Raw genomic sequence first — 72,089 nt, 5'->3', positions numbered from 1 at the left:
CATGCAGCACCTGCCACTCCCACATACATGAACAGCACCTAACACACACATACACGCGCAGCACCTGACAGTCGCACACATGCAGATGCGACACCTGACACAAACACATACACTCTCAACACCTGACACCCACGTGGCAGCTGACGCATACAAATGAAGCCCCTGAGATAAACACATATACACGTGCAGCACCTGAGACACACACACACACACACACACACACATGTATGTACACGCGCGGCTCCAGGCACACACATACGTACGTACACGCGCGGCACCTGACACACACACAAACACGTACATACACGTGTGGCACCTGACACACACACACGTATGCACACGCGTGGCTCCTGACACACATACACACATGTACGTACACGCGCGGCTCCTGACACACACACATACACATATATGTACGTACACGCGCGGCTCCTGACACCCACACACATGTACATGCGCGGCTCCTGGCACACACACACACACACACACACGTACACGTGCGGCACCTGACACATACACGCGTGTACGTACACACATGCACAGCACCTGACATACACATGTAGGTACGCGCCACCTGACACACACACACGTACACGCACGACACCTGACACACGTACGTACACGCACGGCACCTGACACACACGTACGTGCACGCACGGCACCTGACGCAAACGTACATACTAGTGATGAGTGGGTTCGGTTCGTCGGAATCCGAACCCCCCGAACTTCACCCATTTTACACGGGTCCGAGGCAGGTTCGAACCTTCCCGCCTCGCTCAGCTAACCCGAGCGCGCCCGAACGTTGTCATCCCGCTGTCGGATTCTCGCGAGATTCGGATGTCTGCATTCGTGGACATGGGACCCCTTTCAGTCCGTCTGGTCCGTGTGTTCGGTTTGTTGTTTTGCCAAGTACGTGGATTTAATCTGGAACCTGGATCAGGTGAGTATAATTATCTTTTATTTTCAGTTACCCGTGGATTCTACTTGGAGAAGAGGACCGACTGCTTCGTGTCAACATAGGTAAGTATGTGTGTGTCGGCAGGTGTGAAATAAAGTTATACTTTCACGGTGTCTGTGTCCTGTTTTTATTTGGGTATTTTTTTCCCAGTAGAACTACAGGTACCAGCGTGGTACTTGTAGTTCTCAAAGTACCAGCTTGCGGGGGAGGCTTGCTGGGACTTGTAGTACTACTGGAAAAAACAATATTCTTTCAATTTTCTCAAGGCTATCAGCCTCCCATCCGCAGCCCTTTTATGGGGGGGACAGCCTCGGGCTTCACCCCTGGCCCTTGGGTGGCTAGGGGGGGGACCCCTTGATTGAAGGGGTCCCCACTCCCCCAGGGTACCCCGGCCAGGGGTGACTAGTTGGATATTTAATGCCACGGCCGCAGGGCACTGTATAAAAGTGACCCCCGGCTGTGGCATTATCTGTCGAGCTAGTGGAGCCCGATGCTGGTGTAAAAAATACGGAGGACCCCTACTCTTTTTGTCCCCCGTATTTTTTGCACCAGGCGCAGAGCCTGGTGCTGGTTTTAAAAATACGTGGGATCCCCTGTCCGTTTTCCCCCCGGATTTTTAGAACCAGGACCGGCTCGAAGAGCCCGAGGCTGGTTATGCTTTAAGGGGGGACCCCACGCAATTTTTTTTACGGGTTTTTCACATTCCATTTAAAAAATAATAATAATCTTTTAAAAAATATATAAATAATACTTGTGCCTCCAAAAAAGACAAACCAAGTACCTAATCCCTTCTAATATAAATAGATATGATATTACCAAAAAAGAAAACTGCAAAAAAAACATGTTTTTACATTTTTTTATTAGATTCCGCCAGCAAAGTGTGGCGGATTGAAAATTACGAATTTACTGTTTAAAAGCACTGTTGTCGAATTTACAAACTTCAATTGAATATACTTTTGTCGAATTGCCGCATTTGTACCATTGCAGAAAAGTCGAATTTGTCAAATGTCGAATTTTTTAAAAAATCGAATTTTGAAAGCCTGTAAGAATAGGCCCCGCCCCCTTCTTCACATCAGCCGTCCCCTTGTACCCCTGTACCTTGCTCTCTCCTGTCTGTGCTCTCTCCCATCTGTAGGACTAGGCCCCGCCCCCTTCTTACCCTCCAGTGACTGCTCTCTCCTGACAAGTGGACCAGGCCTGCCCCCTACACGCTGCTGGTGTCTTCATTGTTACTTGGTCTGGAGCTCCGTTGGGAAGAGAACTCACGTGAGCTCATTAAGAATGAGGAACTGGGATGTTTTAATTTTATTGTGAGTAGTGTAGTGTGGTGATGTAGTATGTTGTATGGGGGGTATAGTGTAATTATGAAGTGCAGCATATGGGAGGGCTATAGCATAGTGATGTAGTGTGGCATATGGGGGGTGGTAGCGCATAGGCGTGCATACAGGGGGTGCCTGGTGCGCACAGGCACTCCCTAATGTCCAGCACCGCTGCACGCCACGCTTGCTGTAGCACAGTGATCACTGAGTGTGTGATCGGTGGAGCCTAGCCTGCAGCTCATTTCCGTACCTCCCACCACCGATGCGCCCGCCCCCCCTCTGCCTGCTGCTAATACTATGCTGAGTGCATTAGTTGGCGGCCTCACTGGGGGGACTGGCGTCACCTTGCAATGTGACTTGGTGATGTCCGCCCATGCTCTCCTCCCGCCCACCTGTGCTTTCCTCCCGCTGCGGTCTCTCAGTCCTAGTGTGCCGCGGCCGCCACACCACTGGGGACTGGGAGCCGCCGGCAGACACATTCTGCTGAGACTTACTTGTCAGTGCGGGTTCCGGACGGCAGGCGGCGGGTGGGAGGGCAGACGGGGAGCAGGTGTCACAAGGAGTGTGTGGGTAACTAATTCACAATACTTCCGCTCAACGTGGCACTGCTGGTCCTTCATCTCCCATGTCTCTTCACCAGGTGGCGGGCGGCCCGGAAATTAAGTGATATGTTGTGCAGCAGTCAGTGTGAAGTGACTGTGAGTAACACTGGTGGTGCTGATGATGCTGCTGCAGAATCGGGAAGCAATTAATTCATAAATATAATGTACTCTATCAATGTATTATACATACATAAACATGGACATACGTGTATTTGTGTATACATGTATATACATGAGTGTGTGTGTGTGTGTGTGTGTGTGTGTGTGTGTATATATATATATATATATATATATATATATATATATGACTTGGGGTTTGTTTTATTAGATAGAGCATGTCCCAGTGAAGTGCCTTTTGGGGTTGTGGTTTTTCAGAAAGTTACAGGTTTTTTTTAATTAAGAGAAATATGCCCCATTAGAGATCGGGCATTTCAATTTGTTGCGCCTGCACAGTGGCCGCCAGCAGGGGGTGTATTAGAGTGCCTTCACTTGAGAGCCGCAATATGGCCGCCTTCTCCCCGGTTATTCTGTAAATAGGAAAATAACCTCACAGGTTCACATAGGGCAGAGTTGCCACCGCTAGTGCAGGGCTGTAACGTACAGTACTAAGGAAAAGCCATATACTAAAGCGGCACGGTGACCTCACCCCTCTCAGAGACACCAGGGCGCAGCACACTGTACGGGGTACACTTGGTACACACACCTGTTAGCTCAGGGCAGCACTATAGGACCCTTCTGTAATACTGTGCTGGAGGCGTGTAGTGATCAGGGCACTGGGAGACTGGCTGGCTGGTCTCCGTCTCTGCTGCCTATAGAACTTCCACCTCTGTTATATATCAGGGCTGCTCTCCTGTGTGTTCTCTTCCTCTCCTACTTCACACTGGAACTAGCCGCCCAGAGAACGAGAGGGCAGCGGCTGACATCAGAGAGGGTGCAGCAATCTGTGTGGGCAGAGCCCCTCACAGCAAGGTGTCCTTTTGCTGTGCCCCATGTAATCACTGTGATCCATACAGACTCTCACCCTGGTAAGCTCTCTATTTATTATTTATTTTTGTACACTGCAGCATGCTCGAGGGAAGGGAGCAGGCACCCCCCCACCCCCACCCCACCGCCACTACTCCTCCGCCAGCATCACTGCCGAGCCGGTCAGTGTTCCGGTGGCAATGAGCAGTGGGCAGCCACCAGCAACAACAGCCAGGAAGCTGTTACTCCCGGCAGCAGTAGCGTCAAGCTGCAATTCAGCCAGCGGCACGATGATCCGTTAGACAGTGGCAGCACAGGGAAGCAGTACCCCCTCCAATCGCAGCACCAACCTGGAGACTGAGGCAGCAACCCACCCCCAGCAGCAGCACCACCCTGATGATAGGTAAGATGCATTTTGGTGTCACAAGAAGGTGGCCGGAGTAGTGGCTGGCTGTGGTCACACCCCGGGCAAAAGTGATAGTGATTTCAGTGTTCCCTTGCGCGGGGATTGGATGTGTAGATGTATGGAGGCTATGTTTGTATAGATGTGAGCGGCAGTGTGCGGATGTATGAGAGTGGCAATGTACGGCTGTAAGAGTGCGATGGTGTGCGGCTGTAAGAGTGCGATGGTGTGCGGCTGTAAGAGTGCGATGGTGTGCGGCTGTAAGAGTGCAATGGTGTGCGGCTGTAAGAGTGCAATGGTGTGCGGCTGTAAGAGTGCGGCAGTGTGCGGCTGTAAGAGTGCGGCAGTGTGCGGATGTATGAGAGCGGGGTTGTACGGATGTATGAGAGCGGCAGTGTATGGATGTATGAGAGCAGCAGTGTACAGTTGTGTGAGAGCTGCAGTGTGCGGATGTATGAGAGCGGCAGTGTATGGATGGCAGCATCATGGGGAGGGATGTCAGAATGCTGTTATAGGGTTCCTAATACAAAATGGAATCCGTATAGTGGGCGGGGCTGCACCATGGCACCACGTTGGGCTTGATGGGCAGGTAGTGCGGCAAGCACACCCAAATTGGCGTCTGACGTCGCCCGCAGTCCACACTGTTGTGAGGAGTCAGAGTTAATTTTGACTGTGTAGTGTACTCACAGAGGACCTACCGCCCGTCCCCTCCTCGCATCTGAGCAGCAGGTCAGTCTCTTATTTTCTTTTTAATCAGGAGAGGCCGAGTGAACTCTGAGCAGGGGGGCAGAGCTACATGGGACCCAGAGGGGCTGCTGTGCTGTCAGAGAGGAAGAGAGAGATGAAGCTACTGCAGATCCCCAGCTGATTGTGAGGTGCCGGGTTGAAGGGTGATGTGATCACCCTTCTCCCTCGCTGCAGCTGGGGACCGCATCTAGGCTTCCTCCATCGAGTGCATGCGGCGCAGCAGTGGGCGGCGTGTAATGAGTTTGTCTGACTCATTATACTGCTGCCTGTTGTGGACACCTCCGTCCGTACGGACTGGTGTACATGCCCAGCACAGAGGTGACAGTGTTGGTAGAAGTGCTGCCCAGCTCTGACCCTGCAGGCCTCCCTGATCTGGCTGCGGCCGCTGCTGCTGTGGCCTGAAACCCCTGTCGGTCCCCTCCATAGACTTCCGCCTGGCCAGCGCTGAGGTACTAGGGGTAGCCCAGCTGCGGGAAGGGTATGTCTCTGGCTTTCTCTCCGGCAGGGGAAGGTGACAGCGGCGGAGGAAGTTCTGCCCACCTCAGACACTACAGGCCTCCCCGATCCAGCTGCGGCCACAGCTGATGCTGCCAGAACCCCCTGCTGGTCTCCTTTGTTGACAGCCGCATGGCCAGTGCTGAAGTACTGGGGGTAAGCCAGCTACGGGAAGAGTGTCTCTGACTCTGGCTCTCTCTCTCTGGCAGGGGAAGGAAGGGCTGATTCTCTGGCACAACAGGGAGGGCTGGGCTGCAGGAACACAGCACTGGAAGAAACAGGAGGCCGAACTCATGACCAAAAAGTGAGCAGTGCAGTGATCAGCCCCCTAGTCTTTCCCTCTCTCTGGGTGCAGAGCTGTATTCTACAGAGAGAGCTGGGATGGGAAGAAGGGGAACGGCACTTGACATACACATACACGCGCAACACCTGACACACACATACACGTGCGGCACCTGACACACACACACGTAGCATCAGACACAATAAAATAAACATGCAGCACCTGACCCACACATACACGCGCAACACCTTACACACACACATATACACGTGCGGCACCTGACACACACACGTAGCATCAGACACAATTAAATAAACATGCAGCACCTGACACATGCATATACACGCAGCACCTGACACATACATATACACGCACACCATCAGACACACACATACACATGCAGCACCTTACTCACACACACATAGACACGTGTAGTACCTGACGCACACACATGTACACGCGCAGCACCTGACGCACACTCATGTACACACACAGCACCTGACGCACACTCATGTACACGCGCAGCACCTAATGCACACTCATGTACACACGCAGCACCCGACGCACACTCATGTACATGCGCAGCACTTAATGCACACTCATGTACACGCGCAGCACCTGATGCACACATGTACACGCGCAGCACCTGACACAGACATACGTATTCATGCACAGCACCAGACCTACCCTTGTACACACGCGGAGCACCTGATACTCACACACATATACACCCGCAACACCTGACACACATACACGTGCGGCAGCTGACGCATACACACGCACCATCAGACACACTCGTATATACACGCAGCACCTGACACACATACACACACACACACACAGGAGCTGATACACAGGCAGCACCTGACACACACACACACACACACATATACACGCGCAGCACCTGACACCACGCACTCACACGTACAAGCAATGCATTTCACGCCTACCTCCAGCCTCAGTCACAGGCTGCTGCCGCCTACCCCCCTCCCTGCATCAGCTGCAAAGGCAGCAAAATATTTTGACCAAAGTCTAAAGGCCCATACACATTAAACGATGTCGCTCTGTGAGCGACATCATCTAATGTTTCCCCCGGCCGGCCGGCGGCCAACTGTACACGCTGAGCGATATGACCGCTCATATCACTCAGTGACGTCACGCCCCCGCCAGCCCTGCATGATGGTCGTGGACGACAGTCCACATCCTTCATGCATGACCTACCGACAGCGACAATTGTTGCCGACCCGCGGGGCCGCGCATCGTTCGTCGCTGGCGGCATACACACTTAACGATAAAACGAGCGACATCGCTCAAGGAGGGGGAAAATGAGCAACGTTGCTCATTAAATCGTTAAGTGTGTACGGACCTTAAACAATTCGGTTTGGTTAATAAAATAATTTTGCACAGAACAGTGATGTTATACGAACATTTTCATTAAACATTTAAAAAATCAAATGTTTATTCTTACAGTGAAATTTTACATTTCTGAATAAAAAGAATACATTTAAAAAAAGCGATGAAATTCCATAGACAAAAAACCTTACGGTTTCACATGTCCCATTAAGGCTTCTTAGACATGATTGAAATTTCAGAAACCTGTTGTAACTCTTCCACTCAAACTCCAAAAAGCAATGAAATTCCGATCATTAAGGCTGACGCCTTAATGGACCTTGCGCAATACAGATATGGTATGCCATCACAGCCTGTGGGTAAGTGCAGATTCAGCACTCTCACAGAGTGACATTGCTGTCACTCACACAATGGTGGAGCTGCTAATTCACAGATTTGTGTGCTCATTGGAATACACACATGCAGTCTATGCAACTGAAGGTCTGGGCGGAAGACAAAGCTGCTCAGATGAGGTAAGAGTGTTGTTGATTGGAGGGAGGAGAGCGGTGTGGATGGGGGAACAGAAGTGTGTGGATAGAGGGAACACTAAGCAGCACTGATGGGGGGGACAAAGAAACACAGGGGGTAATTCAGACCGCAGCAGCAGCGATCGCTGTCTGAATTAGTTTGTGAGGTGCGCACGTGCAATGGCCGATAGATCTGGAGTGAGTATTACACTATAATGATCAGTGACAGGTATATATGATGAGACTCTAGCAGGGAACATCGCTGCAGCCTGATAGATCTGGAGTGAGTATTACACTATGATGACTGTGGTCTGTACATGAGAAGCTTACGCTGTAAGTCTCCTGATGGTCATAGTTGCTGCACAATTTAATGGATCAAAATTTTTATCCTGATATTTACCCAAATTAATTGTTGATAAGGGCCCTCATTCCGAGTTGATCGGTCGCAAGGCGATTTTAGCAGAGTTACACACGCTAAGCCGCCGCCTACTGGGAGTGAATCTTAGCTTCATAAAATTGCGACCGATGTATTCGCAATAATGCGATTACTAACTACTTAGCAGTTTCAGAGTAGCTCCAGACTTACTCTGCCTGTGCGATCATTTCAGTGCTTGTCGTTCCTGGTTGACGTCACAAACACACCCAGCGTTCGCCCAGGCACTCCCACCGTTTCCCCGGCCACTCCTGCGTTTTTTCCGGAAACGGTAGCGTTTTCAGCCACACGCCCCTGAAACGCCGTGTTTCCGCCCAGTAACACCCATTTCCTGTCAATCACATTACGTTCGCCGGAGCGAAGAAAAAGCCGTGAGTAAAAATACTTTCTTCATAGTAAAGTTACTTGGCGCAGTCGCAGTGCGAACATTGCGCATGCGTACTAAGCGGATTTTCACTGCGATGCGATGAAAAATACCGAGCGAACAACTCGGAATGAGGGCCAATATTTTGAAATTTACTTTGCCTGTTAATCTTTGTTATTATAATATGAATTATGGAACAGAATAATGATGTGTGCTCAGCAGTAATGAGGTTCTGCAGCTTCTGTACTAGACACTTACTGTACTGTACATAGGAACAATTACTAACTGCATAACCAACATAGGGCCTGAAACTTACTTTTACAGATGAAAAATGTGAACATCCAAAAAAGAGATCCACAAGAATTACACAGTGTCAAAAATCTGAATATATAATAAAAATAATAATAATATATCAGTGACTGTAATAAATATTAACACTTTATTAAAACATGAACACATTTATATAGAATATGCTGCATTACATATAAAACTGTGGATCAGATCGCAGGTGTGAGAGTATATAGATGTGTCTGAATTAGCGCCAAATAGCGACATTTGCAAGAAACAGATTTTGAGACTCAGCAGCGCTAAGTAAATTTTTCCTTATATATAGATCTCAGTGGCATCACTAATGCAGTAAAAGTACAATGTCAGGGTGCAGTGACCACTGGGGATAGCATGTTATGTACTTCTGGGATGCAGTCACAATGCTTGTGGTCAGGATCCTGGAGTTCAGGAGACCGGCGCTGGAATCCAGACAGCCGACATTTTGCTGAAGGCCAGCATCATGACACCCACTACTGATTCTTACTCGTATAGTGGGTCCATGCTGCCAACTGAGTGGCAATAGAAACTAGATGAGCAAAGCTCGACACCAGGCCCGCAGCATGGTGGGCACACAAAGGGACTCTCTGCCTCACAGCCAGCAAACCGTCTGTTGGTATATCATACCGGACCCGGACTTATGTGTGATGAGAAGTTGTAAAAAATGCAAAATAAGAATTCTGCACCAATAATCATTATGCTTTATTTGTGACTTTATACTCAATATGTACTTTTTCTTTTACTACATAGAGTAAGGTGAGTGGGAGGCACAAGTAATACTAGGAGAACTATAGTAAATAGGAAACAAATGATAATAAAATACAAAAGAAAGGTGATAGAATATAGGGGAAGGAAAGGGGCAGAGGTCAGAAGGGGAAGAGAGTAATTTGAGATAATCACGGTGTGTAGATGAGTAATAGAAAATGTGTTAATCGTATCCACTTGTTTCTTTAAAGGCTAACCAGTTATTCCAGGTAGCCATAAAATCAGAAGAAGGTAGCTTTATGAAAGAAGTTAGGTCATCCATGAGCATACTATGGTCTATGCTCTGGAACCACAGAGACACAGGAGGGCAAATTGAGACTTTGCAGCATACAGTAGATGCCGGAGTAGGGATTTTTTTATATATATATTGAAACAGGAATGTCCATGAAATTGTAAAGCCAAAACTCAGGTGTATCTGGTAAAGACCATGATAGACACTTCCTGTAGAAATTTTGCAGCTGTCCGCCATGAATTATTGCCCTTGAGTGTACTAACTAATCATTGGGCTACATAAATAATCAGCAGTTAATGATTGGCATACTAATTGTGGCACATACTCAACATTTTGCAGACCTGACATTGAAGAGTACAGAAGTATCCTGGCATTTATATTTGCAATTGATGAAATTAACAAGGACCCTGACCTTCTCCCTAATGTGACTCTGGGTTACCACATATATAACACTTGTGGGGATTCAAAGAAATCCTTACACTATGTCCTGCAGATATTGTCTGGAGAAATGATGGAGGCTCCTAATTATTCCTGTATGGAACATGGGAAAGTGTTTGGATTTGTTGGTGATTCTGATTTTCCTACAAGCCATGCGATGGCCCAGTTACTGAGTCTGTACCAGTACCCACAGGTAAGTGATCTCAGTATTTTATCTGTATTTTATTATACAGTACATGCCAATATCCTCAAATTTCTCCATAAAATGTTCCTCTCTCTCATTGGCTGCTGTTCTTCTCTATGCCTCTTAGGGCCGCTGAATATATCCCGACCATTGTATTTTTCTCATAGAGATGCATTTATATTAAAAATAGATGTCTTTTATCATTGTGGCACATACATCCTGAATAATATGAGTAACTCTGGTACTGGGGGTCTTGGGTTTCAATACTTTGCTTTATGATGTTAACATAGTGGAATCAAGTCTATAATGCACATTACTTATAAGGGCACACACATCCTGAAATAATACAATTGTCCTGTTGTTCTTTGATTGCTCATGAGACCTTACAGTATTTAATAAGGATTGCAATTTCTACTAAAAAGCAGTTGCTGAAATCAAATACAATAGTTGCTGCCCAGAAGTAGAGAAAAAATGCCCATTGCAGAAAATGTGAGTGCATCACAATATGCAATCTGATAACAAAACCATACACAAATTCCTATCTGTGCCAGGCAAGGTCATCCACAATTCTTGTGACACAAGAGGCTGGAAGTGTCCAACGCTGATGTCATAGGCCCCCCTTCAAAATACCTGGGCATGCCTGTGTTTTTTCAGACACACACAGAAAACCCAAAAGAAAACCCCAGCAAGGCTGAATAGTTGGGGGTGAGGGTTAATGCTATGGCCACAGGGAACTGTCTAAATGTGTCCCCGGCTGTGGAGTAGTGGAGCCTGATACTGGTTTTAAAAATTCATGGTGTCAATACATCTTTTTTCCCAAAACATTTTTGAAACCTGCATCAAAATTTACTAAATTTCGATTTTGGTGATTTAAGGTATTTGGCATTCTGTTTCAATTCGATTTCCATTCGATTTGGGTTGTATTTGATTAACTAAAGATGAAATGGAATGATGAGTATCAAAAATGGATGGCTATGGATATGGTATGTTGTGCTCCTACCTACACAATACTAAAAACCAAATCAAATGTCTGTTATAAAGGCTAATTCAACTCATATCCCAATAGAAATCACATTTCTGAAAAACATTGATGTTTTCACATAGACAATATGAAATTCCCTAATTTAATAAAGTTTGATTTGAAATTGAACTCTAAATCGAACTCCAAATCGAACCTGAAATCCCAAAATGTTTAGACTCATGTTAGACAATTAATTTTGGTTTCTAAACCTATTCTAATAATAAGAAATTGTTAGTGATAACTTTTTAAGTACCTAAAAACATATGGGGCAGTGTGGAAGTATCAGAAATGGATAGCCAAGTAAATGGTATGTTATGCTCCTACCTACACAATACAATTCATTACCTGACTGAGATAACCCTGCAGGAACAATCAGAGCACCACCAGCAGCTTAATGAATTGAATAGAGCACATATTTATACTTATAATCATCAAACATAATCGATTACTATGCAATAGCACCAGAGCACAATATTGGGCAATTTGGCTGATAAATATAATGACATTTATAAACTTCAGTGAAGTAACTGGCTATCCTGATCAGTACATGATGTATATATACATCCTCAGCAATTCATCCCTGTCTCCAAAAATTCTTGTGGGACAAATGCCAGAGGGACAGTTGTTGTGTAAGACACCAGTATGTGCTAATAAAGCAATTAGTAAAGATGCACAATAATACAGAGACCCAATCCATGTCACAATGCATCTTTGTTTTTTCCACGTGGACTACGATTGGGAACAGTAACCTGTGCCGAGCACAGTGGTAGTGGAGCAAGACACCTTGCCCAAAGTGAAGCGAGCCATGCGAGGGGACACAGGGCACTAATTGGGGTTCCCGGTCACTTTACAAATTAAACAACACTAAAAAAATAAACCAAGAAAAACCTGTGTCAACCTCTTTTCAGGTCGACCGTGTTCATGTCCTATTTCTAGTGTCGACTTAGCCACTGTTGACCAATAGGTGTTAACCTATTGGATGTCGACCTAGACAATGTTGACACTGAGTCCCATACCCCTATAATGACCCTGGTGCAGTTATGTTAATAAGTTTAACTAACAACTATAATTCACAACATTTCTAAAATATGTTCTTTTTTAAATGCTATATCCTAGGATATTTCTTTTGGTTATGAATTTATCTTATCTATTTTAAACATATTTACTGAGTCCACTAATACTACCTTCTCTGGCAGAGAATTCCAAATCCTTACTGCACTTACTGTGAAGAACCCTTTCCTGCGTTGGGTATGAAATTTTCTCTCCTCTAACCTCAGAGGGCGTCCGCATGTTCAGTGTACAGATTTTTTTTTTAAATCACCTGATAGCCCTTTGTATTATCCTGCTATAAATTTGTAAATATTAATAATGTCTCCTCTTAGACGCCTCTTTTCGATTGAAAAAATATCTAACCTAGCAAGCCTTTACTCATAATCCAGTGCCTCTAACCCCTAATCAATTTGGTGAGTCACCTCTGAACCTTTTCAAGTTCCAAGATATATTTTTTATAGTATGGCTCCAGAACTGTACACAATATTCAAGGTGTTGCCGTACCAATGATTTTTACAGTGTCAGGATTACACTCTCATGCCTTGTATCAATTCCCCAATGTATACCTGCTAACAATGAGTACCCCCAATTATTTTTCAACCTTCATTTCCCCTGCCTCTTCCTCATCCAATTTATTGGTTGCATGATCATTTTTAGTCCCAAAGTGCCTTACTTTACATTTTTCTATGCTAAACCTCATTCTCCATTTATCTGCCCACACTTCCAGTTTAAATAAGTCGTTCTGTAGAGACTTAACATCTTTGTCTGAATTAATTACTTTACACAGTTTAGTATCATCTGCAAAAATAGACATGGTGCTTTCGAGACCCACTCCTCCTAGGTCATTAATAAATATGTTAAACAGTAGTGGTCCAAGTACAGACCCCTTGCGATATTCCACTGAGTACTGAGGCCCAGTTGGAAAACATCCCATTTAGCACCATGTGCGTGCTGCTCTCTATTATCCAGCCAGTTATTTACCCAAGTACAAATAGTGTTCCCTAAACCAAGATCTCTTACTCTGGAAATCAGTCTCATATGTGGTACTGAGCTGAAGGCTTTAGCAAAGTCTAAATAGAATACATCCGCTGCTTTTCTCTGATCTACATTATCACTCAGTTTGTCATAGACACTAATTAAGTTAGTCTTGTACGAACTATTCCTCACAAAACTGTCCTGATTCCTATTAATAACCTTCAAGATCTCCATGAACTCCAATATGCTGTCCCTTATTATACAGTAACTTCCAATATTTTCCCCACTATATATGTCAAACTTACCAGTCTATAATTTCTGGGATGATTTCTAGTTCCTTTTTGTAAATATTGGGACTACCTCTGCTATACACCAGGCCTTCAATACCAAGTCTGATGCATTAAATCATAGAAAATCAAATATAAAAGCTTTGCTAATTCTGAGTGAGGCTCCATAAGAATCCTTGCATGAAGACCTTCAAGACCCAGAGAATTATTTGTCTTAATAACTTAGTCTCTCCTGGACTACTTCCTCATTTAACCAAGCACTTAGCAAAGGGACCTTATCATGGCTTTTGTTGTGCACTACTCCAACAAACTGGACCTCTCTAGTAAATACTGTTGTACAGAAAAGATAAATAATTCTGCTTTTTCTTTGTCCTCGTTAATCAAGACACCCAACTCGCCCTTTAATGGTCCTATGTTACCCTTTTTTTTTTACTTTTCACTGTTTATATACAGTACTTCTATTGTTTTCAATTTTAGCAGCTCTGATTTCTTTTTTTGCATTTTTTGTTACATTCTTTGTAGTATTGGAATGATTCTGCCTTCCCTATAGATTTAAACAATTTGGATGCATGCCTCTTTTAATCAATTTGTTCCTTAACCATTTTATTAAGTCACATTGGTTTGGATTTACTACTTTAGTATTTGCCGCATTATTAGTTAGTACCAGATCCAGTATAGTCCTTAGTCTAGTTGGTTCCTAGATAACTTAAGACAAATAATTATCTTTTAACACAGTTAAGAACTTGTTTTACCAGGCTGTACCACCTGATTCAGTTTTCCAAATGATATCCTGATAGTTAAAATCTCTAATGATTAGCTTTTTTTGATTTGCTGCAAGAGTTGTAATTCTTCATTCACACTAATATGTGGTATTTTGTGGAATTTCCCTATTAGTAACTTTTTTGTACAGATGGAGCAGGGCTCATCTGATGCGGCTCCACTGCATACCAGCGTTCTGGGCATGACTAGGTGATCCGTCCGCCTAGTCACGCTGAGTGTGCCCAGAGACACTACCATTCAAGTGAATGGGGCATGTGTGCATCATGGACACATTCGTTCAGAGGCACAGATGGAAACACGACTAGCGTGGCTCCATCTGTATCTTTCCACCACACTAGAAATTTCAACCCAAAGCGACTCTACATCATCACCAATCCCCTTGAAAATAACCTTCTTTAAATACGGTTTTAAAAACGTTTTAACATAGACATACACTGCCTCCCTTTTTGTTTGCCCTGTCACTCCTGAAGAGAGTATAACCCTGCAAGTTTACTGCCAAAATGTGAGAATTATCCCACCATGTCTCCATAATGCCTATGATGTCGTATTGTCCATTTAGTGCAATAATTTCTAATTCCCTTATTTTGTTTGTTAGGCTTTTTGCATTTCCAAGCATACTGTACACTTCAGCTTAGAAATTCCCTGATCTGCATGTTTTTTTGTTGATAATGTTACTTTAGATACTCAAGTTTTCCTTGATTTGCCATTGCTGACTATTTTTCTCCTTCCCCTCTCCACCCCCATTATTCTTTATATATCATGCATTTCTGCATTGTCCCATTAAATCTTTCTAATCTTTCCCCTCAGATACGTAGTTTAAGATATCCAACCTACTAACCATCCTTCCCCCCAGCACTGCTGTCCCCTCCTAAATCAGGTTAAATCCATCACGATAAAAAAGATGGTGCATAAACATAAAGTTTTTACTAATATTCCAGGAAAACAAAACCGTCCTTCCTACACCAATCTCTTAGCCACACATTTACCTCCTTAATCTCCCTCTATCTCCCGGAGCTAGCGCGTGGCACAGATAATATTTTGGGGAAAATTACCTTAGATGTCCTTGCCTTAGGTCTCTATAACTGTTTTTAAGGATATCCCAACTACAATTAATTTTGCCATCAGTGACAACAGGCCCCAAGAGCACCTGGTCCTTCACAGCACCTCAAAACAATCTGTGTACCGGATATGCAATGTGTCATACCTGACCACCCAGAAGAAAACATACTGTTCAATGATTGCGGTCCTAGTAGCAGATTATCCTATCTACCTTTCTAATGACTGAATCCCCTATCACCACAATCTGACAAAGAACCTTGCTGACATCTTTCCCCTCTGTACCAGATTAACCGGTCCTCTGGTTGCTAAAGGAAACCATCTCTGCCTGCTCCGCCAAATCTGCACTGCCATTCAAAGTAGCTACATCCAGTAGGCCAGATCTGCTGAGATTTGGCAGCTCAGCGCTGTCCTCCCTCTTTCTCCCTCCTCTACCCCCTCTAACTGTCACCCAACTCCTACCTGTTCTTTATCCTCTACCTCAGGTCCACCATGCTCCCCCAATGTATCAAAAGTGAGCTGCTGACTTTACCCAAGATTTGCAATCTACCTCAATGTTGCTTTAGATCAGTTATGTGGGCTTCCAAAGAGACAATTTGCCCGCATGTCGAGCATAGGTACTCACCCTGGAACAGTTGTTCCAGGAATGCATACATCTGACAAGATATGCACTCAGTGAGATCATAAATCTTTTTCCTACTCATTCTGAAAAAGGTTAACTAACTCACACTAATATGTAATTAACCTTAAGTCGATATATAACCCTTCTTATATGTAGAGACCTCAGACACTACACTACAATCCCTCCTCTTATAGCACTACAATCCTCCTATAAAGAATGTGTAACTAGAATTAAAAACAGTACAACAATGTGTAACAGGAAATTAAAACAATACAACAGTCATGATACTTGCGTACCAGGGTGAATCTGAAACTCCTGCAATAGCACTCGCTCACGGGTCTCTGCTTCTTCTATGCAGACTCTGCCCTGGGCTAGCTCCCGACTTCTTTGATCCACAACTGGCTCCTTGTCTCTCCGTCCATCTCTGGGTTCCCAGCTCTCATCCTGCTTCCAGCTCCCTGCTATTGGTGCCTTACCCCTGGCACATGGCTCTAACTCCCATCCTGCTCTGGCTTCCCGTTCTTGGCACCTTAGTCCTAGCAACCGGAACCTGGCTATGGCTCTGGTTTCTGTCCCGCTCTAGCTCCCCGATCTCAGTGGCTTACCCCCAGCACCCAGTTCCCATCCCACTCTGGCTCCCCACTCTCAGCGCCCTCCCCCCGGCACACAGCACTCAGCTTCTGCTCTGTTCTTGTGTGTATTCAAAGAGTTCTGGGCCAAAAACAGTAATTTTCAAGTAAGCAGTAGCAGTTTAACACACAATCCAAAGGGCAGGAAATATTACCAGAACTAAATACATATACTTCCTTCCTTATATATTTACCATGTGTAGGATATTGACTGCAGCCAAATAATAGCTGGAGACCAGGGATTGTACCAAAAGCTCAAGTACACTAAAAGCAACTGGCTGGAGCACTGATCTCAAATTCACAAAATACTGTACCATGTTAAAATACTGCTAATCATCCCAGTGATTACATTTTTTAACTGCTATTATACTAAGCTACTACTTCTAACAGTATACTTTATTTCCATAGATCAATTATGGAGCAACTGACCCTGTTCTAAATGACAGACAGTTATATCCAACTTTTTCCCGGATTGTCCCAGATGATCAGGACCGTTATGCAGCTATTGTTAAGTGTCTGCTACATTTTGGTTGGAACTGGGTTGGAGTCATCACACCAAATGATGGTAGTGGGGACTTGGATTTACTAGAACTGAGTAAACTGATGAGCCATCATGGGATCTGCATTGAGTTTATCATTAAATTATCTACTGATGCAGAAATTAATAGAAGGAAATTTCAGGAGATTAAACAATTTACGGCTAGAATCATAGTAATATGTGGTCTTGGTGCCCTACATTTTTTTTATTTTTTTAATAAGAATGAAGTTATTAATGAAAATTGCACATTAATCTTCAGTGACACATGGACTAATGTCAAATATTTTGATAATATCATCTTCCCATGCATAAATTACAGCTTAATCTTTATTTTGCCTCCTAAAAAATTCCCCAACATTAATAATTTTATTGACAAAGCAAACCCATTTGAAAGACCAAATGACCCAATATTGGAAGATATTTGGTTCGTGGGTTATAATTGTCTTTCACAAAACATTTTAAAAAATAATGTTTATCAGCTTATGTATGGATTTTCTGGAGATAATTGCAGTGGCAAAAATCATCTTCCAGAAACATTTTTTGGCGTTGCAGAATCGAAGCCCCACTATACATACATGTCAGTATATGCTCTGGCTCATGCTCTGAACAGAATGAATCTGCATAAAAATAAAGCAAAAACATTTGAATTAAAACAAACAGTAAGTTGTGTGTATGTAAGAGAGTGAAGAGAGAATTGTCGGTATTGAGCACTTTAATTTGATTTGCCAGCACTATTGCCATGACATTAGGATCAAATTGATTGGATGGTGCCATAATTATCAAAAATCCAAGATGTACTTATAATGCTGGGGGTCAGGATCCTGGTGTTAATGAGACTGATGCCGGAATCCAAACCTCTGAAATTTTACCAGCAGTCAGAATCTTTACACCTCCTCTAATTCACACTCGGTTGTTGGTTCCATGCTACCAACAGAGTAAAAATACAAGCTGTTGTAAGCAAATCTCACCACTGGGCCCAAAGTGCAGCAAGAACAGCAAACACAGGATGCCTTACTGCTTATATACCCACAGGTGGATTACCACTGTCAGTATATCATAGTGCACCCAGTATGAACATGTCACTAATCCTTGCATGTTGTATTTTCTGTTGTGCTCCACATGTCATAGTCCCCCAGGTAAGTACCTAATGTGACAAAGAAGAGGGGAGTATATGAAATCAGGAGGCATAGACAAACTAATTAGGTAATTTAGTAGGACGTAAAGGAGTGATCTAAATATGGTCATGGGTGGTGGAAAGAGCAAAAGGGAAACAATCTATTTCTGAGGCAGGCATCTCAGGAAGATAAGTCATCAAACAGTCTAATGCTAGGCCTGGAGAGGCCAGATAAATCAAAGAGACCATTAGCAGTAATTGGCAGATATGCGGTAACATGTTCAGACACAACTAAAGGACAGTGGGCCTAATTCAGATCTGATCACAGCAGCAAGTCTGTTAGCTAATAGCAAAACCATGTGCACTGCAGGGGGCAGATATAACATGTGCAGAGGGAGTTAGATTTGGGTGGGGCGTGATCAAACTGAAATCTAAATTGCAGTGTAAAGATAAAGCAGACAGTATTTATCCTGCACAGAAACAATATAACCCACCCTAATCCTTCTCCATGTACATGTTATATGTGCCCCCTGCAGTGCACATGGGGGTAATTCAGACCTGATCACTAACAGGTGATTTTTACACTGTTGCGATCAGATAGTCGCCACCTACAGGGGGAGTGTATTTTTGCTGTGTACGGGTGCAAATACATGTGTAGCATGATAAAGCCTGATTAACTTACGGGAAGAAAAAAATATATCTTATATACAGAAATGTTCAGGCTGCTGCAACCCTCTAAGCATGTGTGAAACACATATGAAATGCGTACACGTCGTGTAAGTACACCGTCACACTGTAAGCACAAAGTAGATACACGTGCGGTGGAATATACTTTATAACCCCTAACAGGAAAGCAATGCAACACCAGTTGTTATGTAATGTTGTGGTCCAACCCAGCAACAAATATTTACTCAAAAGGAGTACAACAGAAATACAATCACATAAGATAAAAGGCTACAATCAATGGATACATACATTTGTTCGCCTGCCCAACCCGGTTCCGGTCCTCAGTCAATCTGGATAGATGACCTTCAGAGAATAGACTGAGGCCAGCCAGGAGGCTTGGTTTTATACAATGGTCCAAAGCATGAAACAAAGGAAACTGTAATATCTTCTTTCATAGGTCAAAGAGCTGGTCATTTACAGTACATGAGGGGTCATTGGTTGGTTTGAATAGGTGGGCGATGCCTGGTCCAGGTGCACTTGCAGATGTTCTCCACTGGGTTCCCACTGAATATCAAGAGTACAGTACATACAGTGTGATATTAATAATATATTCCTGTGCATATCTATGTGCAGGAGCATGCTACTTTCTGCAAACTGCCATCTGAATATTGCCCTTGAAATACTGTACAAGTGGAAACCAAACACCACCTCCTAACCTAATTCTGTCCCCTCATATCCTGTTAAATTGAATCCCTCTATTGTTCCATTTCTAAAGTAAATGCAATTTGCTGGTGTGGTGTGTGCAGGTTATTTGTAAATTATGTGCTGTGAGGATTAAGTATGAGATAAGTCTTTTTGGCTTTTACATGCAAATGCATATGCTACCGTATTTACTCATACCACGCAGTAATATGCAGGACATCGTGAGCCAATATACGCAACGTGCGAGTATGCGCATGCACGGCAGAACAAGCACACGCACAGAGGCCACTCTGTGGTATTTGTACTTGATGCATGTGGGTATAATATTTTCGACTTCGACAGTCCACCCTTTGGCAGTCAACAATAACTGCCACATATAACTAATAAAACTGAAAATATTACATATACAATATATACAAAAATAATGTATCCGGATAAGATTTGTAGGTGGGAAATGCATAGCCTAGTGGGATAGGAAAAAGCATGTATGTATGAATTGATGTCTGAGGGGCATGTATCATCGTGCTGTATATGTTCTAAGTAATCTTCGAGGTATTGCAAAGAATACATTAACTCCTTCTCATCCCGTATTAAGGGTTTGTAAATGGGCAAACAAATACTACCAAGCTCTTTCTAGGCAAAGGCCATTAGCGCTAACCTTTCCGACTTCTTATACCAACAAATAGGGAGCACATTTATCTGATGATACATGGAGGGGGAACATATAGTATGTGTATGCTGTTATGTGTGGATAACATTTATCGACTATGTGTGCCATTAACTGAAGAGATGACAGTAAGACACATAAAAATAAATTCACATAAGTTTTGGTATGGTTGAAGTCTTTTCCGGTTGGATGTTTCTGGGTAGAGGGGGAAACACAAAGAAATGGTGAAAGAAACAAGCCTTGAAAATAATTTGCAATCCTTTTCATAACACGTTTTCTACGGATGGGTCATAAATCAAATCTGCTGCTGTAACAAGGCCCTCACTCCTTAGACTCATCATAATTGTCCTGTACTTGTGCTTCGTCAGAATTTGAACACATCTAAATATCAGACCAATAATTATGCCGACACCCAGGATACAAAGGAGAAACTTTCCTACACTCGCCATTACACTTTTTGCCCACTCTCCTAAGCTGGAGAACCATTTGAGTGGGTTCAAACATGAGGCCCAGCCAGCCAGTTCATTACCCACAGCCGTCAAGGTAAGGTTGTGTTTCCTTCTGAACTCCCATTTTAACTGTAAGATCTCGTCTATCTTTTGATCGATGACCTCCGTGGGGTCGTCAGTGCTATTCGTAATATATGTACAGCACTTCACACCATATTCAGTTGCTAGAGTAACACAGTACCCACCTGTCACAGCCATGACATCATTCAGGACCATTCTGTGCTGTACTAGCTCCTTTTTGTAGGCTTGTAACTCCCTGCCCGTATACCTGAAGGTGTTATCATACATCTCGGTGATATTATCTATCAAATTCGCTAGCGCATGGATGTACCTATAATTTATAGTTCCTGTGGCAGTACAGGTGATATCTAATGTGAGAAGTAACTGAATCCTAGTGGATTCATGGATCAAATCAGAGGCTGCGTGTTCTGTCCTTTCTATGAGGTGTCTCTTGATGACGTGTTCATAATGGGTATGAGTATAAGGAGTGTGAGCGTTGTGGTGAATGTCTTTCATTTTGTTGTGTGCTATGGTCATAACCTCTGGCAGTACTCTGCCAATATAACACAACTCTTCGGAGCTCGGAGTAAGCCACTTGTATGCTTTCCTCCCACATATGAAGTAGGCATCATCTGGAAGAACATAAGGGACAAAATGCAACAAAACCATATCACATATCTTCCTTATAAAGAAACCAGTCCCCAGTTCTCTCATTTGCTCAGTACAAGTATCGGGCTGGATGATGTGGGCACAATACCCCTGCGACACTTTCCCAGCCCACATGGTTTTAATCCCACGTGTATACCTATACTGAAAGTACTTCACAATTGTGGCTATCTTGCGTACAAGTTCATAGTCGATAGGTATTTTATCAGCTCTGTGTGAAAAAGTCATTGTCTGGTTATTCCATGTCACTTCTCAATTTCCTGGTTTCCAGAAATTGGACACATTAAAGCATAACAGTGACCTAGCTACATGGTGCTGGTGGAGCTTCAAGCTAGGGGGCCTAGATATATTGAATTTCTTGTCCACTGGTCTCTCACCCCATAATTTGAGTACCTCATCTATCATTAAAGGGTATGGCACTAATCCCGACTTACTCTGTCCTTGAGGTAATTGTGAGCACACCCAGCATTCTGTTTGGTTTAAGACTGTACCCACTAATGAGTGGTAATCACTAAAAGGATGTTGACCAATGTCGATATTACTGTTTGACTGACATCCCTGTATGCACCCATCTTCGACTATGATCTCACAATGCTTACATATACAGTACTCATCAGACAATAACCCTTTACATTGCGTCTGAGCTCCGTGACTACCAGATCTCTTACTGATACCAGCCTTGACTAGAGTGATATTCTGCTCCTGGTGTCCTACGAATCCGTACTCTCCATCAGAACCCATTCCAGATCCTTGTTTAACGTCTCGGGGCCCTCACAAAAACAGACTGTCCTGATCAAAAACAGAGTCACAAGAAAAAACCAAAACACAGTCTCTTGGTGTGGGTCCATTTCGTTAAGGAGCAAAAATAGGAAGAGAAACAAAAATAAAAAAAATGTAGTGGGGGGTGAAAAAAAAGAAAAAAAAATGTTATGAAAACCGTCCTTGATCTTTGTTGTTCTCTGCACTCAGGTGCCGTTCAACAATCCTGCCACTCAGCTTTCCCGAAACAAATTCTTCAGTGATACGAGGTTCTCTTCACCTTTCTCTTTGTCACGAGTTTTCTCCGGGTCAGCAACATTCTTGCAGTGGGAAGTGTGGACACAAGTCTCTCTCTCGGCAACCTTTACTGCTGTCGTGCTGGTCAACAAAACTTAATACAGTCCTTCCCACCTGTCAATGAGGCAACCTGAGCGTAGAAAATTTTGAATCATCACGTAATCTCCAGGTTCAATGTCATGAAAATTACTGTTCAGTATGTCAGAAATCGTCAGTTTTAGATTGCTTTGCTGGTTTCTCAGTTGCTGGCTCATCCTAACCAAACATTGCACAGTTATTTCATTATTGCACTTCAAATCATCCTGGGGGTCTATCATTACATGGGGTTGTTGCCCAAAAAGAACTTTGCAGGGTGATAAATTAAGTGGTGACCTGGGAGTGGTTCTGATGCTGTACAACACTAATGGCAATGCCTCTGGCCACAACATTCCAGTTTCAGCCATCACTTTGTTCAGCTTGTTCTTAATAGTACTGTTCATTCTCTCCACCTTCGCACTTGCCTGTGGCTGGTATGGAGTATGCAGTTTACTATTAATACCCATCAGTTTGCACATGACCTGAAAGACTTCACCTGTAAAATGGATACCCCTATCACTTTCAATCATTCTAGGGATACCATATTTGCACACAAATTCCTGCATGATTTTCTTTTCAGTAAACACGGCAGTATTTTTGGTAGTGGGAAATGCTTCTACCCAGTTTGAAAATACATCAGTACATACTAACACATACTTTAAATTCCTACTGTCTGAAGATGATTTGTATTACCTGGAAAGGAGGGATATGGGATGGCTCCATTGGTATTGTCTTACCAATATTTTTCCTCAAGCAAATAAGACATGTCATTGCTTTCTTACCTGCATGAGAAGAGAACGCTGGTGCACTCCAGTAGGCTCTTACCAATTTGCACATACCTTCCTTACTCAGAGGAGTCAGACTGTGTGCCACCTCAACTAGGCTTGGGAGATATGCCCTGGGGCCACTGGCTTTCCATGACCATCTGTCCAAAGTCCTGAGGACTCCTGACCATATCCCTTCGCCTTCCAGACGGCCCTCTCCTGTAGGGAACACACATTTTCTATTTCGATTAATTGTTGCACGTTAACTGTGATAAATGTCATCAGTTGTGTGATGTTAGTTTGTATGGTAGTGCTTGCTGCTAATTTTGCAGCTTTGTCTGCCTGGCTGTTACCAAGTGAAATTAGGTCTTGGTTGTAAGTGTGTGCTTTACACTTGATAACAGCCACTCTGTCCGGTTCCTGTATTGCTGTCAGAAGCCTCTTGATGTATGACGCATGCGCTACAGGTGTGCCAGCTGCCATCATGAAATTTATGAGGCACTCCAAAGGCGTACCTAGAGTCCATGTATATATTAGCTGACTTACCTTTTGCCAACTCACATGCTCTGGCCAGTGCTACCAGCTCAGCGACTTGTACTGAGTGAGGTGGACCAAGGGGTTTAGCTTCTATGATACCTTCATCATCTACAACTGCGTATCCTGTGCACAGGTCTCCTGATTCCATCTGTCTGTGGCAACTACCGTCAGTCTAGAAGGTAAAGTCTACTCCTTCCAGTGGGTAGTCACTGATGTCAAGTTTCACAGTGAAGGTCTGGTTCAGGTATTCCATGTAATTATGCATATCAGTGTCTGCACTAAATCCTCCTTCACCATCATTCTCACCCTCTTCCCTTTGTGCATGACCAGGCACACTTGGCAAATAAGTTGCAGGATTTAGTGTGCTGCACCTCTTTATGGTTGTGTTTACAGGGGTTATCAGTGATAGTTCCCACTTTGTAAACCGAGTGGATGAGAAATGTCTGGTTTGGGCAGAGTTTAGCAATGCTGATACTGCATGCGGTGTATGTATGGTCTAGTCATGTCCTAACACTACGTCCTCGCTTTAACGTATCAACAAAGCTATGGATGCAACACTTTGCAAGCAAGTGGGGAGAGACCATGCTACAGTGTCCAACTGTGCACTGTAGTAGGCTACTGGTCTGCTGGCATCACCATGTTTCTGTGTTAAGACTCCTGCCACTCACCCAGTGCTTTCAGTACTGTATAATTCAAAGGGCTTCTCGTAATCTGGCATACCCAATGCTGGTGCTTGTGACAAGCACTGTTTTAGTCTCTCAAATGCCAGTTCGGACTCATCTGTGTGAGAGACCTGTTCTGGTTTATTCGAGGAGACCATTTCTTGCAAAGGTTGTGCCAGTATAGAGAACCCTGGAATCCCGTTCAACAGTACCCACACATTCCGAGGAAAGTGCGGATCTGTTGCTGAGTTTGCTGCAGAGTCATGTTGCAGATGGCCGGTATTCTTTCAGTGGTCAGGTGCCTAAATCTTTGCGTCAAGCAGTGTCTCAAGTATTTAACCCTAGTCCTGCACAATTGCAACTTATCCTTTGAAACCTTGTGTCCTGTCTGGGAGAGATGAAACAGAAACTGCTTAGTGTCTGCCAGGGACGACTCGAATGAGTCAGAGTACAACAACAAGTCATCAACATATTGTATTAGCACCGACCCACTCTCAGGTTAAAAATATTGCAAACAGTCATGTAAGGCCTGGGGAAAAAAACTCAGGATGTCAATGTAACCTTGGGGAAGACGAGTCCAGGTATACTGTACTCCCCTGTAGGTGAGAGCAACGAGGTATTGGCTGTCAGGGTGGAGAGAGACAGAAAATAATGCAGAACAGAGATCAATGACAGTGAAGAACTTGGAGGTTGAGGGAATCTGCATGAGGATGACAGCTGTATTGGGCAGTACAGGGAATTGACTCTCAACTATCTTGTTTATCCCCCTTAGATCCTAAACTAACCCTCCTCCCACTCTCTTTCACAGGGAAGATGGGACTATTGGCTGTGCTGGACGTCCTGACTAGGATGCCCTGCTGAAGCAGCCGTTCTATGATGGGGTGTACTCCTAATTCCACCTCTGGTTTCAGAGGGTACTGGGGGATTTTTGGAGCTATCCTGCCACCTTTTTTTTGTACTACTACTGGGGCTACATTCACCATCAATCCATTGTCCTGTCCATCCTTGGTCCAAAGGGAAACCGGTATTTGCGAGATCATTTCCTCTACCTGCGATGGACATGTGTCTATAATGGTGGAGTGTAACATTAGCCTTTGAGGGGTGTCTAATATATCTTGTACCTCCTGTGCATGGTTCTCAGGGATATCTAAGAACACACCCTCAGGGGTACAGTATATGACACACCGCATTTTATACAACAAATCTCTGCCAAGTAAATTAGTCGGAGCCGATGCAGCCAACAGAAAAGAATGTTTGGTTTGCAAGGGCCCTATCGTAATCTCTGCAGGTCTATTCAAAGGGTATTGTTGCACCTTTCCCATTACTCCCATTGCCGAAATCATTTTAGCAGTGGTTGTTATACCTGTGGTGGAGTTTAGCACTGATCTGGCTGCCCCTGTATCTACAAGAAAAGGTAGTGGTACACCAGCTACATCAATCATGACTTCAGGTTCACTACCAAGACCAGCAATAAATGTCACTGGCTACAGACTACAGGTATGGCCTTACCTCTATTGTGTAGTGGGACCCTCCTGTAGGGCATTGGCAGCTACAATATGTGTGGGGGGTAACTGTGAGTTTTCGGGGGTCTGTCAGTCCCTCCTTGGTGGGTACCTCCTTGTTTCCCTTCTATGCGGCTAACAATCCTTTCTATGTGCTCCCTGATCCGAACTATGTGTCTGGTAACGTGGTTTGTATTCAGGTCTAGGGGGTCTATATACGTTATGTGTCAAGTTACTTCTACAATCCATTGCAAAATGCCTTCTCTCTTGCAAAAATTACATATTATTGACCTTGACTTACCATCAGGGGTCTGGGCTTTTTGGCAGATGGGACTTCCCTGTAAGCGCCTGTATACGTACCATCATCAGCTTATCCCCTTGCGACTCCCTGTGTTTAGTGATGTTGCGATCATGCTCGATGGCAGACTCTCTCAGTGCAGCTACCGTGATACCTCTCTAATTTGGCAGAGCGGTTTGCACTCTGAGAGGTTTGCACTCTGGTCCTTAGTGCCTCATTCAGTCCATCCATTAGTACAGAGACAGCTACCTCCCTGTTGTTGGCATTCTCCTTAATATCCTCTATGGAAATACTTGGATGCCAATTCACTGTCCTTCTGTCTTATTGAGAAAATTTTGTTCCACTTAACAGTAGGGAAATAGAATCCTAATTGTATGTTAATCTGCCTTACATTCTCCTGGTTGTACTCATCAGTGAGTGGCAATTCTACATCTAGTTTACAATCAGTTATGAATTTTGGGATGTCAATATTTGAGGGTAAACTCACTTGTAGCACTGTCCGCCAATCTTTGTTTGTGGGCTCATGGGCATTACCCAATTCTCTAATAAACTTCTGGCATCCAACTAGATCTTTTCTGGGATCAGGGAATTCTGACATAACTGATCTCAGTTCTGATCGGGACCAAGGAGAATGCATTGCAATGTTACTGATGGGAGTTACTCCCTGATTATCAGTCTTCCCATTGAGGACTGCAATAACCATGACTGGGTTTAGCTCAACCACTTCATTTCTATTTGTCTCTATAAAACAGGAAGCTATTGCCTCTGCATAATGTTTGATTCCATACTTACCAGTGGACACAACCTCACTCACCCTTCCACTGTGGGGCATCTTCGCTGCTTTTGGTTTGTTTAAACGTGCCCACCTGAGTGTCCTGTATGGTAGCTGCTAAAGAGAGTGCTGATATTGTGCTGGACTCGTCATCTTCCTCACAACCTTGGGGAAAATTCAAAACAGGATACAACTGGCAAGGGTTAGGGTTAACACATTGATTAAGCATTTTGCTATCCTTTACCATTGGTTGTAGCCAATTTCTCCCCATCAACATATGGCAATGGTGATGTGCTTGCAATTGCTTTCCTGTCAGGTTTGGAAACTGCTGTGCGAGCCAGTTCCCTTTGCACATCTCCCTCTTGTTGACACCGATTTAAAAAGTCAGTATGTCTGATCCTCTGTTTTTGAGATTTGATGAGACATATTCTAATCCTTATGCTCTGCATTACTTCTGATTCAAAACTACCCACCCTAGGGAACGATGCCCTATCTTCAGCAGTCATGCACCAAACTTCTCACATATTATTAACCGTGCTGAACCCTTGGCCTGCAACTCTCCAGCCTGAACCCTGGCTGCCAAATGCCCACCGCTTGTGCAATTGGATCTCATCGTGGATTTTTTGCCTTATTCACAATCCCCTAATGCACAACACGAGTAGATGGTGAAAGTTAAGTCAGCGCTTTCACGTGCTCCATCTCTGGTGGCCGTACCATGACTCACTCCAATAGTGAACACCGCATACCCAGTGAGGACCATAACTGGTTTCTATTCACTGGAAGTTTGTAGGACCGATTACCTTTTCAGTGAATATTTACCGTTGAAGATTTTCCTGAGAGAGAAAAAGCAAAAACTTCCTTTTACTATACACAAGTGATGCTTGCGTATGCTCTACACAATGCGTATGATAACGCAATTTACGCAAAAGCATGCAAACTGGTATCATGTTGCGCCACGTATCGCATACACAAATGTGTGTTCCAATCACACAGCGTATAAATGCTTGTTAACTATCCACCCTACTTCAATTCACAATTCAATACTCTATCACGCTCCTGTGCAAGTTTCCTCACAACTTGCTTTCTTCTCTATATTAACGTAAGGTAGATCACCTTACGTTACTAAGCCTCTGCTTACTCAGTGTCTCCACGGGATCCCGGATTTCCAGGGTTCAATCCTCTCACTCTTACTTTCAGCTCACACAAATACACACTGTTTTTCTGTACACAAAAATATCACTTTCTTTGACTGATAGCTTTACCCCAGAGGTAGTACAGTTTAAACAAAGTCTTACAATAATCTGTTTTTGAAATCGGACAGTTATGTGCTACAGTATTAAATATTTACTATCCCACCTTAAATTGAGCAGCTATCATGTGGTTATACCTTCCATAGGTAACTCTATGGAAACTCGTGTACACATGCGACCGTGCATGTCTCTACGCCAAATGTGCGACCCTGCGCCACATACATGCTTCTGTACGCTGTCCTCATGTTCCATACCACGTGTATAAACATGCGTTCACAATTCAATAAACCACACTATCTTGATAAATGTGAGCAACAAAACTACTGTTGCTCACTAACACAACACACAATTGTTCCGTACGCTTGCCGGAAGTCACCCACATGGGCAAAATCATTTTGAGTGTAAACCTAAATGTTTTAGGTTGGAACTGCATTTCGTGTTTTACAATTACACCCTTAACACACTGTTTCAAATAAATATATATATATATATATATATATATAGCAAACAAATGTATCAGATTTCACTCAGATCTATAATGACTGATAACCTATGGCAACAATATGTGAGAATGCATCCAAAGTATCGGTACGCTTTGTGTACGCTTTTGCACCAAAATTACACACAGATAATAAATGGCTTTTTCCCCCCTCCTATTTGTCACTAGGAATACACCAGCACCTCTAAGACTACAGAACAAACATGGTCTAACAACACAAAATAAAGTTTCAAACACAAAGCAACAAAGCAAGGTTACTTAAGATGCTTCTCCACCCTATGGTGGTCATTCCGAGTTGTTCGCTCGGTAAATTTCATCGCATCGCAGCGATTTTCTGCCTAATGCGCATGCGCAATGTCCGCACTGCGACTGCGCCAAGTAAATTTGCTATGAAGTTAGGAATTTTACTCACGGCTTTTTCATCGCTCAGGCGATCGTAGTGTGATTGACAGGAAATGGGTGTTTCTGGGCGGAAACAGGCCGTTTTATGGGCGTGTGGGAAAAAACGCTACCGTTTCCGGAAAAAACGCAGGAGTGGCTGGAGAAACGGGGGAGTGTCTAGGCGAACGCTGGGTGTGTTTGTGACGTCAAACCAGGACCGACAAGCACTGAACTGATCGCAGATGCCAAGTAAGTCTGAAGCTAATCTGAAACTGCTAAGAAGTTTGTAATCGCAATATTGCGAATACATCGTTCGCAATTTTAAGATGCTAAGATTCACTCCCAGTAGGCGGCGGCTTAGCGTGAGCAACTCTGCTAAAATCGCCTTGCGAGCGAACAACTCGGAATGACCACCTATGTTGGAAGATCAAAGTCTGTTTATGGCCTGCAAGTCTGTGAGTGTGAGATGAACCGGACAGAGCTCCCAATTGATAAAGTCTGATTAACTTACAGGAAGAAAAAAAACAATACCTTAAATACAGAAATGTTCAGGCTGCTGCAACCCTCTAAGCGTGTGTGTAAAACCCTATGAAATGTGTACATGTTGTTTAAGCACACCGTCACGCTGTAAGCACAAAGTAGCTACACGTGCGGTGAAATATACTTTATAACCCCTAACAGGAAAGCAATGCGACATCAGTTGTTATGTAATGTTGTGGTCCAACCCAGCAACAAATATTTACTCAAAATGGGTACAACAGAAATACAATCACATAAGAAAAAAGATTACAATTAATGGATACATACGTTTATTCGCCTGTGCAAACTTTTTACGGTCCTCAGTCAATCTGAATAGATGACCTTCAGAGAATAGACTGAGGCCAGCCAGGAGGCTTGGTTTTATACAATGGTCCAAAGCATGAAACAAAGGAAAGCGCAATATCTTCTTTCATAGGTCAAAGAGCTGGGCATTTACAGTACATGAGTGATAATAGGTTGGTTTGAATAGGTGGGCGATGCCTGGTCCAGGTGCACTTGCAGATGTTCTCCAATGGGTTCCCACCGAATATCAAGAGTACAGTAAATACAGTGTGATATTAATAATATATTCCTGTGCTTATCTACGCGCAGGAGCGTGCTAGTTTCAGCAAACTGCCATCGGAATATTGCCCTTGAAATACTGTACAAGTGGATACCAAACACCACCTCCTAACCTAATTCTGTCCCCTCATATCCTGTAAAGTTGAATCTCTCTATTGTTCCATTTCTAAAGTAAATGCAACTTGCTGGTGTGGTGTGTGTGTGTGTAGGCTATTTGTAAATTATGTGCTATGTGGATTAAGTATGAGATATGTCTTTTCGGCTTTTACATGCAAATGCATATGCTACCATATTTACTCATACCACGCAGTAATATGCAGGACCTCGTGAGCCAATATACGCAACGTGCGAGTATGCGCATGCACGGCAGAAAAAGTACACTCATGGAGGCCACTCTGTGTGGTGTTTGTACTTGATGCATGTGGGAATAATCTTTTCGACTTCGACAAGCAGAACTGTACAAACAGATCTTATGCAGTTTCTGCACAGCCCAGGACTTACTCAGCCGATGCGATCACTTCAGCCTGTCCAGGACTGGAATTGACATCAGACACCCTCCCTGCAAATGCTTGGACATGCCTGTATTTTTCCAACCACTCCCTGAAAAGTTAGTTTCCACCCACAAACACTTTCTTCCTGTCAATCTCCTTGTGCTTCCCGTGTGATTGGATTGTTTGCACAAACCCATCGTTAAGTGGCAATCTTCTTTGTATCCGTGCAACGCGCCTGTGCATTGTGTTACATAGGCATGCGCAGTTCAGACCTGAATGCAGGCTGCACAAAAATGCAGACTAGCGATCAGGTCTTAATTATCCCCATAGTTTTTCCCATTAGCTAACAAATTTTCTGCTGCAATCAGATCTGAATTACCACCAGTATCACTAGAACTGGATATGTTGATGTATTTCCGTATATACTGTAGAAGATTTGTTGTATCTAGAAAGTACTGTAGGTGAAGAACAGGGCTTGTTCCAAAACTCAAAAATACTAGAAGGAACTGGCTGGAGCACTGGACTTAAGTTGCCAATGTGCTGATGTGTCTTAAAATCCCAGTAAACACCACAGATATTTTATTTCTATATATGTAATAAATTAAAAGATAATTGTTTGGCATTGACTTTTGGCAGTCGCATGGTAACATGTCAACCTCTCAAGTCCTACAACAGTCACATTTACTCTGTAAAATAGTTTTTCCTAGTTCTGTGGAAAACATAAAGACAAACCACAATAGAGTTTTCTGACAAAGCGACAACTTTTACATAGAAATACATTTAACGCTCCCTTTATTACCTAGCAATATGCATATGGAGAAGATCTAGCATCTACAGTAGTTGGTTTTGGTTGTTTTTTGGCTGGAACTAGCACATTGTTTCCACTAAAGCAGTAGACTAAGTTACTTAATTCAGCAGACTAAAACAGAGTTACAAAATCATCATTACAATATGTTCTACTATATCTTTGCGGTCATTCATAGAAGATGACAAAACACAAAAGGGGCAAAATGTAAAGTACCAGCAACTCAGCTCCTAACTGTCATGTTACAGCCTGTGTGTGAAAAATTACAGCAGTTGGTTAGCTGGTAATTTATCTCCATCCACTTATCTCCTTGCTATGTTTAGTAAATCTATAGCTACAGTTAAGCTTTAAGTGTATGTGTATGTGCAGAACATTTACTGTGTTAGGGCCATTACTTATACAGACATTTTTATTTCCTATTGAAAGCAGCACTCTATGAGAAACCTTCATTACACAGATCCCATTGGAGAAGAGATGACCTTCAATGAGAGAGGAGATTTGCCCTCTAAGTGGTTAACTGCAAACTGGGTTATATATAAAACTAACACATCATATGAATTTGTTATAAAGCCTGTGGCTACCTTTGAAGAATCACAAGATGACCAGGTTTCTAATATCAAAGCAGGAGAAATCACGTGGAAAAATGGCATGGTAAGAGAAGATGAAATATAGTGTATCATATACAGTACAGTAGGAATGCAGTTGATGTCTGATACATGTAGGCGTGCTATACTATCCCTTTAAACATAGACACATAAATCACACAGATTCTGTGGCTGGCTGACTTAAAACTTTCATTTCATCTTGTTTTACTAAGCTAGAGAATCTGTGTGTTTCATGTGTGCCCCAGTTACACGATATGTATGGTAAGCCTAGATACAGTACATGGCATCTGTCCTAAAATTTGTTACACAAATAAAAACATAATTAACTTCTGTGTACTAAATTATTTTGACTGGACATGGAATAGCTGCCTAGCTGAGAATAGTGAGAGAAATTGTACATTTTCTAAAGGGATTTTTCATAGAGCGTCTTGGTGCAGCATAGTGTGATAGGGCAAACAGTAGGTGCCACATTCATGGCAAACTGATGAAGGCACACTGTGCAGGTATAAACCACATGATCTAATTATTAGTCATCTCAAGCAGTTTGAGTTTCATGAAGTACTGGAGGTAGGTTCACAAAATTTGTTAGACAACAAAGGATATACAAGAACTTATTATTATTATTATTATTATTATTATTATTATTATTATTATTAGTAATAGTAGGAGTTTTAGTAGTAAGTATTAGTAGTAGTATTATTAGTGGTAGTGATAGAAGTAGTATTAGTGGTTGTGGAAGTAATGGGAGTAATAGTAGTATAGGCAGTAGTATTGTTATAATAGAATAAATTACATATATAACGCCTGGGCACTCACAAACATAAAATTGCACTTCCCTTAGATTTTAGGTGAAGTGTGTCAGATAATTCCCATTTCCATGTTCTAGGATGTGTTCATACATAGAAGATAAAACACAGAACAAAATCCTCATGCGGTATAGTACAATGATATTAACTATCACACTATATTTAAAATGATAAAGTAGATCAAAATTTCAGGGAGGTCCCCATTCCCAACCGCTTACAATGGTACAGAGGGTGAAAAGCCTATATACTCAAAGTTTTTACACTAGGATATTCCGCCACCACGTGGGAAATGATCTCGGGGTTGCCCCCTTTATATAGCTCTCACAATGAAACGATATTCAGCATGCCTATCTGTTGACTCTCTCTCCTTCACTTATGCAGATAGTTTCTCTTCCACAAAGATGTTTATTTATGTACAGACAACACATTAAAAACAAGTAAGCTCCACCGGGTGTTCACAGAGTTGGATGGTAAACAGAAAAAATGGGGCCCCAACTCTCTGATAATCTCCGGCTCCCTCAGGGTACGTATGTCCAAGTGCAGGCCTACCCACCAACGCTTTTCGACCCGGACCTGGGTCTTTGTCAAGGTGTGGGCGATGCCTGCCGCAAAGTCCTTATAAACCTCCCTAATCACTTATTCCTCCCAGGTGTGTTTCCTTCCATGGTGTTGGCCCCGGTATCTGTCTAACTAAGATTTCTAATGGTAATGCAAGTCCTCCATTAGTACAAATACATTGTCCCTGGTTCTGTGTAACTTCTGTTTTTTCATTCTGAAAGTGATGTCCTCTCATTTGGTCCATCACAAATCTCCGTCCCGTGCCGGGCCTCCTCCAAGATGGCGTCCGTGATCTTTCCGTCCAGTACTTCCTGTATTTCTTGCCCCACTTCCTGTTCATTCTCACGGGCCGGTAATATCAAGTTCTGGATATTTTAAAGTCCATTATATCTGTCTCCAACATTTCTACAGCAAAAAATTCTCATAGCAGCATATATTACAGTGAAATAAAATGTATAAAATCACCATAAAAACAAGAAAATGTCATAAAAACCACTTTATCTCAAAATGTTGATTTAACCCTTGCGGTGCCAGGGTTTTATATTGGTATATCAATTTCATTTAAGATCTGGCCAAACGAGTGGTAATATTCTTATCCTTTTCTGTACAGTTGATGTGTTTAATACCAAAAAAAAAAACATTTATATGACTGGGGGAACAGTTATGCATTTTTTTAAATTATCTGACAAAGAATGTGTCTCTAATCCATTTCCGATGTTTCTCAAATGATTTTAATTCTTCATTTTTAGTTGAATTTGGTGGTAAAGTAGAAGTTGAGAAAACTTTGTGTTAACCAAACCATGGTTTTGTTGGTCTAATTTCTGTTTGACTATGGTCACTGCCATCAAAATAGTAGACTAAATTAGAATTTTGGTATTTTGAACATTGATAAAATTACAACATTGAACATGTCGACATGTGCAGACTGTCAAGCTTTGAGATCTGAAATATTAACATACAATCTTGATATTCTGCATGGAGAGATGAGTATCTTTAATTTTTTCAGAGCTGAAAACACCTCAACCATGTTTTTTTTATAATTGGATCCCATAGGTATTGCGATCATGAATACCTGCGTTAATTCAAAACTAGGTGCGAGGTGCAGTATGTGAGTTGTTTTTTTTACCTCAGTAAACCTCAAGCACTATGGAATTCCTCCTATAGTAAATTATTTAAAAAATATATATATAAATGTATACAATAGCAAAGTAAAATTGTAAAAAGTAAGATAACAAAAGGGAAAATATTTTTTCCAATTTTTAATTAATTCATAATTAAGCAGAATGTCAAAGAGTTTTCAGTAATAGAAATATTTTTGAAGAATCTTAACTCTTTTCATTGTGGGAATTCATCAGAGTAAGATGATCAAAATCTCCATCATTCTCTAGAGTTAAATAAACTGTGTTTTGAATATTGAATAACTTGGACATTCTGGGATCGCAGATGTTACTCTGTTAGTCTGTGAAACCCGTCCTGGTTAGATAAATCTTTGAATGTCAAGGACAATACAAATAAATGTATGTGTCCAGAGACGTTTACACCACCAAAAACTCATCTCCGACCTCCTCATTCTATGCTCTTGATTTTTCCACTTACTTCACATCCAAAATTGACTCCATACATCAGGACTTCACATCCTACCAGATCATCAGCAACATCCTGTCCCTTAACACCACTCCCCATCCCTCTTACCAACTCTAACATCTTTCTTCTTTGTAACTAATGAGAAATTCATAGCCCTCATCCATTCCTGCCCACCACCACCTCTCCACTTGACTCACTTCCTCAATATCTCCCTCTCATGAGAGATTGTACCCTCTGCCATCAAAAATACAATCATCCCCAATTCTTAAAAACCTACTCTTGATCAAACCACCATCTCCATCTACTGACACTTTTCTCTCCTCCTTTTTCACTCCAAACTACTTGAGCATATTATGTATAATTGCATTACTGACTTTCTTTCCTCCCACTTACTGTGTGACTCATTCCAGTCTGGATTTTGTCATGTCTACTTTGTTGAAACTGTTGTCACAAAAGTCTGCAATGACTTACATGCTGCAAAATTTAAGGGCCTCTGATCACTGCTTATTCTTCTTAAACTCTGCTTTTGACACTCTGGACTACCCTATTCTGCAAATCCTTTACTCTTTTTCTGATCTCTGACTGTTTCTTCTATTTCTCCTCTCATGATGCCACTTCACCCCCCACTTCCATTAACTGTTGACTTTCAAGATTCTGTTCTTGGTTCATTATTTTTCTCTATTTATATGTCCTCTTTAGGTATACTCATCAGCTTTTTTGACTACCATTGTCATCTCTAGCCTAATGAAATTTAGATGTACCTTTCCTCCCATGACCTCTCCCCCACTCTCCTCCCTCATATTGTATCTCCAACTGTCTTTCTGCTACCTTTTCTTAGATGTCCCAGCACTTTCTAAAACGTAACATGACTAAGACTGAGCTGATCATCTTTCCACCCTCGCACACAACCTCAACCACCACACTTTCTTTATCTATTTTATGGCACCATTATATTCTCTAGCCTCCAAGTGTGCTGTATTGGATAAATCTTTAACTCATGCCTCTCCATCAAACCACACATTTATCACCTCTCATAAACATTCCATTTTCATCAAAAAATATTTACAGGATCAGACCCTTTCTCAACCAGGATGCTACCAAGTCCTTTATCCACTCACTGGTCATCTCATCTCCAGACTGGAGTACTGTAATCTCCTCCTATTTGGAATCCCTGACAAATGCCTTTCTCTACTCCAATCTATCCTCAATGTTGCAGCCCAGTTTATCAACCTCATCAAACAAAATTGTCCACCTGATCTCTTCTACAAGCCCTTAACTAACATTACTTCCCTTTCAGAATACAAGTAAAGTTTATTACATTACCTTACAGAGCCCTTACCCACCCTTATCTCCCTTTACACTTCTACCTGCTCTCTTCACTCCGCTAAGGCACACCATCTCTCCTGCCTACTGATTACTTCCTCCCACTCCAACCTCCAAGATTTTTCTTGTGACACTATCTTTCTATGGAATTATCTGTCTCTCCCTCTCAGACTCTCCAACTCTCTACAAAACTTTAAATGGGCTCTCAAGACCCATCAACTGCAGCCAAATCTCATCCTAGCATTCAGTTTTATGCTCACTGTCTGACTCATCTCCATCATACCTGTCTGTCCCATCCCCTTTAGAATTTAAGTTTTCATGAGCAGGGTCCTCTTTCCTCATGTGCTTTTCCTTCTCTTACTTTAACCATCTTCAACAGCATCAAATCACACAGTTTTCTGACACCCTGATACTTAATTCAGTGGCGGCTGCTGATGCAGATATGTTTATGTACCCTGTACTTGTCCGATATTGTCTTTGACTGTAAGTCACTGTTTGTCTGTTTTTGTACTGTGGAATTGGGTGCTCTTAATTCCTTGTGATGTCATACAAAGAATAATAAAAAATATTAAAAGTAGCGGAAATATGAATGTCTTGATTTTGTGTAGTAGGATGCTGATAATGATCAACAGAAAGATGAATAATATGAATAAATTAACACAGTGAGGAATCTGAATTATCAAATTAATGTTTTGTTGTTAAATGCTGAAATATTAGAATTATGAAATTAAATTACATCTAGCATACATGTAATTGTGGAAGGTTAACACCTGGCAATAAATTGGGAAGCATTCATCATCCTGGAAGCTGAGTTGCCGGCAGTCATGTGACCTGCACCAGAATATGGCAGCTGACATCCCAAAGGTGAGTATCAGGGTTTAGGGTTAGGGCCTTGGGAGGTTTAGGGATTGGCACCAGGTGGGGTTAGGGTTTGGCACTGGGAAGGTTGTTATCTATATACAACATATAGGGAAAAGTGGAGTGTAAAATACTTTCCCTGTCCACTTTCTGTTTCTTCAGTGTTGGGATGTCACTGTCGGTCTTGTGACGGTCGGCATCCTGACTGCTGGTATTATATATCAGACCCAATAAATCAATGGCATATAAAAGATATAAACTTTACAGGATAAATTAGGAAAAGTGTAGTTAGAAAACATTTGTATAAATCATATCATAATTATAATAATGAGCTTGGAAAATGTATTTGAGGGCATATTTGGGGAACTTTGATTAAACAAATCTGGTATATAAGGCTGATGAATTTTACGGTACTGTATTTAGTTTGTATTTCTGAAAATTCTTACTCTGTACAGAAGTACATCACAAGTCTTATGGAGACTTCATCTTAAGGGGCATACACACAGTGAGATACTTGCTATGCCCAATTTTGACTATGTGATTTCCATTGAACTCCCCCAGAGCCCAGAAGAACCAGCTTTGTTTATCTGTACTTGCAACTTTGACTGTATAATTTTGACTAAGTGCCAATTTTCAATATACTTTGTACTATACACACTAGAAACTCAAGATTGACTTGCCTGAACATTCTAACTAGTCTTGCGATACTGACCCCGTGCGAGTGCACATCGGGATTGAAATGGTATCTCAAGAGAATGGTCTGCCTGTATTGTCCGGCATCAATACTCCTGTTCATGTCAGTCAACTGGAAATGTGAATTCTTAACCAAGTGAAAGAAAAAGATTTCAGAAAGTATCACCTGTCCGGGGACAGCCTTGTGCATCATTATGTCTAATACTAGAATACATTAGGTTGGATGTATGAAGTAGTGAAGATAGTGGAGAAATGGGCCGGTGGAGAATTAGTCCATCATAAAAAATCAGCTTTGAGATAACATTTATCAAGAAAATTCTATACAATTATACATGGCATATAACTGATTGCTGCGGGTAACTTTCCCAATGGCTTACTTCTCCGCTATTTTTGCTGCATCATCTCTCATATTGTCAGGCTACTTTTTACCTTGTATTTCATAAGCATTACCTTTTTGTAACTTATACCTTTAACCGCTATGATTAACTATTAATGCTGTATTTAAAGAATCACCTTATATATAGTTCAGAGAATATTTTGTAAGAGAATGGAAAATAAATGATCAATGTTGAGGTTTTTTATACATACAGTAGCCAATGAGGACATATCATTCATTTTTTGATGGTTCAAACTACATCTACTATATTTTCCAGCATTGTGTTTTCTGATGACATATGGATTCATGGATTTTTAGCTGCGTTTTGTCTCAGGCCATTTAAACATTTCAGTACATTGATGGGTTTAAATGAAGTTGGTGTTTGCTGTTGTTTGGTTGAAGTTGTCAAGGTGTTCTACTGTAGAAATAGACTCCAAACCATATGGACCTTGTGGAGAGTGTAGTGGAGAGTTTGGAATATTGGAACCCTGGTGAATTGTTTATTGCACATTACGATTGGTGATATTTGAGTGTAAGTTGTCTTGTCTACCTTATTGTCTTGTTTGTTATCAGTGTGTCTTCTTTTTCTGTCTTTGTCATATTTTTATGTTTAGTCAGTGGTGTGTGTGTGTGTGTGTGTGTGTGTGTGTGTGTGTGTGTGTGTGTATGTGTGTGTGGGGGGGATTCCTGTGTTTTGTGGAGTGGAGGAGGTTTGTGATTGCTTTTTATTCTCTGTGGCCCAGATTTATCAAGCCTTGGAGAGTGAATAATTGCACAGTGATAAAGTACCAACCAACCAGCTCCTGTCATTTTTTTAAAAACAGCATGTAACATGACGGATAGAAGCTGATTGGCTGGTACTTTATCACCATGCAATTTATAGCACATCAAACCTGGCAAAGCATCAAACACATCAAAGAAAGAGAAACCTGTACACAGGTATTGAGGGCACTGAAGTAGGGGATGCCTCGCTAAACTGCAGCCCAAAAAATAGGGAAGTCCCTCCACAGAATTACAGAAATGGAATAGGGGTGGAGGCTGCACTCATATATCAGTACATAACCATAGTATAAAATATCAAGATAATTTAATAAAAAAACATAGTAATGCATACATACAACAAAAAGTAAAAAAATTATATGAATTCATATACAGTGGTTAAAAATTAGATATTACCATAGATATCCGGTCAGGACTGAAATAAAACTAAATTGATGGAGTCCGTTCCAATAGTGCCCCTGTAGAATTCATAGTCCAGTGCAACAAGAGTCTCTTTGCAGAGTTAATCCATTTAGAGATGCATGCAATTTACCATTAGAGGAATGATGGTTTAGCAATGTCCTTTTGGTGAATAGGTCCCTCATGCAATACGGTTTTAGGCCGAAAAGTCTCTGGATCTCTTGTAATTCAAAGGTGGTAATCCGGGGCTGGTTCGGTTTCCAATTCAGTAAAGCATCCTGATAATCTGACAACCCTAATGTGTTTCACTGCCTAACATCGCTCCAGTGTGTACCCAGCTTAGGTTTCTGCAGGTAGTGTTTTGGAGGTTTACTTACTATAGTAAAGTGTTGCATTTTGCAAGTTTTATTTTTCATGTATTTGTGTGGCAGTGACAAACTAATACAGTACGAGGACAAACATTTTGTAAATACCTGTGTTTTTGATTGACAGAACCATAGGTTTTTATATTGCAGAAGTTATTTTTATGGTGGTTTTTTTTTAACTTGACTATTTAAAATTATGTAAAAGTATATCTTGCAATGATTTTACTGCTAAACTTGTTTTATTTTTACTATTAGATTTTTTTTATATTCTGTCCAATATGTATGTTTTTACCTACAAAACTGGTTGCCTTTATATTTTAAAAACAACTTGACTTGCAGACTGACAGTGCATATGTAGTAGAGTCTTAATTGTGTCATTTATGTTAACAAAACAAAAAAAGGCCACAAATGCAGATTCATGGGAGATGAGGAGGAAGAGAAGATGGGTCACTTTTTTATTAAGAAGATTTTCAGCATTTTATAGTGAATTTAACATATAATTCTTTGTCCCTCCTGCACACAGCACACGTGATTTCTGGGACATATTCATGACACCTTCCTGGTGAGTCTTTGTTTGAGCTCGCAAACAACATTAACATTGCACAATACAAAGCAAGCAATACAAAATATACTTGCCAAATTTTTTAAAAGGCTACAATGGAATGTTTTATTAGTTGTCAGTACATTCAGACTGCTGTATTGTTCACACACATTTGTGATTTTTCAAACACAAAAACTAAAAAAAAAATGCTACAGTATGTTGTGTACTACATTGACATATAAAACACAATACTATACTTTCATGTATTTCATAGGTTCTGATGACAAGGTTCATGAAGCTGTTAAACCAGTGCTGGATGGTGAGCCTGTTGTTGGGGAAGAAGTCATAGGGGAATATTTACTAAGATTCGTGTTGGAACCGATTTTAGTAGCAATTGAATTTCGACTGACATTGGCCGTGCAAAATTGCAACTTTTTAAATCTGTATTCTGTAATTTACTCATTTTTCGAGTTTGTCCTATTCATATTTTTTGATGTAATTTGTATTTCTGGCTGTGTTTTTATGGCCAAATGTGTTTGTTTTCGGCCGAAGATGGATGTTGTGACCCGTAATTCGTATTTTTCAGGTGCGGCAGTGTTTTGTGGATTTTGCGGCAGCATTTTTCAATTTTATTTGATTTTGAAGGTGAAGTGGGATTGGTAATGTGGAATACGTGGGAGTGTCAAAGCGCTGCCATATAAATACGCCCCAAACAGATTGAACCTTGTGGGTTTAGTTAGTGTAGTGGAGAGAGGTAGTGCTGTGAGGAGTTGGTGAGTGTTTTGGATATTTGGGTAGCAATTTCTGAGTGCTGAGCTGTAAAAGTTGTCTTGTCTTTATTGTTGTATTGTTAGTTATTAGTGTGTCATATTTTCTGTCCTAGTTTTTTTCAAGTCTCTTGTCAGTGTGTGTGTGTGTGTGTGTGTGTGTGTGTGTGTGTGTGTGTGCTGTGTAGAGGTAGAGGAGGAGTGTGTTTTGTTTGTGTTAATTTTTTAGTGTTAAGTGTTGTTCCTCCTAAGCATGTCTGAGTCAGAGGTTGGAGAGGTGGAGGAGGTTAGTGAGGTGGAGGAGGTTAGTGTGGTGGAGGAGGGTAGTTAGGGGGAGAGGTGGTGAAGGTGGCAGAGGAAGCGCCTGAGCAGCCGCGTAGCAGGATCAAGTCAGGGCGCAATGTGAAGTTCACATTTGCCGAGAATGTTGTCCTGGTGAGGATGATAATGAAATATCATCACCAGCTCTTTGGTCTGGATGCAGCTAAGGTGTCAGCCAGGAAAAAATCTTTAATGTGGAAGAAGGTGGTTGACGCTGTGAATTGTAAATATTGAGGGCGTGGTGAGAACAGAGGAGACATGCAGAAATTGCTTCTTACGAGATCAAGCATCGTGTGAAAGTCAAAATGGTGAAGGAGGCCAAGTCGGCACATCAAATAGGAGGGGGACGTCCATTTATAGCCACTTATTTGGAGTTTGAGGAGCCGCTGCTGAACCTGATCCCTCCAGAGGTAGTGAGGGGGACATATGTACGGGACTCTGATTGTCCCAAGGTGGCTGGTAAGTTAAGTGTTTTAATATATATTTTTTTTGGTTTATAGATTTTTAGCAACAAAAAGCAGTTTGAGTCTGGTTTTGGCATCAATAGTGCTGTCTTATTTTTTAATCTCATCTTCCATTGTGTATTCTGTCCGCACAGAAATGTATGTTGTGTTTATGTTTCTCAACACATCATATTGAAACATTTATTTTTGAATGTGGTTGTCTGAATTAATTTACATGACTTTTGTTTTAGTTTCCTGCACACCAGTCATTAATATGATATATGTCTATTGTGTATAAATATATTTCCTTCCATACAGTCTTTTATAAAATAGTGTATTGTGGACCAAATGAAAATATATGGTGATGTGTGTAATGCATAGGTACGTTGTTATTTAAGTTATTTTGCAAGCCTTTATATGGTGCCACATGTGGTGATTTTAGTAAAAGCATAGTGTACAATTTGGCAAAACATGAAGCCAGTGTCTTACAGTTCAATACAATAGAGAACAAGTACAGGGTATATAAACATACAGTAGTAGCGTCATTAAACAGAACATTATAAAGTTTCTGCTTGGATGACAGGCTAAGGATTTTGTGTCATCAAAGGAAGTCTTGTTATGTAGATACGAACAGAAAGAGGATTAAAAGCGCATGAGGGAAGTGAAAGCTTACATAGTTTGTAGTTGTGTTTAAATGTTTGCCTTGTGTTTCTGAAAATATGTTTTGCTTAGTGATTGTTAAAATGTGCAATATGGCAAACATCAGCTTAGGCAGGCCCAGCGCTACCTGTTCAGCAAAGGGATGCAGAGCAGGTAGGCGCCAGGCAGGAGATGCACTCTATATGCTCTGCATACCTGCTGCTGCCCCCCTGCTGCTGCCGGCTGCTAAGCCTGTCACTGCATGACAGGCATCGGAACCAGCAGCTGAAAGCATCCCCTCCCCTCCTATGACAGATCTTATGGAGGGGGTGGGGCTACATGGATGGAGGGGGCGGGCATAAATGGGCAGAAGGGTTGGGGCAACATGGGACTATAAGACTGCAGTGCCACAAAGGAGGACATGCTGCTCCAGATCCTGCCAGCCAGGGAGAGTAACAGAGAAAGTGTGTGTGTGTTTATGTGTGTGGGTGTGTGTGTGTGTATATGTATGTATGTGTATTTATGTATGTGCATGCAGGGTTGGACTGGCACACAGGGGACCCCACCTTATGTGGGCCCTCCTCCTCCTCTAGGGATCAGGTTCCAGACTTTATCCAGGTGCACTTGAATTATGCATTATACATATGTTACATTCTACTTCACAAGAATATGATTTATTATATAGTTACACAGAAAATGTACTCTTTAATGGTTAGTCAAACCTCTGTGGTGGCTGGCCACTCCCTTAAGCATGGGTCTGTACAACAGCATTCCCCCAGTGGGCCCTCCATGCCCCAGTCCAACACTGTGCATGTGTGTGAAGTAGGGGTGTGTGTGAATAAACTGCACTTCTGTGGGCATTACATGTAAGCTGCGCTACTACTGGGGCGTTACTACTGGGGCATTACGTGTAAGATGTAGTACTACTGGGGTATTACTACTGGGGTATTACATGTAAGCTGCATTACTACTGGGGCGTTACTACTGGGGCATTACATGTAAGCTGCATTACTACTGGGGCGTTACTACTGGGGCATTACATGTAAGCTGCGCTACTACTGGGGCATTACTACTGGGGCATTACGTGTAAGATGTACTACTACTGGGGCATTACTACTGGGGCATTACGTGTAAGATGTAGTACTACTGGGGCATTACTACTAGGGCATTACGTGTAAGCTGCATTACTACTGGGGCGTTACTACGGGGGCATTACGTGTAAGATGTGGTACTACTGGGGCGTTACTACTGGGGCGTTACATGTAAGCTGCGCTACTACTGGGGCGTTACTACTGGGGCATTACGTGTAAGCTGCGCTACTACTGGGGCGTTACTACTGAGGCATTACGTGTAAGATGTGGTACTACTGGGGCATTACTACTGAGGCATTACGTGTAAGATGTAGTACTACTGGGGCATTACTACTGGGGCATTACATGTAAGCTGCGCTACTACTGGGGCGTTACTACTGGGGCATTACGTGTAAGATGTGGTACTACTGGGGCATTACTACTGGGGCGTTACGTGTAAGCTGCGCTTATACTGGGGCATTACTACTGGGGCGTTACGTGTAAGCTGCATTACTACTGGGGCATTACGTGTAAGCTGCATTACTACTGGGGCGTTACGTGTAAGCTGCGCTTATACTGGGGCATTACTACTGGGGCGTTACGTGTAAGCTGCATTACTACTGGGGCATTACGTGTAAGCTGTTCTTCTACTGGGGCATTGCTACTAGGGCATTACATGCAAGATGTGCTACTAATGGGGCGTTTCTACTGTGGCATTACTACTGGGGTGTTACTTGCAAACTGCGCTACTACTGGGGCATTACATGTAAGCTGCATTACTACTGGGGCGTTACTTTTGGGGCATTACATGTAAACTGCATTACTACTGGGGCGTTACTACTGGGGCATTACATGTAAGCTGCATTACTACTGGGGCATTACTTGTAAGCTGTTCTTCTACTGGGGCGTTGCTACTAGTGCATTACATGCAAGCTGTGCTACTAATGGGGCATTACTACTGTGGCATTAATACTGGGGTGTTATGTGCAAACTGCGCTACTACTAGTGCATTACAGCTGGGGCGTTACTTTTGGGGCGTTACATGTAAACTGCATGACTACTTAGGGTGTTACAACTGGGGAATTACTACTGGGGTGTTACGTGCAAACTGTGATACTACTGGGGCGTTACATGTAAGCTGCATTACTACTGGGGCGTTACTTCTGGGGCGTTACATGTAAGCTGCATTACTCCTGGGGCATTACATGTAAGCTGCGCTACTACTGGGTCATTATTACTGGGGCGTTACGTGTTAGCTGAGCTACTACTGGGGCGTTACTACTGGGGCATTACATGTAAGCTGCATTATTACTGGGGCGTTACTACTGTGGTGTTACGTGCAAGCTGTGCTACTACTGGGGCGTTACTACTGAGGCATTACATGTAAGCTGCATTACTACTGGGGCATTAGTACTGAGGCATTACATGTAAGCTGCATTACTACTGGGGTGTTATGTGCAAGCTGCGCTACTACTGGGGCATTACTACTGGGGTGTTGCAGGTAAACTGCATTATTATTGAGGTGTTATGTCTAAGCTGCGCTACTACTGGGGTGTTACTACTGGGGAATTATGTGTAAGCTGCGCTACTACTGGGCTGTTACTACTGGGGCATTATGTGTAAGCTGTGCTGCTACTGTGGTGTTACTACTGGGGCATTATGTGTAAGCTGCGCTACTACTGGGGTGTTACTACTGGGGCGTTATGTGTAAGCTGCGCTACTACTGGGGTGTTACTACTGGGGCGTTACTACTTGGGTGTTACGTGCAAACTGCACTACCACTGGGTCATTTCTGATTGGGCGTTACATGTAAGCTGAATTACTATTGGGGTGTTATGTGTAAGTAGCGCCACTACTGGAGGTGTTTTAAATGGGCGGTACAATTTGCTGGCCATGCCCTTTCCTTGTGAGACCACGTCCCTTGTTTGACGTGCGCTGTCCCTTTGGAAAGTATGGGAGGCACAAATTTATAGTTTGCAGGGGGGCGCCGAACACCGTAGCATCGGCCCTGAGCTTAGGAGTAATGTGTCGGCACATTTGAATGTAGTGGTTTTTGTAGTTTAAAATGTTAAAGTGCATCCTATCCTTTTGCAGTGTCTAAACAGTCACAAAGACTTTCTGGCCATACCTCCACTCTGACTGTAGCAGAGGATGCTGCTGATGCTGGTAAGTATATCAACCTTGGGTGTATTTTAGCCACAATGTTGAACCAAAAATAACTCAAACACTTTTTCCCAAAGGACCATCCACACACAAATTGCCCCCGCAGGAGCACAGTCTGGGTGTGTCTTCCAGAACACAACTACAGCCATCACCACGACGACACATATCCCAGGTCTCAGCCGTGCCCACATAGCAGCCGCTGGACAGTCAGCCACCCATGTCACCGCATTCACCAGAGCTGCCAGGTGAGTTAATTTGCACAAACACACAACACTCATATTTACACACACACTTTACACTACTCCAAACAGTGCTAAATATGCTGTACTATTGTTGTCCTACTTAAGATGCTATGTTGCCCTTAACAACCAATCACATGAAACGTGACAATTATGTTTCACCTTCAAGAATGAAACACATGAAATGTGAATTAATGATATATCCTATATCCCACATTTTTGAGAAATGGAAACTTACTTCAAATACTCCAATGTTATAAAAATGATTTATGAATCAAATTAGTGCAAAACTTAAGTGGTAAATATTTCACCACAAACTAAATGGACACTATTGCCTCAAAACACTTAGGCCAACAAATGTGAGGCGCATATGTTAAAAACAGAAGAAACAATATATGAGACAAATCTAGGTTTTCCAACACACAGAAATAAATCGAATACAATAAACAATAGTAGCACTAATAAAACAACACATTTGCAAAACAAAATAATTTGTAAATATTCTACTTACACACTACTGCTTTCTATTTTCAGCAGACACGAATCTTCAGGCAAGTCAGCCAGGGCAACTGCAGGACAGACAATGAGGAAACATTTACCCCCAAACTCACTGCCATACCCCTGCCAGACCCAACATCCACACAGTTTGCAACTCTGCCACTCACCAGACACCTGAGCAGGACAGAAGCCCGACCACACCTATAGCACAGTCTCAAGACCAGGCATTTTGGGACAGCTGGTCCACCCAGCAAGCAAATAATTTAGATTGTTTGCGTAGACAAATGCAATATATTTCCAGTCTTGAGCATTATGTTCCACGTCTCTGCAGAAGCAACAGCAAACAAATGAACTCACCTGAATGGCAAACACATTAGAATTAATGAGGGCAGACAATAATCACATGATAGATACATACCTACGAGTCATGGATGACAATCACAGGCTCCATCAAACCTACTAGCAGATATTGACTGCAACACAAACCACACAAGACACCATGGTCAGAATCACGGAGAGCCACACGTCTGCAACTAGAGACTTAACTTTGACTCTGACTACACTAACCCAGCATCTCACTCATCAAGGTGAGCACACAAGTTCCAGTTCCTCTACCACAACCCCCTTAGTGACACCTGTAATGTCCCCTCCCAGACGTGCTGGCCGAACTCATACAGACACCAGTGGTAAAGGCCCATCCACCTCAAGAGGCCGACCTGCAAAATAAATTAACATAATCATGTGTGGAAATTCTTAAATGAAAATGTTATGCTAGTTGCATTTTTGATGTTGCACTCACAAGTGTGAGAAGTGGTTTTTGTTTTATAACTAAATTGTTTGTAAAACTAATGTACCAGTAAAAACAAGGTACAACATGATACAGTTGTTTGGATATTGTTTACATAACAATTTACTTAGAGTTGTTTAAGGAAATCATATGCATGCTCACAATCAGGCAACATATCTTACACATGCAGCAGAGGTTAAGTATTTATATTTTTACAAAAGTATTTTACATGACATCATTCTATTAGGTAACATTACCTTAGGATTATGTTTATGCATGAGGTAACATTCATAAACACAAAACAGCACAACATAAATGCTGTGCAAATATAATGTTTACAATAACAGGACTGGATTTTTTGAACATTTGTAACAATAAAAACAACAAAACAAAGGGGGTAATTCCAAGTTGATCGCAGCAGGAATTATGTTAGCAATTGGGCAAAACCATGTGCACTGCAGGAGGGGGGGGGGCAGATATAACATGTGCAGAGAGAGTTAGATTTCGGTGTGTGGTGTGGTGTGTTCAATCTGTAATCTAATTTGCAATGTAATAATAAAGCAGCCAGTATTTACCCTGCACAGAAACAAAATTACCCTCCCAAATCTTACTGTCTCTACACCACGTTATATCTGCCCCCCCCCCTGTAGTGCACATGGTTTTGCCCAACTGCTAAAAAAATTCCTGCTGCGATCAACTTGGAATTACCCCCAAAGTGTACTGTTGATCAAAACATAACAGGTATCCTACAAAACACACACAATACAGTCAAAACCATAAAGGAACCTTATTATACTTACCTTAGTAATTGAAGAGTAGTGATAGATGTCAAACACACTATTTTAAATGTGAACTTTTATAAGATTCGAGGATATTTGCGGCCGACTTTAAGGTGTTAACGACCGAAAACACAAATACGAATCCTTAGTAAATTACCGTGTTATATTAAATAACAATCGTATTTGACCGATGGTGTATTAATTCGTATTTGTGTTCGCAGCTGTGTAAAAAAATATGAATGCAACAAACATGGCTGACTTTCTTGGATAGTAAATCCCGAGATGCCACTTAGAGTAAAAAACGGAACTCGAATGGATTCTAATTAATTTGGGACCTTAGTAAATATACCCCATACGGTTAATGATTTTGTATCTTGTCATTGTTAGGCAACTTAGCACTATGTGTTTGTTACACCAAGAGCTGGTAAAAGGGTCTTCCACAAACAACAGCCACTCCTTTTCCCTTAGAGCTGTATTTACAAACCGGTAATTGAAATGCTGCCTGGACTTAAACCTCCAGTAGGAAGGGCAAACACAATAGGCTGGAAACCACAAGATATTTTACCTGGAGTGCAGCAGCTGACAAGGCAAGGGTTAGTTGCAGACAGCCAGGAATCAGAATGACTTGCCAGGGCTATGCTTCATAACAAACAGTCTTTGGCTAGGTTATGCAGACAAGGCTGGTGTAACTGAAGACAGCAGCACTTGAATAAAACTAGATACAAAGCAGGAGTTAATTGCAGGTCAGGTCAGCAGGATCTGCTGGCTGAAGACTTCTGAACTAAGAGGGTACAGTATTCACAGTAGCCAAGTGGTGGTTAACTGCTGGGATAATCAGGTACAGAGTGTGTTTTGATTAAAAGTAGAGTGCTGCCAGTATGAACTAAGTTGAAGAGAGACTTACTAGATGTCCAGGCTGCAGATTGCAATAACACAAAGAGGATAAGATTTAGTTTGAGTACTGGATATACTGAAGTCTTGTGACTTACAGGCATGGGTGGAGTAAATATATTCTATTGCAGAAGGCATCCAAGGACTGGAGGGATATAGTCACAAATAATTGAGAGTAGCCTGGTCATAAATCAGGAACCATTATATGAGAGTAACTGGAGGGCCACAGCAAGAAAATTACATGGAGCAGAAATTGACACAGAATATCAGGTACAGGATAGGATCCAACAGGGCACAGGTGTAGGATTGTATGGGACATCACACATAGGACTGAGGTAGGATACATAAATATAGATACACAATGGCAGGACATCAGAACATACTGTAGGAACAGACTGTGAGACTAGGAACTGTACAGATTGCAGTGACCATGTGACAAACTTTACTAGGTAACGGGAACTAGGGAGTATCACCAGCAACAGAAACTTGTCAAAATCCCTAATGAAAGGGAGAGAGATTAATCACAGTAGTCATCAGGCTAGAGTCAGATACTGAGGCATTCCAAACAGCTGTGCTACTACACATAGCAGCCAGCATCCTAGTTGCTAGAAGACATACAAAAATACAAACAGGATGTGTTGCAGCAGTGACTCATAACAGTACCCGCCCACCTCCTCCTGATACCAAGTCCAAATCCAAGGTGAACTGAGGACTTGATAAGACTAGACAGAAGGACAAGGCATATTTAAAGATTTCTAGTGTGACTTTTTCTTCTTTATGCGAGGTTACAGAGGTATGACTAAGGTAAGCCCAAATACATTATCCAAGCTGATTGTACCATTCAGCAATGCAATTTATCCATCTTCAGAATCGAATTCCAAGTTTGAGTCTACGTCCAATGGTAGAATCACAGTGATCCTCTTAGAGGCAGACGGTATCATAGAAACACGGTTTAATTTGGCATAGGCAGACTTGACAGTTACTAGATACAGTAGGTCAGCATTTTCAGAACTTCTTTACAAGATGCAGACAGTAAGGCATAGCCATTAGTTTAACTCTGGGCTTGAGGCCTAGGTAAATATATTACTGTGCTGTAATCAACCTGAAACTGACAATAACTCAGATTTCGGGATCTTGCAGACTTTACCACTATGCTGGTAAATGAACCGTTGGTAGGTGAAACAGAACTCTCAGAAGATCCAGAATGAACACTGACTCTGGTCCACCAAACCTCTTGACCACAGCTTGGCTGAAAGTCCCCAAGTCCTACAGAATTGGATCACTGGACACAATTAACTGGTCAGTCCACTTCCTAGCCTCATAGCCTTCTCTCTGAATGACATAAGGAGTATCACCAACTTTGCTGGAGAACACAGTGTAGCTGCAGCTAGAAACTGTAACATTAGCTCATTAAACTGTTCCAGTAGCATGTAGATGATGATTGGATCTGTATCTTGTTCTTTAGGAGGAGATTTTGATTTGCATGCTGAAATATTTGGCTGGGATGCCTCCTCAAATTTAGCAGTGTCAAATGCCCCATCAAGTGCAACAGAAACAGATGCCTTTCAAGGGACATGACATGAAACACCCCTTCTGAGATCACAGCTGGAATCTTTCCTTCTGGAGACTAAACAGGATCTACCATTCCTGGGGTCTCTTCTGGAATATCCATTTCTTGGTTATCAGTTGGAGTCTTTATTCTTTGGAACTCAAATCTACCCCTCCTGAAAGACCCCCCTTCCTGGAGTCAGTACATTAAATAACTCTACTGAGGTCAGGGCATTGGATATTTCACCTGGTATCTGGTCATTGGCTGAGACATTGGCCTGTCCACCTGGGGACACACCATTGGCTGAGGCATAGGCCATCCCTATTGGGTCTTCAGGACTAGATATGGAAGCAGAAACATCTCCTAAAGCTACATAACTTGACATAGATATGTACTCCCCTTCTGCTATTTCTGAACTTGCATCTTCTCACGCTACAGGACTGGATGAACCACCAGGGATTGCAGTGTTTGATGACTCTCCTAGGGCTGTAGGACTAGGTATTACCATGGGATTGAGGGATTTGCATACCCTCAGTTGGTTCCCAAACCTTAACCTGGAGTTTCTGGTCATAGGACCTCAGTTATAAACTAGAGATGAGCGGGTTCGGTTTCTCTGAATCCGAACCCGCCAGAACTTCATGGTTTTTTTCACGGATCCGAGCAGACTCGGATCCTCCCGCCTTGCTCGGTTAACCCGAGCGCGCCCGAACGTCATCATGACGCTGTCGGATTCTCGCGAGACTCGGATTCTATATAAGGAGCCGCGCGTCGCCGCCATTTTCACACGTGCATTGAGATTGATAGGGAGAGGACGTGGCTGGCGTCCTCTCCATTTAGATTAGGGTTGAGAGAGAGAGAGAGAGATTGACCTGAGGCTGTGATACTGTAGAAGAGAGTGCAGAGTTTAGTGACTGACGACCACAGTGACCACCAGACAGTGCAGTTGTTTGTTTTATTTAATATATCCGTTCTCTGCCTGAAAAAAACGATACACACAGTGACTCAGTCACATACCATATCTGTGTGCACTGCTCAGCCCAGTGTGCTGCATCAATGTATATATATATCTGACTGTGCTCAGCTCACACAGCTTATAATTGTGGGGGAGACTGGGGAGCACTGCAGTGCCAGTTATAGGTTATAGCAGGAGCCAGGAGTACATAATATTATATTAAAATTAAACAGTGCACACTTTTGCTGCAGGAGTGCCACTGCCAGTGTGACTAGTGACCAGTGACCTGACCACCAGTATATATAATATTAGTAGTATACTATCTCTTTATCAACCAGTCTATATTAGCAGCAGACACAGTACAGTGCGGTAGTTCACGGCTGTGGCTACCTCTGTGTCGGCACTCGGCAGCCCGTCCATAATTGTATATACCACCTAACCGTGGTTTTTTTTTCTTTCTTTATAGTCATACTAGTTACGAGTATACTATCTCTTTATCAACCAGTCTATATTAGCAGCAGACACAGTACAGTGCGGTAGTTCACGGCTGTGGCTACCTCTGTGTCGGCACTCGGCAGCCCGTCCATAATTGTATATACCACCTAACCGTGGTTTTTTTTTCTTTCTTTATACATACATACTAGTTACGAGTATACTATCTCTTTATCAACCAGTCTATATTAGCAGCAGACACAGTACAGTGCGGTAGTTCACGGCTGTGGCTACCTCTGTGTCGGCACTCGGCAGCCCGTCAATAATTGTATATACCACCTAACCGTGGTTTTTTTTTTCTTTCTTTATACATACATACTAGTTACGAGTATACTATCTCTTTATCAACCAGTCTATATATTAGCAGCAGACACAGTACAGTGCGGTAGTTCACGGCTGTGGCTACCTCTGTGTCGGCACTCGGCAGCCCGTCCATAATTGTATATACCACCTAACCGTGGTTTTTTTTTCTTTCTTTATACATACATACTAGTTACGAGTATACTATCTCTTTATCAACCAGTCTATATATTAGCAGCAGACACAGTACAGTGCGGTAGTTCACGGCTGTGGCTACCTCTGTGTCGGCACTCGGCAGCCCGTCCATAATTGTATATACCACCTAACCGTGGTTTTTTTTTCTTTCTTTATAGTCATACTAGTTACGAGTATACTATCTCTTTATCAACCAGTCTATATTAGCAGCAGACACAGTACAGTGCGGTAGTTCACGGCTGTGGCTACCTCTGTGTCGGCACTCGGCAGCCCGTCCATAATTGTATATACCACCTAACCGTGGTTTTTTTTTCTTTCTTTATACATACATACTAGTTACGAGTATACTATCTCTTTATCAACCAGTCTATATATTAGCAGCAGACACAGTACAGTGCGGTAGTTCACGGCTGTGGCTACCTCTGTGTCGGCACTCGGCAGCCCGTCCATAATTGTATATACCACCTAACCGTGGTTTTTTTTTCTTTCTTTATAGTCATACTAGTTACGAGTATACTATCTCTTTATCAACCAGTCTATATTAGCAGCAGACACAGTACAGTGCGGTAGTTCACGGCTGTGGCTACCTCTGTGTCGGCACTCGGCAGCCCGTCCATAATTGTATATACCACCTAACCGTGGTTTTTTTTTCTTTCTTTATACATACATACTAGTTACGAGTATACTATCTCTTTATCAACCAGTCTATATATTAGCAGCAGACACAGTACAGTGCGGTAGTTCACGGCTGTGGCTACCTCTGTGTCGGCACTCGGCAGCCCGTCCATAATTGTATATACCACCTAACCGTGGTTTTTTTTTCTTTCTTTATACATACATACTAGTTACGAGTATACTATCTCTTTATCAACCAGTCTATATATTAGCAGCAGACACAGTACAGTGCGGTAGTTCACGGCTGTGGCTACCTCTGTGTCGGCACTCGGCAGCCCGTCCATAATTGTATATACCACCTAACCGTGGTTTTTTTTTCTTTCTTTATACATACATACTAGTTACGAGTATACTATCTCTTTATCAACCAGTCTATATATTAGCAGCAGACACAGTACAGTGCGGTAGTTCACGGCTGTGGCTACCTCTGTGTCGGCACTCGGCAGCCCGTCCATAATTGTATATACCACCTAACCGTGGTTTTTTTTTCTTTCTTTATACATACATACTAGTTACGAGTATACTATCTCTTTATCAACCAGTCTATATATTAGCAGCAGACACAGTACAGTGCGGTAGTTCACGGCTGTGGCTACCTCTGTGTCGGCACTCGGCAGCCCGTCCATAATTGTATATACCACCTAACCGTGGTTTTTTTTTCTTTCTTTATACATACATACTAGTTACGAGTATACTATCTCTTTATCAACCAGTCTATATATTAGCAGCAGACACAGTACAGTGTGGTAGTTCACGGCTGTGGCTACCTCTGTGTCGGCACTCGGCAGCCCGTCCATAATTGTATACTAGTATCCAATCCATCCATCTCCATTGTTTACCTGAGGTGCCTTTTAGTTGTGCCTATTAAAATATGGAGAACAAAAATGTTGAGGTTCCAAAATTAGGGAAAGATCAAGATCCACTTCCACCTCGTGCTGAAGCTGCTGCCACTAGTCATGGCCGAGACGATGAAATGCCAGCAACGTCGTCTGCCAAGGCCGATGCCCAATGTCATAGTACAGAGCATGTCAAATCCAAAACACCAAATATCAGTAAAAAAAGGACTCCAAAACCTAAAATAAAATTGTCGGAGGAGAAGCGTAAACTTGCCAATATGCCATTTACCACACGGAGTGGCAAGGAACGGCTGAGGCCCTGGCCTATGTTCATGGCTAGTGGTTCAGCTTCACATGAGGATGGAAGCACTCAGCCTCTCGCTAGAAAAATGAAAAGACTAAAGCTGGCAAAAGCAGTAGCACCGCAAAGAACTGTGCGTTCTTCGAAATCCCAAATCCACAAGGAGAGTCCGACTCCAATTGTGTCGGTTGCGATGCCTGACCTTCCCAACACTGGACGTGAAGAGCATGCGCCTTCCACCATTTGCACGCCCCCTGCAAGTGATGGAAGGAGCACCCGCAGTCCAGTTCCTGATAGTCAGATTGAAGATGTCAGTGTTGAAGTACACCAGGATGAGGAGGATATGGGTGTTGCTGGCGCTGGGGAGGAAATTGACCAGGAGGATTCTGATGGTGAGGTGGTTTGTTTAAGTCAGGCACCCGGGGAGACACCTGTTGTCCGTGGTAGGAATATGGCCGTTGACATGCCTGGTGAAAATACCAAAAAAATCAGCTCTTCGGTGTGGAAGTATTTCACCAGAAATGCTGGACAACAGGTGTCAAGCCGTGTGTTCCCTTTGTCAAGCTGTAATAAGTAGGGGTAAGGACATTAACCACCTCGGAACATCCTCCCTTATACGTCACCTGCAGCGCATTCATAATAAGTCAGTGACAAGTTCAAAAACTTTGGGTGACAGCGGAAGCAGTCCACTGACCAGTAAATCCCTTCCTCTTGTAACCAAGCTCACGCAAACCACCCCACCAACTCCCTCAGTGTCAATTTCCTCCTTCCCCAGGAATGCCAATAGTCCTGCAGGCAATGTCACTGGCAATTCTGACGAGTCCTCTCCTGCCTGGGATTCCTCCGATGCATCCTTGCGTGTAACGCCTACTGCTGCTGGCGCTGCTGTTGTTGCTGCTGGGAGTCGATGGTCATCCCAGAGGGGAAGTCGTAAGCCCACTTGTACTACTTCCAGTAAGCAATTGACTGTTCAACAGTCCTTTGCGAGGAAGATGAAATATCACAGCAGTCATCCTGCTGCAAAGCGGATAACTGAGGCCTTGACAACTATGTTGGTGTTAGACGTGCGTCCGGTATCCGCCGTTAGTTCACAGGGAACTAGACAATTTATTGAGGCAGTGTGCCCCCGTTACCAAATACCATCTAGGTTCCACTTCTCTAGGCAGGCGATACCGAGAATGTACACGGACGTCAGAAAAAGACTCACCAGTGTCCTAAAAAATGCAGTTGTACCCAATGTCCACTTAACCACGGACATGTGGACAAGTGGAGCAGGGCAGGGTCAGGACTATATGACTGTGACAGCCCACTGGGTAGATGTATGGACTCCCGCCGCAAGAACAGCAGCGGCGGCACCAGTAGCAGCATCTCGCAAACGCCAACTCTTTCCTAGGCAGGCTAAGCTTTGTATCACCGCTTTCCAGAATACGCACACAGCTGAAAACCTCTTACGGCAACTGAGGAAGATCATCGCGGAATGGCTTACCCCAATTGGACTCTCCTGTGGATTTGTGGCATCGGACAACGCCAGCAATATTGTGTGTGCATTAAATATGGGCAAATTCCAGCACGTCCCATGTTTTGCACATACCTTAAATTTGGTGGTGCAGATTTTTTTTTAAAACGACAGGGGCGTGCAAGAGATGCTGTCGGTGGCCAGAAGAATTGCGGGACACTTTCGGCGTACAGGCACCACGTACAGAAGACTGGAGCACCACCAAAAACTACTGAACCTGCCCTGCCATCATCTGAAGCAAGAAGTGGTAACGAGGTGGAATTCAACCCTCTATATGCTTCAGAGGTTGGAGGAGCAGCAAAAGGCCATTCAAGCCTATACAATTGAGCACGATATAGTAGGTGGAATGCACCTGTCTCAAGCGCAGTGGAGAATGATTTCAACGTTGTGCAAGGTTCTGATGCCCTTTGAACTTGCCACACGTGAAGTCAGTTCAGACACTGCCAGCCTGAGTCAGGTCATTCCCCTCATCAGGCTTTTGCAGAAGAAGCTGGAGACATTGAAGGAGGAGCTAACACGGAGCGATTCCGCTAGGCATGTGGGACTTGTGGATGGAGCCCTTAATTCGCTTAACAAGGATTCACGGGTGGTCAATCTGTTGAAATCAGAGCACTACATTTTGGCCACCGTGCTCGATCCTAGATTTAAAGCCTACCTTGGATCTCTCTTTCCGGCAGACACAAGTCTGCTGGGGTTGAAAGACCTGCTGGTGACAAAATTGTCAAGTCAAGCGGAACGCGACCTGTCAACATCTCCTCCTTCACATTCTCCCGCAACTGTGGGTGCGAGGAAAAGGCTCAGAATTCCGAGCCCACCCGCTGGCGGTGATGCAGGGCAGTCTGGAGCGACTGCTGATGCTGACATCTGGTCCGGACTGAAGGACCTGACAACGATTACGGACATGTCGTCTACTGTCACTGCATATGATTCTCTCAACATTGATAGAATGGTGGAGGATTATATGAGTGACCGCATCCAAGTAGGCACGTCACACAGTCCGTACTTATACTGGCAGGAAAAAGAGGCAATTTGGAGGCCCTTGCACAAACTGGCTTTATTCTACCTAAGTTGCCCTCCCACAAGTGTGTACTCCGAAAGAGTGTTTAGTGCCGCCGCTCACCTTGTCAGCAATCGGCGTACGAGGTTACATCCAGAAAATGTGGAGAAGATGATGTTCATTAAAATGAATTATAATCAATTCCTCCGCGGAGACATTGACCAGCAGCAATTGCCTCCACAAAGTACACAGGGAGCTGAGATGGTGGATTCCAGTGGGGACGAATTGATAATCTGTGAGGAGGGGGATGTACACGGTGATATATCGGAGGGTGATGATGAGGTGGACATCTTGCCTCTGTAGAGCCAGTTTGTGCAAGGAGAGATTAATTGATTCTTTTTTGGGGGGGGTCCAAACCAACCCGTCATATCAGTCACAGTCGTGTGGCAGACCCTGTCACTGAAATGATGGGTTGGTTAAAGTGTGCATGTCCTGTTTTGTTTATACAACATAAGGGTGGGAGGGCCCAAGGACAATTCCATCTTGCACCTCTTTTTTCTTTTCTTTTTCTTTGCGTCATGTGCTGTTTGGGGAGGTTTTTTTGGAAGGGCCATCCTGCGTGACACTGCAGTGCCACTCCTAGATGGGCCCGGTGTTTGTGTCGGCCACTAGGGTCGCTAGTCTTACTCACACAGTCAGCTACCTCATTGCGCCTCTTTTTTTCTTTGCGTCATGTGCTGTTTGGGGAGGGTTTTTTGGAAGGGACATCCTGCGTGACACTGCAGTGCCACTCCTAGATGGGCCCGGTGTTTGTGTCGGCCACTAGGGTCGCTAGTCTTACTCACACAGTCAGCTACTCATTGCGCCTCTTTTTTTCTTTGCGTCATGTGCTGTTTGGGGAGTATTTTTTTGAAGGGCCATCCTGCGTGACACTGCAGTGCCACTCCTAGATGGGCCAGGTGTTTGTGTCGGCCACTTGGGTCGCTTATCTTAGTCACACAGCGACCTCGGTGCAAATTTTAGGACTAAAAATAATATTGTGAGGTGTGAGGTGTTCAGAATAGACTGAAAATGAGTATAAATTATGGTTATTGAGGTTAATAATACTATGGGATCAAAATGACCGCAAATTCAATGATTTAAGCTGTTTTTTAGTGTTTTTTGAAAAAAACACCCGAATCCAAAACACACCCGAATCCGACAAAAAAAATTCGGTGAGGTTTTGCCAAAACGCGGTCGAACCCAAAACACGGCCGCGGAACCGAACCCAAAACCAAAACACAAAACCCGAAAAATTTCAGGCGCTCATCTCTATTATAAACCTGATACTCCTTTTGGGAACCTTTGAATTATCATTGGAAGTGATGGAGTCTGGACCACTTAAGATGAATTGTCTGCCTGAACATTGATATGTTGAACGTAGCTTTTTCCTGATTTTCAGAGGGAGCAGTCCATTAAAAAGTGACTTGCTTCCACAATACAAGCACAGTAGATTGTCATTCCATCGCTGATGCTCAGAATGGGAAAGCTTTGGAAGCAAGCAACTCTGGATTCTCCTTTCAGTCAGTACAGAAGGAGTCACCACAGAACTAGGGGAATCAGAGCCCTACTGAGGTCATTTCTGTCTCAGTAAATTGGGTAGTGACTTTCATGGCATCCAAGGGATGTCCAGTCATTTTAGAAATTAGTCAACTTTTTTCTGAAAATGGTTTTTAAAACTGCTCTAATAGAGAATGCTGTAGAAATACATTTTTGGGAAGCTCAACTGAGCATAATGGTTATACATCAGCATGCACCAACATCCAAACACCTATAATGGTGACAACACCACCCCTATGAACAGCCCACACCAGAGGTAGATCTCAGCAGGCCTGTGGTGCAGATAGCTGCAAGTAGTGACCTACTTAATCTGTTGAAAAAAACAGCATAGTTAATTTGGTTACTTACATATATTTTCACATAATTTATTGTGATAATTATATTGTTGTACATCATTGTGTACTTTGTTACTAAAGTGTAGTGACATACTGTGCCGTACAGTAGTATATTCTTAAGTGCAATCTTTCCAGCATGTTTGTCCTTTGCAAAAGTATTCATTTATTAACAGTTTCTTATATAGCGCAGCAAATTCCGTTTCGCTTTACAATTGGACACAATGATAAAACAAAACTGGGTAATAAACAAACAGTCATAGAGGTATGAGGGCCCTGCTCACAAGCTAATAATCTATAGGTAAAAGTAAGGATTTATTTAAAATAAATTTCTTTTTTGCAAATCTTTGTGTGCTTTTTTTAGTACAAAACTCATTTATTCAATTATTCTTCACAGTATTCATGGACTAGGTATACGTGATTGCTATATATTTTTTATATTTGCAACATAAAAGTAACCAACATGTCACAAACATGCTGATGGTGGTTTCTTTTAGCATTCTAATTTGGGCCAAGTTTGACCAGAGTTTGCTAAAATCATGGGCATATTTGATACATTTTTGCATTGTATTAATCCCTATGGAAAGTACTCACTAGTTTGGCCAATGGTGTATCTGATAGTATTTGCATGATAGAATGTTTTTGGAAGTTTGATTTAATAGAACATCCCTATGTTTACTTTTAGTACATTTCTGTGTTTGAAAAAATGGCTAATATGCCAGACAATGCTTACTTATTTCTTAGTATTGTTTTTCCCCTGGTGTAAACCTGGTTGACATGTTAGCCTTGCAAAGCTAAATGCATTTTGAGACAATAATAGGTAGAATCATATGCTGGTCAGCTCGTCCCCATATTCACCAAGATCTTCAACAAAATGCTGCAGCTACAGAAAGTCCCTTTCTGCCTCAAAAGGTCCACTATTGTCCTGGTCCCCAATAAACCCTCTATCACGTACCTGAACAACTATAAGCTGATAGCACTGATGTTTGTGGTTATGAAAACATTCGATCATCTGGTTTTGAATCACCTAAAAACTGTGACTGGTCCCCACCTGTATCCCCTACAGTTTGCCTATCGATCATATCGGTGTGTCAATTATTCAGTTAACCTGGTCCTGCACTACATTCTACAGCACATAGACAGGCCCAGTACCTAAACGAGGGTCCTTTTTGTTGATTTCAGCTTTGCCTTCAGTACAGTTGTCCCCAGCATCCTCTACCCCAAATTACTTTGGATAGGGGTCCCTGAAGCTACTTGTTCCTAGATAGTAGACTTACTGACAGATAGGACACAGGTGGTAAAAGCGGGGAAATTTACCTCTCAAGCGCAGTCCATTAGTACAAAGACCCCTGAGGGCTGTGTCCTCTGACCCTACTCTTCTCCCTGTACACAAATGACTGCACCTCAGAGGTACAATCAGCAAAGATAATAGAATTCGCTGATGACACCACCACCACAGCATGTTTAAATTACAGTAACAAATCATCCTATAGATGGGAAGTAGACCGGTTGGCCCAGTGGTGCAGCCACAACAACCTTAATCTCAACCCCCTCAAAACTGTTGAGATGATAGTGGACTTCATAAGTCAGCTAGTGAATCTCTGCTAACAATTGCTGACAGTGTGATATCGCTAGTGGACTGTCAGGAATCAGCGATCAATGGCATCTCACTTACTGGCGCGCTGGTGTGCAGGCCTCCGGAGGTCACGGTCCCAGTTTGCAGCTGCCTGAATGCTCTGTCTGTGGGCATGGTGCCCATTATCATTGTGTACCCCTGATGTCCATCTAGTGTGTACCCACCATCTGTGCAGCATGGGCACTGCCATGACACTTGCGGTCAGCTGATCTGGAACACCCAATCCTGCACTGTTCTGCACACATGACTCAAGCATCCAATGTCTGCTGACCAGCGGGTATAAATCCAGAACATTGGCTCAGTCTCATTGCCTTGAACAATGCGTCACATCCAGTGTACAGTGTCTCCTGGCTCCAGTCTTCTGTCTCCAGTGACAACCCTGCTCCAGTGTTTCCGTGGAACTACAGGCTCCATCCATCCAGCTCTGCTACAGCTCCTTCCACAGTCGGATCCCACCTCTGCATGCAGTAAGAGACTCTCTATAGGTGCTACTTACCATTCTCATCTGTGTGTTGTTTATATGAATTCAGCACTGTGCTATTCCATCTGGCACTTAAAACAACCAGCTTGCAATATGCAAACTGTCTCCTGCTTTGGCCTTGCTTGGCTTTGTGGACTTCTGATTACTGTATATACAGACTGTGTGAATTCATTGCTGTTGGTTTCCAAACCAATCACTGGAGTTACTATTGCCTGTGTTCATTGTCATCAGTTGCATTACCATCATTGACCTGGCTCCTGTTTCTCAAAAATGTGATAAACATATATATTGAGAACGATATATCATGGTGCACGTTATTCAGTAACATTTTTTGTGCTTTTTCGAGTACACTAAGTGATATTCAGGTACTTTCAAGTACACATCCATCATCCCAATATATGATTTGCAAGACTGTCTGTATGTGCAGATTGATTGTACATGTGAAGAATGGATTCACCTATGGTCAGACCACACTGAGTATGCCCAATCTCATCTGACCTTGGAAGCCATACACTGCAGGGCCTGGACAGTACCTGGATGGGCGACCACCAGAGAATACTAGGTACCGTAGGTATTTTACTCTCCCGAATTGGTGATTTATTCACTTATACAAGATCATTACTTTTTGACACAAGCTGAACCTAAGAGAGCTACTTATTCACATTAATATATTTCCTGGTTAGGAAAATAAAATTATTTTTGTGATTATAAAGGGAACATAATATTTTTGCTCAGTCACATAATCTATTTTTTTGCCTAGAAATTATAGAATTTGTGCATTTATTTGATATACACCAAATGCCTTTCTTTCCCCTTTTTTTCTCTCCCCTTTCTTTAGTATACAGGTTGAGTAACCCTTATCCAAAACGCTTGGGACCAGAAGTATTTTGGATATCGGATTTTTCCGTATTTTGGAATAATTGCATACCATAATGAGATATCATGGTGATGGGACCTAACTTTAAGCACAGAATGCATTTATGTTTCATATATACCTTATACGCACAGCCTGAAGGTCATTTTAGTCAATATTTGTAATAACTTTGTGTGAAACATCCCACAGAAGCTTCTGCTCCTCCTCTACTCTGTTATTGTGGAGTCGGTACTGTGCTCATTGATACTGGTGTGGTATGGCTCCACCAGCACGAGGGACAGATGCAGGCTCCAAAAGGTGGTCAGAACCTCAGTCCAGGACCTGTACTTGTCCAGAGCTAAAATGAAAGCAACAAAGATAGTAAAGGACCAGCTACACCACAGCCACAGCATGTTTAACTTGCTTCCTTCAGGCAGGAGGTAAAGGGCTGTCCCTGCTGGGTCCACCAGAAGCCTCAAAAGATTCTTTCCCCAAGCAGTCTGCCTGCTGAATTCCTGAACTTTGGCTGACAAGATGTACTTGTAACTCACTTGTGTCCCTACAATATACCTATCTGTCTGACTCTACTTGCCCCCACCTGCTTATCTGTTACATACATGCCTCCAAGCCTCTCAGCAGCCTCCCCATGGTAGAGATGGTGGAGAGACCACTGAGAATCCTGGAAAACACAGGACAAGTGAGTCTAATTATTTTTTTTATTATATACTGCGGGCATTGGGAGATCTCATAATCGCCGTAATCCAAATCATTGAGCGTGGCAACATCTGTACCTTCAGAATCAGAATCAGCTTTATTGGCAAGGTATACTTGAGTATACTAGGAGTTTGTCTTCAGTTTGCTATACAATAGTCATGTAAGTAACAGATATTTTTTAACTCTCTTATTTGTACATTGATATCCTTTCTGTCCCAAAGAGGCCATTTAACTCTTTAATTACACATTTACCTTGATCTAGATAATACTGTCCTGGTTGCTGCTATTAACCATTGGTGGTTACCACATCAGCCATAACACACCTTACATACCTCCTACCTATGCAATGTTCCTCTTCCACTGAATTACAATCAATGACGTCACACTGTTTTCTGCAACTACAAATTCATGCTCTCATCGAACAGTTCTGCCATGTCACTCTTATCTTCCCTGTCAGGCATTCTGTCTTTCCTCACCCCCCCCCCCCCCCCCCAATCTGTTCTTGACTTTCTACACACTCCACCTCCAAAATCCAGGAGCTAATTCAGAGGTGAACGCTATTGTTGCAACCACTTCATCTTTGTATACAGCTGCTGTGTGACAATATGGTAACGCCTCAGGAGGCATCTTGTGTAAAAAGATGCCTCCTGTTGTTGAAAAAAAAAACAAGCAACTCAGGTTCTGGGATACAATGTGTTAAATACGGAGACTGACACAGGACATTTCAAAAGAGATAAGTATTTATTTAGGTTACAACAATAAAAACATGCAAGTAACAAGTTATACTCAGTTACAATAATAGAAAGAACAAATTAGAATACTTATCTTCTTTCCTTGATGTACAGTAAGTGGTCAGAGCTGTTGTGCAGGAGGGTTGTGGATTATACACAGAACAATGATTGCTGGAATATCTTATGAATGGTTAGAAAATAAGTAGTTATAAAAATGATTATGAATGATCTGCTGTGTACACAGAAACACCCAAAAATCTAGTTCTAGGATTTATAAAATGTATCCCATTTACTGTATGTTTCAATAAGTGCAAATTCTCATGCGTGTAATCCCACAGTATTAATGTTACCTTTTATTTATTAGGTACCGCAAAATGTATACACCGTTGTACAGAATACACATACAAAACACTTCTCTTTTACAGGGCATCACAGTAGGGTTTAAATACAATACATAAAGGAACGCCATAATATAACTGTCAAAAATTTACACCAGACTGGAAAGGACAGGGAATTTGGGCATGGATATGGCAACTCACTGATGATAGCTGGAGTCAAAGGTGGGAGTCAATGCAGTGCAGTGATACTGTACCCAGCATGTGGGCAAGCTACAAGAATCAGAGTGGCTGTAGGAAGGAGACAAGGCCACGGAGTACTGGTTAGAGGCGGTGTACCAAGGAAGAACAAGAAGGAGGAGCTTACATTCTAAAGAGAAGGGAAGAACAGCAGCAAGGTGACCAGAGAAATATACATTGTGCAAGGTTAGAGAATCAATTAACGCCCAAAAACCGTCCGATCTTGGAAGCTAATCAGTGTCGGGCTGGGCCAGTACTCAAGTGGGCGACCCTTGAAGAATACTCAGTTTAGTAGAGAAGAGATTGGCTTATAACGCTCAGAGTCTAACACTGACAGCAGATTCACACTGTTATCTCATACCCTACACCTTTTTTCTTTTTCTGTCTTTTCCTACGATAGCTGGGTTTATTACATCATCAGGCACTTCAATTACACTAGCATTTAACTAGCGCACTTATGTGCCTTATTTGATACGTTTATTGATTGGGCTAATACATTTTTCTATACCTGGGACATCGGCAGCGAATGTTATTATGCGATTTTCGGCATTTAATTACTATTTACTGTAGTACTGCATTATACTTTCCAATATCAGCTCAATTATTGCTGTTAAATATTATCTTGATGCTGTTTTGACCACTGAATATTTTACTATTGTATTAATAAAAGTTAATTTTTAGAAGATTGTTCTTATCGTTTCATACGCTAATTTAAGACAAGAGTGCGCCCACAAAAGAGTCTCTTTTTTCTCCCTTGTTGCTAACAATAAAAACATGCAAGTAACAAGTTATACTCAGTTACAATAATAGAAAGAACAAATTAGAATACTTATCTTCTTTCCTTGATGTACAGTAAGTGGTCAGAGCTGTTGTGCAGGAGGGTTGTGGATTATACACAGAACAATGATTGCTGGAATATCTTATGAATGGTTAGAAAATAAGTAGTTATAAAAATGATTATGAATGATCTGCTGTGTACACAGAAACACCCAAAAATCTAGTTCTAGGATTTATAAAATGTATCCCATTTACTGTATGTTTCAATAAATGCAAATTCTCATGCGTGTAATCCCACAGTATTAATGTTACCTTTTATTTATTAGGTACCGCAAAATGTATACACCGTTGTACAGAATACACATACAAAACACTTCTCTTTTACAGGGCATCACAGTAGGGTTTAAATACAATACATAAAGGAACGCCATAATATAACTGTCAAAAATTTACACCAGACTGGAAAGGACAGGGAATTTGGGCATGGATATGGCAACTCACTGATGATAGCTGGAGTCAAAGGTGGGAGTCAATGCAGTGCAGTGATACTGTACCCAGCATGTGGGCAAGCTACAAGAATCAGAGTGGCTGTAGGAAGGAGACAAGGCCACGGAGTACTGGTGAGAGGCGGTGTACCAAGGAAGAACAAGAAGGAGGAGCTTACATTCTAAAGAGAAGGGAAGAACAGCAGCAAGGTGACCAGAGAAATATACATTGTGCAAGGTTAGAGAATCAAATAAACAGGAAGGATGAAATGCTTTAATAATAAGGCATATTTTAAACCCTTTAAAAAGCATCAGTATTAATATAAGCCTTAATGTGGGGAGTGAAGGAGAGAGCGAATGTTAGGATGACAAAGAGGCAACAGACTTGAGGGACAGAAGATATGGTCATGTTATCACTGGATGATGAGGGCATATCAGCATATTGTAATATCCTTCTGAGAAATTAAGAAATAATAGTAAATGGTTTTGCAAATAAAAAGAAACAGTAATTAAATTAAATGATTTATATAAAAACATGGATCATATTTTATATTTTAATGCATGTACAAGATCCCAAAATCTCGGTGCAATGACAGATGTCCTCCTGGGTACAGAAAAGCTTTTAATGGAGGATTCCATGTCTGCTGCTATGACTGTGTCCCATGTTCTGAGGGAGAGATTTCTAATACAACAGGTAGGAATGTGTTACAGTATATACAGAAGATAAATCATCATATGTAAATAAAGATTTTACAATTATCATAGCAAAATATCAGTATAGAAGACAAACTGTATGATAGAATAAAAACTCAATACAAATTGCACAAAACTATGTTGGTGTTCTCACATTAAAGTATAAAATACCACATTACAAATTCACTACATATTATATTGCTGTATTTTGTTAAGTATCACTTTTTATTGAGAGACATAAGTATTTAATTTAGGAAACAAATACTCTGTTACCCCCCATTTGGGTAAATACCCCATGAAACATTTCAGAAGAAAAAATGTCCAATGCTCCCATTGCTGACAAAACACATTAATTCATTTTATCAGATTTATATTAAACATATATTCTGTCTAACTGTTTTATAAAGAACAAAAGAACATTCTGTCTAACTGTTTTATAAAGAACAAAAGAACTGACCCACTGAGATTATATGTATGCTTTTATATTACATTTTAGACAGTGATATCTGCCATAGATGTCCTGATGAAGAGTGGCCGGATGAGAGAAAAATTAGATGTGTACCCAAAATATATGACTTTCTGTCCTATGAAAAGGACATTGTGGTGCAAATATCTGCAGTAACAGCTTCATCATTCTCCGCCGTAACATTATTTATATTAGTGAACTTTATTTATTACTGGAACACTCCAATTGTGAAAGCCAATAACCGGGCTGTAAGCTTCATTCTCCTGACCTCCATCTTGCTGAGCTTCCTCTGTGTGTTCTTGTTCCTCGGCCGGCCGGTGGATATAACCTGCAAACTAAGACAGATGTCATTTGGGATCTTCTTCTCCACAGCTGTCTCTTCTGTACTGGCCAAGACTGTTACTGTCTTCATTGCTTTTAAAGCCACCAAACCTGGCAGCTCCTGGAGGAAGTGGGTAACACTCAAAGTATCTAATTATGTGGACATTGTGTGCTCCTCTGTCCAAGCTGTGATCTGTGGTATCTGGCTGTCTGTATCTCCTCCCTACCAGGAGTATGACCATCACTCCTATCAGGGAATGATCATCATTCAGTGTAATGAGGGGTCAGTGATTGGGTTATACTCTATGTTGGGTTACATAGGCATCCTGGCGTCTGTGAACTTTGTTCTGGCTTTCATGGTGAGGACATTACCGGACAGCTTTAATGAGGCCAAGTACATCACCTTCAGCATGCTGGTGATCTGCAGTGTCTGGATTGCAATGATCCCGGCCTATCTGAGCACCAAAGGAAAAAACGCTGTGGCTGTAGAGATATTTGCCATAATGACCTCATGTGCCGGTGTTCTGGGCTGTATATTTTTCCCAAAGCTGTATATTTTGCTTATAAAACCTGAATTTAACTCCAGAAAAACAATATTGGGGAAAAACACTATATAAACCATCAGATACTGTACTTTACCATTATATGATACAAAACCTGTTGTTTTCTTAAACTTTGCTTAATTAAAAGGCTTTGCATCAGAAATGGTTTATGTAAATATGTATAGAAAGATCTGGTTTAAGTGACAAGGACAAAGTATAAAAAATAAAAATAATATATACACACACACGCGCGGATAAAAAGAGGTGCCCACAGTGCAGATCAATTTTCTTCACTTGAAAAGAGTTCTTTTAAAAAAACACAGACAAAGACAAAATTCAGCATCTTCATACTGACGAAGTGATTACACAAAACGTGTTTAGTCTTGGACTACATAGGCGTGCGCAGGGGGGGTTCCTTGTGCGCACAGGCACCTGCTAATGTCTGGCAACCCGATCTCACATGCCTGATGCAGTGATCGCTGAGCAGGCTGATTACCGTTCCCTCTGCGCTGCACCTTACTGACTGGACGCCTGGGTTAGCAAAGGAGCCACTGTCACCGGCTTTCAAACTCCCGGCTCCACCTCAATGTACAAAAACAGCGTGATGTGACATGATGACATAATGCTGCTCGCACACCAACCTGTCACACACGCCCACCTCTTTCCTTCTATTCTATGCCAATTTCAGCCACTGGTGAGGAGCAGCATGCAGCCAGACAAATTCAATACTGGCAGGCGGTCGGCAGCAGCATTGACAAGTCACTTGTTTTTCCCGTAGCAGCAGTACTAGTCTGCGTCTGTCAGTGTCAGCGAGTGACTGACTTGTAAGTAAGCTGCTGCAGCTTGCAGGGGAAAGAGAGGGGGAGCCAAACCAGGCTGTGGAGGAGCAGTGTAATTGCAGTGAGTGCCATCAGGGGTGTTTGTTTGGTGCACACCACAACATCTGATAATTCATCTGCATATATCCAGGGTGGATATTTTATATTTTGTTGACCGTCAATAGATGGTGCTAGACACACCCAAAATGCGGTGCTAGACACACCCCTCCAAAAGTGCACCCCCTAATAAAATGTGCTGTGCATGCCTATGTTGGACTATACAACGTGGTGTGTGCCCGGAATATTGGGGGTCATTCCGAGTTGATCGCTCGCTGCCATTGTTCACAGCGCAGGGATCAGGCTAAAAATCTGCATTTCTGCATGTGCGTATGCACCGCAATGTGCAGGCACGTCATACGGGTACAATGAGCATCGTGGGTTTGCACAGAGTCTAACGAAGATTCGAACGCAGGAAGATTGACATGAATTGGGCATTTCTGGGTGTCAGCTGACCGTTTTCAGGGAGTGCTTAGTAAAACGCAGGCGTGTCTGGAAAAACGCAGGCGTGGCTGGGCGAACGCTGGGCAGGTGTGTGACGTGAAAAGCCGTCCCTCTGTTAGAATCAACGCACATGAAGAGTAACTACAGGGCTGGTCTTGTTTTGCACAAGATGATTTTGCAGGCGCTCTGTTGCACAAGCATTCGCACTTCTGCAAAGCTAAAATACACTCCCCAGTGGGCGGTGACAATGCGTTTGCACAGCTGCTAAAAACTGCTAGTGAGCTATCAACTCGGAATGACCCCCATTGTCCTTCATGCTGGTAGTGAGCAGTGTCCAGATGGATCCTATGGTGAACAGTGGATACAGTGTATAGTCCTTAATCCTTTCCTAATGAAGGGATTCAGTATTTCGGTGGCTGTCTGTTTTACATCTTGTGGTATACAGCCCACAGTGGTGAGATACTTGGTACGAGGCTGCAATTTATCTTGTGATGTTCTAAAAGACCTGTTTTTAAGTGAACAAAATATGTGCGCCCTCTTTTAATCCATTCTTTTCAGATAAATTAATTTCCTGTGCTCCAGAGATTATTAGAATCTAAGATGAAGAGAATGTATTGCTGGATGCAGTTTTTTGGGTTATAGAATCTGCATAATCATTTATAATTTAATAGGAAAAAGAGCTTTATATTATTTGTACTAAAAGTGCTCATGTACATCTTTGTAATTCTCTCTCTCTCTCTCTCTCTCTATATATATATATATATATATATTAGTGATGTGCACCGGAAATTTTTCGGGTTTTGTGTTTGGTTATGGATTCGGTTCCGCGGCCATGTTTTGGATTCGGACGCGTTTTGGCAAAACCTCCCTGAAATTTTTTTGTCGGATTCGGGTGTGTTTTGGATTCGGGTGTTTTTTTTAAAAAAACCTCAAAAACAGGTTAAATCATAGAATTTGGGGGTCATTTTGTATTAGTATTATTAAACTCAATAACCATAATTTCCACTCATTTCCAGTCGATTCTGAACACCTCACACCTCACAATATTATTTTTGGTCCTAAAATTTGCACCAAGGTCGCTGGATGACTAAGCTAAGCGACACAAGTGGCCGACACAAACACCTGGCCTATCTAGGAGTGGCACTGCAGTGTCAGACAGGATGGCACTTCAAAAAAATAGTCCCCAAACTGCACATGATGCAAAGAAAAAAAGAGGCGCAATGAGGTAGCTGTGTGACTAAGCTAAGCGACCCAAGTGGCCGACACAAACACCTTGCACATCTAGGTGTAGCACTGCAGTGTCAGACAGGATGGCACTTCCAAAAATAGTCCCCAAACAGCACATGATGCAAAGAGAAATGAAAGAAAAAAGAGGAGCAAGATGGAATTGTCCTTGGGCCCTTCCACCCAACTGAGCAAGGCAGGAGAATCTGAGTCTGCTCGGAACCGTGTAAAAAAAGGTGAAGTTCGGGGGGGGGGGGGGGGGGGGGTTGGATCCCGACGAACCGAACCTGCTCTCCACTAATATATATATATATATATATATATATATAATATATATATATATCAAACAAATACTCTCCTCCTGCGCTATTTTATAGGTATTAGATAGAGTGAGATAAGAAAGTTTCTTAAGAAAGGCAGCCTGTTTCCCTGAGTTCCTTGTTAGACTTCCACATTTCCACTTTTCCACATTATATATATATATATATATATATATATATATATATATGTATATTCATTAAAAGAGAATAAAGGCATATTCACCTGGGCCCTCTCACAGGCAATACTTCAGAGTTGTATTATACATATCACCACTTTAATACATAGAGTCAACATTTTGGATCACATAGGTAACTTTCTTCAAGACATTCCACCAGGAGGAATGACAGAGACATACTGAGTGGTGTCCTTAATCTCCCTATATACATAACATGATTAAGTCCCATCTCCTCCCCTCTCAACAGTACTGGGAGTACTAGTGCCTGTTTATATAAAAAAAAAACCTGTTTGCATGCTAGTCTAGAGCGGTGACGTGTGGTGGGGTGAACATATAAACTATTATTAATGCATAATAAGGTGATAAAGTGAATAGGAAACTATCCTGAAGTAACTGGAATGCAACCAGGAATCCATTAATAAATGGACATTACACTGTAAATAAGAATTAGAAATATGCATTAGAAACCTATGGGAGATGCAAAGCATCAAATGGTAGATACATTACAATACAAAATGTAACAAGCATAATATATATATATATATTGATATTCCACAAACACTATCCTCCTGCGCTAATTGGTTTCAAAATAGGCGATTAGGTATAGCTATCTCTAGGATGGGCTGCCTGGTTCCTCTGAGTTCCTTGTTAGGAGGTACTGAGCAAAGAAAATAGAGTATAGAAAAAGAGGAAAAATGGCGCCCCAGGGGTTTACAAATACCCTTATACAAAGACTATTGCTTAACAGGATTTGCAATCAATATTTATACAGGTTTTTAAAACACATAACGGACTGTACTTTTCATAAAAAATTATTAAAACAATTATACAGAAACATGAAGTATATCCATCATTATTACATGTACATTATGATGTAGTTTCTCCTACAGAAATCCATCAATGGGATATAAAGGAAAGAAGGCAACCTTTCTGTTGTATACTTATTCTTCCTCATTAAATATTCAGAGATAACATCAACAAGAAATACAGTAACCCAACGCGTTTCATCTAGGAACTAGACTTCATCAGGGGTGCGTCTAGAAATTATAGAACAACCATTCAATAAAATATATGAATACATGGAAATACATAAAAATACATAAGAAAATGTACAAACAATCCAAAAGAACAGTCCGAAAAAACAACAAAGATGGGCAAGACAAGGAAAAAAACGAAAACATGGAATGAGCAGTTGATAATTTCACATAATTAGAAGAGACTTTAAGATGTTATTCATAAATATGGTCCACCGAAAAAGATTTTATGTTAGACATACCTTAGATAATAATGTCTATCCAAGAGAGTGATAGACCTAGATCATTGGCCGAATAGGTTTATACGTGGGCTTCCAAACATCAATGAGGCGTGAAATAAGGGCAAAAAGTCAGCCTAATTGGGAATATAACAAGTTCTTGAAGGGATATATTATCTAAATTCAATTAAACCGTAGAGGTTGAATAATGTACAACGTACCTCGTGAATCTGGTAACTCAGATTACGAAGAGCTCAAAAGGGAAGCATTCGTATGAAAAATAGGGGAATCAGCAACTTCATGCACAAATAGAGGACCTAATGAGTTAATTAGCATTTGTTAGTGTCTCACCTTATCATGGTTAAAGGTATACATAAAGGGAGGGCCTAAACTCAGATACCACTCATTTCAAGAATCACTGGTATATAAACGAAAAATAGGATCATTAATTTCA

At 42.2% G+C, this 72,089-nt stretch overlaps 1 protein-coding gene and 1 pseudogene across 1 annotated transcript; both read left to right on the top strand.

The window, feature by feature from the left end:
• The first annotated feature begins 51,264 nt into the window (after window positions 1-51,264).
• On the top strand, window positions 51,265-67,419 carry LOC135051915 (vomeronasal type-2 receptor 26-like). Its single transcript, XM_063957413.1, has 3 exons — window positions 51,265-51,363; window positions 65,893-66,016; window positions 66,512-67,419. The coding sequence occupies exons 1-3, from the start codon at window positions 51,265-51,267 to the stop codon at window positions 67,417-67,419; spliced, it is 1,131 nt and encodes a 376-aa protein (XP_063813483.1).
• LOC134947993 (5S ribosomal RNA) lies at window positions 61,643-61,761 on the top strand (annotated as a pseudogene).
• Window positions 67,420-72,089: the final 4,670 nt, after the last annotated feature.

This window comes from Pseudophryne corroboree, chromosome 1 (genome assembly GCF_028390025.1).
Source record: "Pseudophryne corroboree isolate aPseCor3 chromosome 1, aPseCor3.hap2, whole genome shotgun sequence".
Lineage (NCBI taxonomy): Eukaryota > Metazoa > Chordata > Amphibia > Anura > Myobatrachidae > Pseudophryne > Pseudophryne corroboree.
Note: the sequence above shows the minus strand (reverse complement) of the source record. Positions and strands in the feature narration are given on the sequence as shown.

Excerpts from the sequence above, each read along its gene's own strand:
- LOC135051915 (XM_063957413.1), top strand. The coding sequence starts at position 51,265 with ATGTACTCCCCTTCTGCTATTTCTGAACTTGCATCTTCTCACGCTACA. Across the intron at positions 51,364-65,892 it reads TTGATGACTCTCCTAGGGCT|ATCCCAAAATCTCGGTGCAA; the intron begins GTAGGACTAGGT and ends TGCATGTACAAG. Across the intron at positions 66,017-66,511 it reads AGAGATTTCTAATACAACAG|ACAGTGATATCTGCCATAGA; the intron begins GTAGGAATGTGT and ends ATTACATTTTAG.